Source organism: Dasypus novemcinctus, chromosome 9 (assembly GCF_030445035.2).
Source record: "Dasypus novemcinctus isolate mDasNov1 chromosome 9, mDasNov1.1.hap2, whole genome shotgun sequence".
Classification (NCBI taxonomy): Eukaryota; Metazoa; Chordata; class Mammalia; order Cingulata; family Dasypodidae; genus Dasypus; species Dasypus novemcinctus.
Window position 1 is genome coordinate 95,671,354 of NC_080681.1, and position 72,089 is coordinate 95,743,442.

The window sequence follows — 72,089 nt, forward strand, 5'->3', positions numbered from 1 at the left end:
GGCTGTACCATTCTACATTCCCACCAACAGTGAATAAGTGTTCCTATCGCTCCACATCCTCTCCAAAATTCACAGTTTTCTGACTTTTTAATGGAGGCCAGTGTAATAAGTATGAAATGATAGCTCATTGTAGTTTTGATTTACATTTCCCTAATTGCTAGTGATATTAAACATTTTTTTCATGTGTTTCTTAACTATTTGTGTTTCTTCTTTGGGCAATTGTCTTTTCAAGTCTTTTGCCCTTTTTTTATTCTGCCCCCTCTTGTGGCTTGCTTGCTGTCTGCTCTCTGTGTCCATTTGCTGTGAGCTCTTCCGTGTTTTTACTTGTCTCCCTTTGTGTTGTGTCACCTTGCTGAGTCTGTTCTCTGTGGCGCTTGTGGGCTGGGCGGCACCCCGTGGCACTGGCGGCTCTCTGCAGTGTGCAGGTGAGCCTGCCTTCACAAGGAGGCCTCGGCTTGTGAACTCAGGGCCTCCCGTATGATAGATGGGAGCCCAATTGATTGAGTCACAGCCGCTTCCCCTTTTGCCCATTTTTAAATTGAGTTGTCTTTTTATCGTTGAGTTGTATGATCTCTTTGTATATCATGGATATTAAACCCTTATCAGATATGTGATCGCCAAATATTTTCTCCCATTGAATTTTCTGCCTTTTCACCCTTTGGCAAAGTCCTTTGAGGTGCAAAAGTGTTTAATTTTGAGGCTGTACCATTTATTTATTTTTGCTCCCGCTTTGGGTATAAGGTTTAAGAAACTACCTCCTACCACAAGATATTGAAGATTTTTTCCTACATGTTATTATGGGAATTTTATGGTTGTCTCTTTTATATTTAGGTCCTTGATCCATTTTGAGTTAATTTTTGTATGATGTGTGAGATAGGGGTCCCCTTTCTTTCTTTTGGATAGGGATATCCAGTTCTTCCAGCACCATTTGTTCAATAGACTGTTCTGGCCCAGCGGGGAAAGCTTGATCGTTTTGTAAAAAATCACTTGACTTCAGATGTGAGGGTCTATTTCTGAGTTCTCAATTTGGTTTCATTGGTCTATGTGTCTGTCTTTATGCCAGTACCATGCTGGGTGTTTTTTTGTTTGTTTGTTTGTTATTTATTTATTTATTTTACCACTATAGCTAAGTAATATGGTTTTATTGTTTTTTTTTCTTTTGAGGTACTGGGGGCCAGGGAATGAACCCAGGACCTCGTATGTGGGAAGCTGGTGCTCAACCACCAAACCATATTCGCTTCCCTGAGTTGGTTTTTAAGTTTGTTTTGCTTGTTGTTTGTTTTCTGTTTTGCTGTTTTTTGTTCTTTTTTTACAGAAGGCCCTGGGAACCAAACCTGGGACCTCCCATGTGGGAGGCAGGAACTCAACCATTTGAGCCACATTTGCTCCCAGCAATATGTTTTAAAGTCTGGAAGTGAGAGTCCTTCAACTTCACTCTTCTTTTCAAAGATCTTTTTGGCTATTTTGGGCCCTTTACTCTTCCAAATAAATATGATAATAATTGGTTTTTCCATTTCTGTTGGGATTTTTACTGGGATCGCATTGACTCTGTAAATCAGTTTGGGTAGAGTTGACATCTTAATGATATTTAGTTTTCCAATCCATGAACACTGAATATCCTTCCATTTATTTAAGTCTTCTTCAGTTTCTTTTAGCAATGTTTTGTAGTTTCCTGAAAAGACATCCTTTATGTCCTCAGTTAAGTTTATTCCTAAATATTTGATTGTTTTAGTTGCTATTATAAATGGAATTTTTTTCTGATTGCACATCAGTTGTGTATAGAAATACTATTGATTTTTGTGTATTAATCTTGCATCCTGCCACTTTGCTGAACTCGTCTATTAGTTCTAGTAGCTTTGTTGTGGATTTATCAGGAGATTCTAGATATAGGAACATATTATCAGCAAATAGCTCATAATTGTGCAATCATACAGTATTTGTCCTTTTGTATATCATGTATATAAGTAAAGAAAGTTTTACTTCTTCTTTTCCTATGTGGGTGACTTTTCTTTCTTTATCTAGCCTAATTGCTCCAGCTAGAACTTCTAGCACAATACTGAATAACATTGATGACAGTGGGCATCCTTGTCTTGTTCCTGATCTCAGTAGGAAAGCTTTCACCATTGAGTACAATGCTAGCTGTAGGTTTTTCACATATGCATCTTACCATATTGAGAACACTTCCTTCTATTCCTATCTTTGGAGTGTTTTTATCAAGAAAGGGTGCTGTATTTTGTTGAATGCCTTTTCTGCATCAATTGAAAGGGTTGTATGATTTTTCTTCTTCAATTTATCAATGTGGTTTATTATGCTAATTGATATTCTTATGTTGAACCACCTTTACATACCTGGGGTAAGAACCAATTGATCGTGGTGTGTAATTCTTTTAATGTGCTTTTGGATTCTGTTTGTAAGCATTTTGTTGAGGATTTTTCCATCTGTATTCATTAGACATATTGGTCAGTAATTTTCTTTCTTTTTTTTTTTTTTGAAGTATCTTCATCTGATTTTGGTGTTAGGGTGATACTGGCTTCATTGAATGAGTTTGGTAGCATTCTTTCCTGTTCAATTTTTTGGAAAAACGTAAGCAAAATTGGTATTAGATTGTCTTTGAATGATTGGCAAAATTCACCTGAGAAACCTTCTAGTTTTGGGCTTGTCATCTTTGGCAAGTTTTTGATGACTGTTTCAATCTCTTCACTTGTGATTGGTTTGTTGAGGTCTTCTATTTCTTCTAGGGTCAGTATAGATGGTTCATGTGTTTCTAGAAATTTGTCCATCTCCTCTACATTGTCTAGTTTTTTGGTTCCTAGTATCCTGTTATGGTCACTCGTTTATCTACAGGGTCAGTGGTAATGTCTCCCCTCTCATTTCTGATTTTATTTGTGTTCTCTTTTTTTTCTTTGTCAGTCTAACAAAAGGTTTGTCAATTTTGTTGATCTTCTCAAAGAACCAACTTTTCATTTGTTCATTCTCTCTATTGTTTTTCTTTTTGTTGTTGTTGTTCTCAATTTCATTTATTCCTCCTCTGATCTTTACTATTTCTTCCTTTGGCTTGGTTTGAGATTAGTTTGCTGTTCTTTTTCTAGTTCCTCCAAGTGTGCAATTAGATCTTCATCTTTCATTCTTTCTTCTTTTTTAATGTAAGCATTGAGATTATCAATTTTCCTTTCAACACTTCCTTTGAGTGTCCAATAGGTTTTTTGTTTTTTCAAAGATTTATTTATTTTCCCTGCCTCTGCCCCTGCCCTGCTGCTTTTGCTGTCTGTGGTGTGATCTTCTGTATCTATTTGTCTTTTTTGTCTTCTCTTCTCATCTTTCTCCTCTAGGATACAGAGGGATTTGATCCTGGGGAACTCTGATGTGGAGAGAGGTTCCCTGTCAATTGCACCACCTCAGTTCCTGGTCTCTGACTTTGACTTCACTTTGACTCTCCCCTTCATCTCTCTTTTGTTGTGTCATTATCTTGCTACGTGACTCACTTGCACGGGCACTGGCTCACCACGCAGGCACTCACGTGGGCACTTGGCTCACCATGCGGGCACTTGTGCAGACACTCAGCTCACCATGAGGGCACTGGCTTATTGTCCAGGTATGCATTCTCTTCTCTTTCACCAGGAGGTCCCAGGGATTGAAGCTGGGTCCTCCCATATGGTAGGCAGAAGCCTTATCACTTGAGCCACATCTGCTTCCCTCCAATAGGTTTTGATATGTTGTGTTCTCATTTTCATTTGTCTCAAGATATTTGCTGAATTCTCTTGCAATTTCTTCTTTCACCCACTGATTATTTAAGACTATGTTATTTAATCTCCATATATTTATGAATGTTCCCTTTTTCTGTTATTGATTTCCAGTCTCATTCTGTTATGATCAGAAAAAGTGTTTTGTATAATTTCAATCTTTTAATTTATTGAGACTTGTCTTGTGACCCAACATAGGGTCTATCTTGGAGAATGATCCATGAGCACTTGAAAAGAATGTATATACTGCAGCTTTGGGGTGCAGTACTCTACAGATGTCTGCTAAGTCTAGTTCACTTACCATAGTATTCAAGTTCTCTATTTATTCTCTGAGTGGTGTATTTATACTGAGTGGTGTATTTAAGACTCCTACTATTATTGTAGAGACATCTATTTCTCCCTTCAGTTTTGCCAGTGAAACTTCATTTATCTTGGGGCATTCAGATTAGGTGCATAAATATTTAGTATAGTTATTTCTTCTTGGTGAATTGCCCTCTTTATTAATATATAATGGCCATCTTCAACCCTTATAGCAGTTTTGCATTTGAAATCTATTTTGTCTGATAATAGTATTGCTTCTCCAGCTCTTTTTTTTTGGTTACTATTTGCAAGGAATATCTTTTTTCCAACCTTCCACTTTTAAAATAAATTTCTCTCCCCTTCCGCCCCCCCCTCCCCCATTGTCTGCTCTCTGTGTCCATTTGCTGTGTATTCTTCTGTGTCCACTTATATTCTTGTCAGTGGCACCAGGAATCTGTGTCTCTTTTTGCTGTGTCATCTTGTTGCATCAGCTCTCCATGTGTGCAGTGCCACTCCTGGACAGGCAGTGCTTTTTTCATGCTGGGCAGCTCTTCTTATGGGTTGCAACTCTTGTGCGTGGGGCTCCCCTATGCGGGGACACTCCTGCGTGGCACAGCACTCCTTGCGCACATCAGCACTGTGTGTAGGCCAGCTCACCACACGGGTCAAGTGGCCCTGGGTTTGAATCCTGGACCTCCCATGTGGGAGGCAGACACTCTATGTGTTGAGCCAAATCCGCTTCCCTAACCTTTCACTTTTAACCTGGCTGTATCTTTACATCTGCGGTGGGTCTCTTGTGGACAACATATAGATGGCTCATATTTTTTTAATCCATTAATCAATCTATGTATTTTGATTAGGGAATTCAAGCCATTAAAATTCAACATTATTATTGTTAAGGCATTACTTACTTCATCCATTTTGTCCTTTGGCTTTTTGTTGTCATATAGTTCTACTGTCTGTCTTCTTACCCTTTAGTTTACCCTTCTTAATAATCTTCATTTCTATACTCTTCTCCAAATTTCTTATCTTGTTTTTTCATTTCAGACTGCAGCACTCTCTCTTGAGTATCTCTAGTAATTCTAGTCTTTTGTCAACATATTCTATCAGTTTTTGTTTGTCTGTGAAAATTTTGAACTCACCCTTATTTTTGAAGGATAGTTTTCCTGGATACAGAATTCTTGGCTGACAGTGTTTCTCTTTCAGTACCTTAAAAACATCATACCACTCTATTTTTGCCATCGTGGTTTCTGATGAGAGGTCAGCACTTAATCTTATTGAGGTTCCCTTGTATGTGATGCTTTGCTTTTCTCTTGCTGCTTTCAGAATCCTCTCTTTATCTCTGATATTTGTCATTCTGAACAAAAGTTATCTCGGGGTAGGTCTATTCGGATTTATTCTGTCTGGGATGGGTTGTCCTTCTTGGACATTGATATTTATGTCTTGCATAAGGGTTGGGAAGTTTTGGGTCATTATTCCTTCAAATATTCATCCAGCCCCTTTTCCATTCTCTTCTTTTGGGAACCTGAAAATGCAAATGTTTGTACCTTACCCACTATTATCATTCAATTCCCTGAGACTCTGTTCCATTTTTTCCATTCTCTTAACTTTCTGTTCTCCTGTCTTTTCCAGTTCAGATGTTTTGTCCTCAAAATCACTGATTTTGTGCAATTCAAATCTGCTCTTATTTGCCTCTAATACTTTTTAAAAAAGATTTTATTTATTTTTTTATCCCCCCTTATTGTTTTGTAGTTGCTGTCTGATCTCTGTGTCCATTTGCTGTGTGCTCTCTGTGTCTGCTTGTCTTCTTTTTAGGAGGCACTGGGAACTGAACCTTGGACCTCCCATGTGGAAGAGAGGTGCTCAATCACCTGAGTCACCTCAGCTCCATGGTTTGTTGTGTCTCTCCTTGTTTCCTCTTTGAGTCTTTTTTTAAAAAAGATTTATTTTTTATTTATTTCTCTCCCCTTCCCCACTCCCCTCCCCCAGTTGTTTGCTCTTTGTGTCCTTTCGCTGTGTGTTCTTCTGTGACCACTTTTATCCTTATCAGTGGCACCAGGAATCTGCATTTTTTGTTGAGTTATCTTGTGTCAGCTCTCCATGTGTGCGGCGCCATTCTTGGGCAGGCTGCACTTTCTTTTGCACTAGGCGGCTCTCCTTACAGGGCGTACTCCTTGCGCATTGGGCTCCCTTACGTGGGGGACACCCCTGCGTGGCAGGGTACTCCTTGTGCGCATCAGCACTGTGCATGGGCCAGTTCCACACAGGTCAAGGAGGCCCAGGGTTTGGACTGTAGACCTCCCGTGTGGTAGGCAGATGCCCTATCCATTGTGCCAAGTCTGCTTCCCTCTTTGAGTCTTTTTTGTTGCATCATCTTGTTGTGTCAGCTCACTGCACAAGCTCACATTCTCCAGCAGGCACTGGGAATCAAACCCTGGATTTCCCATGTGGTAGGTGGAAGCCCAATCACTTGAGCCACATTTGCTTCCCTTATTTACCTCTTTTCCCCTCCCCCTCCCCCACCCAGCTGTTTTTGCTGTCTGTGTCCATTTGTTGAGTGATCTTCTATATCTATTTCTTTTTGTGTCATTCTCCTCTAGGATTCAGTGGGATTCAATCCTGGGAACCTCTGATGTAGAAGAGGTTCCCTGTCAATTGCGCCACCTCCATTCCTGGTCCCTGCTGCACTTTACCTTGACTCTCCCCTTTGTCTCTCTTTTTTTGTTGTGTCATCATCTTGCTGCATGACTCACTTGTGCAGACACTCGTTCACTACGTTATCAGAACCAGGCCAAGGACTCACTAATGGGGTGCAAATTTTCTCCCAGGGGTTAGGATACAGGGAGAATCGAAAACAGTTTTTGTCCATGCAATTTGTAGACTGGTGAGCAGATGGCGCTAATCAAGGCACTATTCCATGGAGGTGTTTCAGTCTCTGCTTTCATTGTGTTGCTCTGTTGTATCTTCAGAGCCAAGACTCAACACAGGCTCTGCTGGCCTAATTCACTAAAGAAAGACCCCCCCAACTCCCCCTCCCACATCCATGAAACAGCCTACAGGAAGAAGATGTCTGTTCCCCTCTCAGTCAGATGCAGTGATCCAGGGGTTTTACCCTAGCTTACTATCTTGACGCTGGGGGAGGGGAACCCTTCCTGGCTGCTGCAGGGTCTTGGTAACTCATGTTTGTTGTTTCTAGTTCTTTATCTCTTTGTCCTTTACCCTCCTGGGAGTTGTGTAACACTGTTCTGGTCTGCTGACTCCCAAAGCAGGCCCTTTGGACAGTTTTTGGCTCTTTCTCTGTTGTTTTTGTGAGAGCATTGAGCCCTGCCTGTTAGTCTGATGCCATCTTCCTGCAATCCTCTCTCTCTTTTTTTAATTCACACAAAGGGATATATGTGGAGGGCACAAAGTGACACTGAATACATCATGAAGCACAAGAGACATTAGTTCTCTCCTTCCCCAGCATCTCCTTCACCTCCCTGGTTTTCTGACATACACGGAAGGCTTTGCTGGGATGCAGGGCTCAGAACAAAATTTATAGCATTGAACACATATATTAAAAAAGAAGGAAGATCTATATAATCAATATAATCTAAGCTTCCATCTTAGCAAACTAGAAAAAGAGGAACAAATTAAATACAAAGTAAGCAGAAGAAAAGAAATTAAAATTAGAGCAATCAATGAAATAGAAACTAAGAAAATGATAAAGAAATCAAGAGAACCAAGAACTGGTTCTTTGAAAAGATCAATAAAATTGATAAATCTCTAGCCAGGCTAATCAAGAGAAAAAGAGAGAAGACACGAGTAACTTATATCATAAACAAAGATGGATCCTCACTACTGACCCCATAGACATTAAAATGGATAATAGGGGAGCAGATGTGGTTCAAGCAGTTGAGTGCCTGCCTCCAACATAGGAGATCCAAGGTTAGGTTCCCAGTGCCTCCTAAAGAAAAAGCAAACAAACAATGAGAAAAAAGAAAGAGAATATTATTAACAACTCTATGCCTACAAATTTGATTAGATGATGTGGACAAATTCCTTGAAAGGTACAGTCCACCAAAATTTCATACAAGGAGAAATAAGTAATCTGAATAGGCTTATACATATTAAATAAGTTGCATCAACAATTAATGACTTTCCAAAACAGAATACACTAGGCTCAGGTGGTGTCACTGGTGAATTCTATCAAGCATTTAAAGAAGAAATAATAACAACTTTCTAAACTATTTTCCATAAAATAAACAATTAATGAACACTTCCTAATACATTTTATGGGGCCAGTATTACCCTATACCAAAAGCAGAAAAATTCGTAATAAGAAAGGAAGGATACAGACCAATATCGCTGTGAACATAGATGCAAAAAAAAAAAAACCTCTTATTTTGAAATTATTTTTAAAAAACTCAACAAAATATTATCAAGTCAAATCTAACAAATTATAAAAATAATTACATGCTATGATTAAATAAGATTTTGTCCAGGTATGCAAGACTGGTTTGAGATTCAAACATCAATTATTGTAATCCATCACATCAACAGACTAGAGAGAAAAATCATATGCTCCTATCAATAGATGTAGAAAATGCCTTTGAAAAAATCCAGCACACATTTATGATTTTTTAAAAATTCTCAGCACACTAGGAAGAGCAGAACTTCCTGTACTTGATAAAGAATATCTACAAAAACCTACAGCCACTATTCATACTTGATGTGAAACTAGATGGTTTCTAAAATTGGGAAAAAGACAAGGATGTCCCCCTCTTACCATACCTATTCAACATCATACTGGGAGTCCTAGTTAATGCAAAAGACAAGGAAAAGAAATGGAAAGTATACAGATTGAGAAGAAAGAAATAAAACTATGTTTGCCGAAGATATGTCTATGTAGAAAATCCCAAAGAGTCAACCAAAACTTTCCTAAAACTAAGAAGTGATTATAGCGTGTTTGCAGAATATAAGATGTTTAGTTTTCTAGCTGCTAAAACAAATACCATGTATTGGGTTGTATGACAGTTTGAGATTATTTTATGAATCCCAAAATGAGAAATACTGTTTGTGCATTGGTCTGTTCCTCTGGGTGTGATACCCTTTGATTGCACTGAATTTGGTTGAGGGGCCTTTGATTGGATTACTTGGTGGGATCGATTTGGGGTTTTTGGTTGGACAACGTCATTGAAGCATGACTCAGGTTGTGTCTCTGCCCCCTTGCTGGGTCTGATATAAATGGAAACACATGGAGAGAGTGACTCAGATAGGAAAAAGGGAGCCAGCATGTTTGATTCTGTGATGTGAGAGAAGGGACTGCTGGAAAACAGAAGCCCCTGAGTGGTTCGAAGAGCTGAAATCCAGAGAGAGACAGAGAAGATCTGGTAAGAGACAAGCCCTACATCAGGTTTGCTACAGCTGCAGAAAGGAAAGACCTGGGCAGACTGACGGCCATCTTGCTTCACCACTTGGTTAACAACACCATGATCAATAGTAGCCGACTTTGGTGAGAAAGCATCTCTGCTGATGCCTCCATTTGGACATTCCATGGCCTTGGAACTGTAAGCTTTTACCACAAATAAATCTCCATTATAAAAGCCAACAGATTCCTGGGACTTTGCATTGGCAACCCTTTGACAAACTAAAACAGGTTGGCTTAAACAATGAGAATTTATTTATTTTTTTAAAAATTTTTTGGGATATAAAATATTTAATAGAGTGTTCTCTTAAAAAACACTGCAATACACACAAAGATATTTATAGCCAAATTATCAGTAATTTGTTTTTTAAGGATTATTGACTACTTTTAATCCATCATATGCAATTAGTTAGACCTATTTTTTTGACCATTAGACATTTTTTATTAGTAAAACTAATATTTATTTAATACAATGCCATTTGAAACAGTAAAAACATCGATAATTAGAAACTTAATGAGTAGTTTGAATAGTTTGCCACCTTCTTTTATAACTTACAATGTGGAGCAAGAAACCTTACCTACTGTCATAAACCTTTTTAAGTTTAGATCAGCTTCCAACATCTTATCCTTTGCACTTTCTTTTTTTTTTTTAATGTTACATTAAAAAAATATGAGGTCCCTATATACCCCACACCCCCCTCACCCCCACTCCTCCCACATCAACAACCTCTTTCATCATCGTGGCACATTCATTGCATTTGGTGACTATATTTTGGAGCACTGCTGCACCACATGGATTGTGGTTTACATTGTAGTTTACACTCTCCCCCATCCCACCCAGTGAGCCGTGGCAGGACCTACAATGTCCAGCACCTGTCCCTGCAGTGTCACCTAAGACAACTCCAACTCCTGAAAATGCCCCCACATCATATATCTTTTTCCCTCTCCCTAACCTCAGCAGCTACCGTGGCCACTTTCTCCACATCAGTGCTACAATTTCTCCCATTACTAATCACAATAGTTCCATAGTAGAATATCAGTAAGTCCACTCTAATCCATACTCAATTCCTCCATCCTGTGGACTCTGGGATGGTGATGTCCACTCCATCTCTATATCAAGAGGGGGCTTAGATTCCACATGGACGATGGATGCAATTCTCCTGCTTGCAGTTGTAGGCACTCTTGGCTCCCTGGTGTGGTGGTTGCCCTTCTTCACCTCCCTGTTAGCTGGCCAGGATAAGTCCAATAAACCAGATGGTAGGAGTTGCAAGTCTGCCGAGGCTCAGGGCCTGGCTCTCACATGGACTGTCCAGAGAGTCAGGTCCCCTGAGTTTACACCAACCCCAGCACCAACCACAGGTCCGGTAAAAGTAACAGAAGAAGCATGTATAGAAAGGTTATATCTGAGTCCAACTCCATCACACTCAGGAACACAAACTCCAAAGTGGGCCACCTGACATGGCACTGAACTTCAGAGTCATCTGCCATAACTGTAGAACCTGTGGGTCTCTGTAACCCTCAGGAGAACCAGTACCTGGACTTCTTTCTCCTTTGGCTGTCTCTGGGACCCTGCCGAGGCATGCATAAGCATTACCCCTCTGATGACCTCCCAAATCTTTTTTGGAGACTCATAGCCATATAAACTCATTTGTCCTTTCCATTTCCCACTTTTATCCAAAGTCGTAAAGCAGTTTTTAACTCCTGATATTACATGTAGGCTGAGATATTCTGCTGGTCTGAATTGACCCTTTCATTCAAGGTCTTTTTCTAGTTACATCATCAGCTGGTGCTTGGTAGTAATCCCTTGGTGCCAGGGAGGCTCATTCCTGAGAGTCATGTCCCACACTGGTGAGGAGGTAATTCATTTACATGCTGAATTTGGCTTAGAGAGTGGCCACATTTGAGCAACATGGAGGCTCTGAGGAGGTAACTCTTAGGCACCCTGCAGCTCTAGGCCTAGTTCATATTTCAGGTGCACAGGCTCATAATCGTAGCCATCAGTATCAAGGGCTCATTGTTGGACCATCCGTCTTTACTGGTCTTTGCCATTGCACTTGGGGGATTATTGCTGTTCCATTGGGGAATGTGATAGAGCTCTCCTGGCTAGGAACTCAACACTCCCTCAGTTGTCATTTTTAACTGTAACTACTATGAAAATATCCAAACATTTTTATGTACCCTGTATACATGCTCTGGAGAATTCCCTCCCAATCATGTGCCCCCCATTAATAACACCCCACACCCATGGGGTGTTAATTTAGAAAAATTAAATAAAGTAAAAATAAATTGGGGTATCAAAAAATGAAAAAATGTAAAAGCTTTGTTTCTGACGTTTTGCCTTTCATCACTGCTATAGGTGTTGCCCTGTTTGTACAGTGGTGAGGAAATTTCTTCCATTTATTCCTCAGTGTCCACATCCTTTCTTTTCTTTTTTTTTTTTTAATACTTATTAAGTTTATCTTCACAAAAGTTTTAGATCACAGTGATTCACCTATACAATATACGGTACTCCCACATATCCAACATCAAACCCTTTGTCCTTTCCCCAGCAATGATCTTTTTAAATGTTCATATTATATTTGCTGCAGCTGATGTACAGATATTGAAACAATAGCTTTCAAACATGGTTCCATTTGGGTTTACATTATAGTTTATATTTTAGACTATACAATTTTCTAAATTTTTAGTTATCTTATGTTTTACATTATGATTTACATTTTAGCCTATAGACTTTTATACATTTTTGGTGTAATTTAACATGTCCTATATCCACCATTGCATGATCGTGTGGAACACTTCCTCACAGTTACACTGATTCCCTCTATTCAATACCTCTTTCCCCCTCCCCTCAGGGCCCACAGTGACAATCAATCTTCATTACTTGAAGGACCATATTCAGAGATACTTGCAACAATGTTGAGGGCTTGACATACTCGACTGCCCTAACCTATTCTCCTGAGAGTACAATTCCCTCTGTTTGAGAACATCAGTCCTCCCCAGGATGTGGATATACCTTCACTGTCATTGTATGGGTCTCCACCCAATGATATAACCCACTATGACAAAATGAGCACTCACACACTCATTAGAAGCTTGCCCTGTGTGAGATGCCCCCCACTTAAGCATCTTAATAGGTAACCTTCCTTATTATATTTTCTTAAGAGTTTTCTCTACATTATAATTTCAACCACATACCTTACAATCTCCTATGTTCAAATGTTCCCCCTACCCTCCCCCCAATTTTTTGGGCCATCTGACCCATCCTCCCATCCCTAGCCCCCCTCAAACCCACAAAGCCCCACCCAAATGGATCTCTATGCCCCCATTTTATCCCTTCCCTGTACAAATATGTACCTCCAGCTTATCATATATTTCACCCATGTAGGTGTCAGCTCACAACATTTCTCTACCCCCCAACTTCCTTTAAGCCTATCATCCAGTCTCTAGCTCTCTGAGAAAGCTTGGTTTACTTATTTCATATCAGAGAGGTCATGTAGTATTTGTCCTTCAATGCCTGGGGTGCTTCACTCAACATAAGATTCTCAAGATTCATCCATGTTATCACGTGTGTTTGTACTGTATTAGTTCTTATAGCTGAGTTGTATTCCAGTGTATGTATAGAACACATTTTATTTATCCATTCATCTATTGATGGGCATTTGGGATTGATTCCAACTTTTGGAAATGGTGAATAATGCTGCTATGAATATTTGTGTGCATGTATCAGTTTGTGTCCTTGTTTTCAGTTCTACTGAATATATACCCAGCAGTGGAATTGCTGGGTCATATGGCAAATCTATACCTAGTTTTTTGAGAAACTGCCAAACTGTCCTCCAGAATGGCTGGATCCTTCTGCATTCCCACCAGCAGTGAATGAGTGTTCCCATTCCTCCGCATCCTCTCCAACAAGTGTAGTCTTCTGATTTTTTGATAGCTGGCAGTCTTATGGGAGTACGATGGTATCTCATTGTTGTTTTGATTTGCATTTCCCTAATACCTAGTGATTTTGAGCATTTTTTCATGTGCTTTTTAGCCATTTGTATATCTTCTTTGGAGAACTGTCTGTTCAAATCTTTTCCCCATTTTTAAATGAGTTGTTTGTCTTTTTATTTTCGAGATATAGAAGTTCTTTATATATGCAGGATATAAGTCTCCTATCAGATATATGGTTACCAAATATTTTCTCCCATTGTGTAGGCTCTCTTTTCACTTTCTTGACAAACTCCTTTGAGGTGCAGAAGGCTTTAATTTTGAGGTTGTCACATTTATCTATTTGTTCTTTTGCTGCTCGTGCTTTTGGTGTGAAGTTCATGAAGCCATTTCCTATCACAATTTATAAGTTCTAGAAGCATTGTGGTACACTTTTCAGGGTTTTCTATGTATAGGATCATATCATCTGCAAATAGTGAAATTTTGACTTCTTCCTTTCCAATTTGGGTGCCTTTTATGTCTGGTTTTTGCCTCAGTGCTCAAGCAAGTACTTCTAAGTCTATGTTAAATAAAAGGGGTGATAGTGGGCATCCTTGTCTTGTTCCTGATCTTAGAGGGAAAGATTTTAGGATTTCACCATTGTAAATGATGTTAGCTGTGGTTTTTTCATATATACTTGTTATCAGGTTCAGAAAATTTCCTTCTATTCCAATCTTTTGCAGTGTTTTTATCAAGAAAGGGTGCTGTATTTTGTCAAATGCTTTTTCTGCATCTATAGGTAAGATCACGTGATTTTTTCCCTTCAATCTGTTTATATGATGTATTACATTAATTGATTTTCTTATGTTGAACCATCCTTGCATGCCAGGAATGAATCCCACTTGATCATGGTGTATAATTCATTTAATGTGTTGTTGAATATGATTAGCATGTATTTTGTTGAGGATTTTCATGTCTAAGTTCATTAGAGAGATTGGTCTGTAATTTTTCTTTCTTGTGGTGTCTTTGTTTGGCCTTGGTACTAGAGTAATGTTGGCATCATAGAATGAGTTAGACAATGTTCCTTCTGTTTCAATTTTTTTGAAGAGTTTAAGCAAAATTGGTGTTAGTTCTTTCCAGAATGTTTGGTAGAATTCACCTGTGAACCTGTCTGACCCAGGACTCTTCTTAGTTGGGAGGTTTTTAATGACTCATTCTATCTCTTTACTTGTGATTGGCTTTTTGAGATTGTCAATTTCTTCTTTCATCAATGTAGGCTGCTTATGTGTTTCTAGGAATTTGTCCATTTCCTCTAAATTGTCCTTCTTGTTGGCATATAGTTTTTCAAAGTATCTTCTTATTTCTCCTTTCTCATTTCTTATTTTGTGTATTTGTATCTTCTCTCTTTTTTTCTTTGTTAGTCTAGCTAAGGGTTTGTCAATTTTATTGATCTTTTCAAAGAACCAGCTCTTGGTTTTGTTTATCTTTTCAAGTGCTTTCTTATTTTCTATTTCATTTAGTTCTGCTCTGATTTTGGTTATTTCTTTCTTTCTTCTTCCTTTTAATTTAGTTTGCTGTTTTTTTACTAATTCCTCCAAATGTGCAGTTAGGTCTTCAATTTTAGCTCTTTCTTCTTTTTTGATGTATGAATTTATGGCTGTAAATTTCCCTCTCAGTACTGCTTTTGCTGCATCCCATAAGTTTTGATATGTTGTGTTATCATTTTCCTTAGTTTCAAGGTAGTTATTAATTTCTTTTGAGATTTCCTCCTTGACCCACTGTTCTTCTATGAGTGTGTTGTTCAACGTCCATATCTTGTTGCCAAATCTGGGTCTCTGGCCCTTGCAGATTTCCAGCTTCATTCCACTGTGGTCAGAGAAATTATTTTGTATTATTTCAAGCTTTCTGAATTCATTGAGACTTTTTCTGTGGCCTAGCATGTGGTCTATCTTGGAGAATGATCTATGGGTACTTGAGAAGAATGTATATCCTGCTGTATTTGGGTGTAATGTTCTGTATATGTCTATTAGGTCCAGCTTCTCTAACATATTGTTCAAAGTCTTTGTTTCTTTATTGACTCTCTTTTGAGATGTTCTGTCCAAAGTTGACAGTGGTGTATTAAATTCCCCCACTATAATTGTAGAGGCATTTATTCCTTCACTTAGTTTTTCCAGTGTTTGCCTCACATTTTGGAGGCATCCTTGTTAGGAGCAAAAATGTTTATGACTGTTTTCTTCTTGAATGATTATCCCTTTCACTAATATGTAGTGTCCATCTTTGTCTCTCACAATTGTTTTGCATTTAAAGTCTATTTTGTCTGATATTAATATAGCTACTCCTGCCCTTTTTGGTTATTGTTTGCTTGTAAAATTGTTTACCAGCCATTCACTTTTGATCTGCTTGAATCCCTGGGTCTAAGATGTGTTTCTTGTAGACACTATATAGATGGGTCATATTTCCTTATCCAATCTTCCAGTCGGAGTCTCTTGACAGGTGAGTTTAATCCATTGACATTTAGTGTTATTACTTTCAAGGAATTACTTATATTAGCCATATTTTCTTTGGACTTGTGTTTGTCATATTTTGTTTGATTTTTTTTTCTCTTTTTGTCTTTTTAGTTGCTCTTACACTCTCCTCCAACTCTGTCTCTCTAGTTTTTTTCTTTCTTCCTGCAGAACTCCTTCTAGTATTTCTTGAAGGGCAGGATTCTTGTTGACATACTCTCTTAGTTTCTGTTTATCTGTGAATATTTTGAACTCTCCATCATTTTTGAATGCTAGCTTTGCTGGATAGAGTATTCTTGGTTGGAAATTGTTTTCTTTTAGTACCTTGACTATGTCATACCACTGCCTTCTTGCATCCATGGTTTCAGATGAGAAACCAGTACTTACTCTCATGGAGCCTCCTTTGTATGTGGTGGTTCTCTTTTCTTTTGCTGCTTTTAGTATTTTTTCTTTGTCTTAAGCATTGGATAATTTGACAAGTATATGTCTTGGGGTAGGCCTCTTGGCATTTAAGCTGTTTGGGGTGTGTTGTGCTTCCTGGACATGTACATCTATCTCCCTCAATAGGTTTGGGATGTTTTCAGCCATTATTTCCTCCAACACCCTTCTGTCCCCTTTTTCTTCCCTTCTCCTTCTGGGATGCCTATAATGCATATGTTGTGCATTTTGCATTGTTATTCAGGTCCCTAAGTCCCTGCTGGATTTTTTCTGTCTTTTTATTGATCAGTTCTACTATCTGTTTGATTTCAGATATACTGTCTTCCATATCACTAATTCTTTCCTCTGCCTCTTTGAGTCTGCTGTTATTTTTTATTTCTTGAATTGTGCTGTTCATCACCATCATATCTGTTATCTTTTTGAATATGATTGCAATTTCTTCTGTAGTCTCTCCAAGTGTTTTCTTCATATTCTTTATCTCTTCCTTCATTTCATCAAATTGGTCCCTAATATATGTTTTGAGAGCTTTAATTACTTGTTCGATGTTCTGCTCCTCTTCTTGGTTTTTAGTTTGTTCATTGGATTGGGGCATGTTTTCCTGATTATTAGTTTGGTTTGTAGTTTTTTATTGCTGTCTGGTCATCATTTTATCTTGATGGGTTTAATCAGTTGCTTAGTTTCTTTGTCTAGTTTGGGGCTTAATTAGTTGCTGTTTTTGCATGCATGTTAACTCTTTGCTTTGCCACTTTGTTCTTCTTATTTTATTTCCTTGTTGTTGGCTAAGTTCACTTGAAGGAAAATATTAGGGCCAGAGAAAGCAAAAGGAGTAAGAAAAGAAAATGAATAATAGTAGTATTGATAGTAAATATTAACAGAGGAACCATGTGAGATCTAGGAGAATGGATATTAGACTAATGTAAGCTCTGTAGAGTTATGACAGTAAGAAAAGTAGAGTACTTATAATGAGACAGTAAACTGAATATGGGGAGGAATATAGTATGAATTAAAAGACCAGTGTGTTCAGGAGAGAGGGAAAAAGAAAAGAAAGGACAATAATATAAAGAGTGAATATAAGACAGAAAACAGAACAAAGGTATTAGAAATAAAATGTCAGAAAAATTGGGACCAAACAAAGAGAGGTGAAATGTAAGAGAAACAATAAATGATGGAGTTAGAAAGATGTAGAGGAAAGGGGATAGTGTTGGTGGCCAAAATCAGTACACACAGAAAAGAGGAAATGGAGGATGAGGAAATACAGCAAATGTGAAGTGCTCCCTGTAGCACCTAATATTAACAAAAATAAAAAAGAAGAGAAAGAAAGAAAGAAAGAAAGAAAGAAAGAAGGAAAGAAGGAAAGAAGGAAAGAAGGAAAGAAGGAAAGAAGGAAAGAAGGAAAGAAAGAAAGAACCTTGGGGATAAAGAGGAAGGAAAAACAAGAAGAGAAACCAACAAAATACCAGGCAAAATTTCAAGCAAGGAATCTTCTTTGCAGTTAAATAAAATGCTTAGGAATCTGACATTCCCCCTTTCTCCCTTTCTCACTTCCCTCTCTTCCAGGGCAGCAGGAAAGCTGCCTGAGAGGTCCGGTAGGTGATTTAAGTGGGTCCTTGTTGAACCAGCTCAGCACAGAAAACAATGACTCTTAATTTCCAGAGAGAGAGCATCCATACCTCACCAGGAACTCCAAGTATGCTACTGGAAACTTGGAAAGCATCTCCTACAGTCCCTCTCCCTTACGTGTGCTACAGGAGGGCTAGTTGATTTTCTGACTCCACCTTCTCCCAGACCAAGTTACCTATTAGGTAAATTGCGCTTTCTCACCAGATTTGCCACTCCTTCTTCCCAGGCTCTCCCCAGGCCAGTTGGTACATTCCTCCAAGAGAAAAAAAAAAAAAAAAGTGTGTGGGGGGGCACTAGAAAATTGAACCTGCACTCGTATGGCCCCTCTGCATCTCCCACCGAATCCCACTCACAGAATCAGTCCAAAATCGGAGGGCCAGGGTAATCCTGGACCTCTGGGAGCACTGGATTTGGGAAAGGGAAGCCCGGAATATTGCCAACTCAGCATATGTAGGTCTGTGGAATGTGGGCTACGGGGGCTTAGAGGACACGGACCTGGGGATCATGGGACTTGGGGACACTGCCACACAACCAACAGTATTCAGGGAACACTGTGGCTGCCAGTCCTAGGGGGGATGGTCCTACCTCCCACAACTTCCGACCTCTGTGCTAGTAACCCACAGCTCTACCTTTAGCAAGCACTACTTTTGTCACAGTCTCTCCAAATCAACGTCCATACACCTCCTGCCTTGCAAGCCCCCGGAAACAGTCTGCTCCAGCAAGATTCCAACCCTACTTGGCCACTTCTTTGCAGGAGAGATTGTGAGGTGCACTCACTCAGATGCCATCTTGCCCCACCTCCCAACAATGAGAATTTATTAGCTCACAGTTTTTAGTTTCCTAGGCTGCTCCAAGCAAATATCATGAAATGGGTTGGACTTCATTAGCTTATAGTTTGAGGCCATGAGAATGTCCAAATCAAAGCATGCATCAGGGTGATGCCTTCTTCCCAAAAACTGGCTGCCAGCAATCTTTTGCTTCTCTGCCATGTGGCAAGGCACATGGTGGTGTCTGCTAGTCACTTCTTTCTGTTCCGTGTTTCATTGCTTTCAGGTTCCTGCTTCCTTGGCCTGTCTCTGTCTCTGTCTCTGTCTCTCTCTTCATGCCACTTATAAAAGACTCCAGTAATATGATTAAGACCCATCCTGAATGAGGTGAGTCACACCTTAAGTGAAGTAATCTCATCAAAAGGTTCTATTTACAATGGGTTCACACCTGTAGGAATGGATTAAACTTAAGAACATTTTTTTCTGTAGTACATACAGTTCCACTCAGGATTTTGAGGCTAGGGGAATCCTCTAAAATGGAGGTATTGGAAAGGCGATGCTTTCTCCCAGAAGACTGTAGCATTCTGGAGCTGGATGCTGGTGATCGTTGGCTTTTCTGTCATAAAAAATTCACATGGTGCTTTTTTCGCTCCTTGCCATCGCTGACATTGCACGCATGAGGCCTCCTGACCACCGCCTAGAAGTGCTACGTTGCCTCCTGCCTGCTGGCCACCCTCGGGAGCAATACCTCCCCCAGCGCCAAGGACATCAAGAAGATCCTGGAACCAGCAGAATATTCCTGTCTACATATAATAACAGGAGTTAAAAATACTGTTTGACCTAAAATAAGGGGGAAATGGAAAGGACAAATGAGTTTATATGGCTATGAGTCTCTAAAAAAGAGTCTGGAGTTTGTCAGAAGGATTGCCCTTATGCACACCTGAGCAGAGTCTCAGAGACAGATAAAGTAGATACAACCCCAGCTATTGGTCCTTTTGAGGGCTAAAGAGACCCACAGGTTCTATGGTCATGGCAGATGGGGCCACTGCCATGCCAGTTGGCTCTTCTTTGGAGCTGGTGTTTCTGCGTGATGGAGCTGGACTCATGTGATCTCTTTTCACAAGCCTTTCATGCAACTTTACTGGAATTGTAGTTGGTCCTGGGGTTTAAGATATATCTAGGGGATTTCAATCTCTGGACTGACAATATGATAGCCAGGCCCTGAGCCTCAACAGACTTCAGCTCCTACACTCTGATTTATTGGACTTACCCCACTCAGCTAACATGGAGTTGAAGATTGTCAACCACCACACCATGGAGCCTAGAGTGCCTACAACTGAAAGCAGGAGGATTGCATCCAGTATCCATGTGGAATCTAAGCCCCCTCTTGACATAGATGTGGAATGGACATAACCAAGCCAAGGTCCACAGGAAGGAGGAATACAGTAAGGATTAGAGTGGACTTAATGATATTCTATTCATGAACTATTGTGGTTAATAATTGAGAAAATGTGACATTGGTGTGGAAAAAGTGGCCATGGTGGCTGCTGGGTATGGGAATGGGAGGAAGAGATGAGATGTGGAGGCATTTTCGGGACTTGGAGTTGTCCTGAGTGGTGCTTCAGGGACAATTGCCGGACATTGTATGTCCTCCCATGGCCCACTGGATGGAACATGGGAGAGTGTGGGCTATGGTGTGGACCACAGGCCATGGGGTGCAGCGATGCCCAGAGATGTACTCACCAGATGCAATGGATGTGTCATGATGATGGGGGTAGAGTGTTACTGTGGGGGGAGTGGTGGGGTGGGGGCGGTGGGGGTGAATGGGGACCTCATATTTTTTGAATGTAATATTTTTTTAAAAATGAAAAAAAAATCTCTGTAAAAAAAAAAAGAGAAGAAGATCCTGGACAGTGTGGGCATTGAGGCGGATGATGACCAGCTCAACAAGATCATCAGTGGAAAACGGACTTTGGCCCAGTGGTTAGGGCGTCTGTCTACCACATGGGAGGTCCCCGGTTCATGCCCCAGGCCTCCTTGACCCGTGTGGACCTGGCCCATGCGCAGTGCTGATGCGCGCAACGAGTGCCGTGCTACACAGGGGTGTCCCCCGCGTAGGGGAGCCCCACGCGCAAGGAGTGCACCCATAAGGAGAGCCGCCCAGCGCGAAGGAGGGAGCAGCCTGCCGAGGAATGGCGCCGCCCACACTTCCCGTGCCGCTGACGACAACAGAAGCGCACAAAGAAACAAGACGCAGCCAAAGACACAGAAAAAAAAAAAAACAGACCGGGGGAGGGGAGGGGAATTAAATAAATAAAAATAAATCTTTAAAACAACAACAACAAAAAACCAAGATCATCAGTGAGCTAAATGGAAAAAACATTGAAGATGTAATTGCTCGGGGCATTGACAAGCTGGCCAGCGTGGCTGCTGGTGGGGCTGTGACTGTGGCCACCGCCCCAGGCTCTGCTGCTCCTGCTGCCAGCTCAGCCCAGCTGTAGCAGAGGAGAAGAAGGATGAAAAGGAGGAATGGGAAGAGTCGGATGACAATATGGGATTTGCCTTGTTTGATTAAATGTCTACTCCCTTGTAAATAAAGCCTTTTTATGTAAAAAAAAAAAAAAACAAGAACAAAAACAACAAAATTTACACGGTGGAGTCTTCTCCTTTCTCCTGCAGGTTCCATTGACTTCCAGCTTCTGGCTGTTCCCTGGGACATCTCTCTCTGTCTGACTTTCACTCTGCTTACAAGGACCCCAGTAATCCAGATTAAAGCCCAACCTGATTCAGTTGGACCACACTTAACTGAAGTAACATCTTGAAGAAATCTTATTTACAATGAGTCCACACCTGCCAGAATATACACCAAGACATGAGCTATCAAATCACAAAAATTCATGGAGGAACTCTCAATGTATATTGCTAAGTGAAAAATGCCAGTCTAAAAAGGCTACATACTGTATGATTCCAACTAAATGGCATTCTGAAAAAAGATAAAACTATAGAGACAGTAAAAAAATCAGTGGTTGCCAAGGTTCACCGGGAGGGATAAAGGAATGAAGAGGTGGTACACAGAGCCTTTAAGGACAGTGAAACTATTCCATATGATACTGTAATGGTGAACACATAACATTATTCATTTGTCAAAACCCACAGAAAGGTGAACCCTAGTGTAAATATGGACCTTAGTTAATAACATATTAGTACTGATTCATCAAATTGTAACAAATGTACACACTAATGTAAGGTGTCAATAATAGTCAGTTAAACTCTGATGAGGAAGTATATGGAGATTCTTTGTGCTTTCTGCACAACTTTTCTGTAAACCTAAAACTGCTCTAAAAATAGTTTATTAAAAATTGTGGTAAGGATTCCACTACTGCGAGGCCAGGCTCTGGGAGGATGACGCACCCCTCTACAGGCAACCCAAAGTCGGGTCTTGCAGCCTCCAGCCCCCAGAGTTAATGCCTCTCTGGAGATGCTCCCACTCTGCGTCAAGTCATTCTACCCACCCCTGGTTCCTGACCCTGGTGGCTTCTCACACCTGGGTCATGCTCTGGAGCCAAGAAACCCAGGGTATCCGGACACCCAGGGCCCCATGGAGTTGCTGGCTAGCAACACCTGCTGTGAGAACGGTTCCCTGCTCAGCCTATATTGCTCCTCCCAAAAGTCCTGTGTCTGATCATCAGAGACCTCAGCCCCAAAGTGCCCAGCAATGCCACCTTAAACTGGTGGCAGGAGAGCATCAGGCAGAACTATGGCTTCTACGCAGGCCAGGGCTTGGCCTTCCTGTCCACCTTCCTCAGCAACAGCAGCATGCTCAGGAAGAAACACCTTCTGCAACTGGTGGCCACAGGCTCTGCGGATGGATGTTACAGCCACCTGAAGAAGCAATGTGGCTGCTGGGAAACTTGCCAACTTTGGGGCCTACACATTCATTCCTGCAACAGTTGCTGCACCTCTGGGGAGCGCTGAGCATCCTCATAAGTGCCATCCTCTCCTTGTAATTCCTGGAGAAAGTCTGAATTTGCTGGGAAAGCTGGGCTGTGTGATCTCTGTGACTGGCAGCACAGTAATGGTGAATACAGCCCGAGGAAGAGCAGGTGACCACAGCCTCTGAGATGGCACCCAAGATGAAGGACACAGCATTCATGGCTGTTGCTGTGCTTCTGCTGGTGTCCTGCCTCATCCTCATCTTTGTCATCACCCACATCATGGGCAAAGGACTATCTTGTTTACATCATCATCTGCCCTGTGATCAGGACCTTCTCCTCACCTGTCATTAAGGACTTAGGCATCACCATGAGGAACTTCCTCTTGTCCCTCATTCTGGCACTTTTGCTCAGGTCAACTTCAACTTCCTCAGCAAGGCAGCGGACATCTTCAGTGCCTCCCTGGCATTCCCCATCTACTATGTGTTCTTCACCACTGGTGGTTACCTCCCCCATCGTCCTCTTCAGGGAGTAGCATAGCAGTTTGCCTCACTGGCTTTGTCACCTTCATCCTGGGTGTGTTTCTGCTTCATGCTTTCAAAGACCTGGACATCAAAGGGGCCAGCTTGGCCCACGTGCACAAAACACAACCTCACCTCCCACCCCAGGGCCCACTATCTCTAGACTGGAAGACAAGAACATCCTTGTGGACAATATGGAACTTTCCAGCACCTCATCACCAGAAGAGAAGCCCAAAGAATTTATAATCCTTTTTTTCCCTTAAGATTTATTTTAATTATTTATCTCTCCCCATCCCCTTGTTGTTTGCACTTGCTGTCAGTTTGTAATTTTTGTTTCTTTAGAAGGCACCAGGAACCAAACCTGGGACCTCCATTCCCTGATTTGTAGTGTCTCTTATGTTTTTCCCCTTGTGGCATCATCTTGTCGCATCAGCTCCCTGCACCTGCCTGCCATGCCAGCTCACCGTCCTGCTCGTCCTCTTTAGGAGGCACCAGGAGCCTCTGTTTCCTGCTTTGTTGTGTCTCTCATTATGCCCTTCCTTTTGTGTCTCTTGTTGCATCAGTGTGCTGCACCCACCCGTCGCACCAGCTTGCCGTCTCCTTTAGGAGGCCCCGGGAACTGTACCACAGACCTGTAGGTGGGAACTCAATCACTTGTGCCATATCTGCTTTCCTATAATCCATTCTTTTTTAAAAAATTTATTTACCGCCCCCCCCCACTGTGTTTTTGCACTTGCTATCTGCTCTCTGTGTCCATTTGCCATGTGCTTTCTGTGTCTGCTTGTCTTCTTTTCTCGACTTCTTTCTTAGGAAGCACCAGGAACCAATCCCAGGACCTTCGATGTAGGAGAGGGGCACTCAATCACTTGAGCCACCTCAACTCCCTAGTTCGCTGCGTCTCCCATTGTCCCTCCTCTGTGTCTCCTTTGCATCATCTTGTTGCACCAGGTCTCTGCACGGGCCAGCTTGCCATGCAACCAGCTTTCACCAGGAGGTGCTGGGAATTGAAACTGGGACCTCCTATATGGTAGATGGGAGCCCAATCACTTGACTCACATTTGCTTCCTAATCCATTCTTAAAGATTGAAATATATGGGTGAGAGGATGAGCCTTATAGTACAACTGACTTCTCAATTTCAGAATCTGCTGGTTATTTTCTGCACAACTGCATTGCCTGTTATTAATGGGCTCTCTTCCCTTGAGACAGTCATTTATACCTCATTTCTGCTTCCAGAAGAAAAATTCCTACCCAGTGAGTGATGGTGGGAGAACTTCCTAGAAATGGAGTCTCAGTGACCAAATACCCTAGTTTATGTTGGTGCCAGCAGGTCCCCTGGACTTTCCTTCCCACTTGATGACATTTCTGGTGGCATATGCTGTTGGGAAGAAGACAGAATTTGACTTGTTGAATGTAACAGAGTCCAAGGACCTCCCTGAGATATTGGTACTCAGGAAATCCTTAGCACCAATTCTCTTCCTGAGACTGAATTGCTGTTTCTTAGCCTAAAGATGAGGTGCAGCTGTCTCCCAGAAGCTTAGAGAGAAATTTGGCATTCCCTATCTAGAGAGGGCACAACTAATGTAAAATTTCTTGTTGCTTTTGCCACATCCTCTTTAGAGACACAAGCAAGGTCTCAGCGGCCCTTCTTACTGTAAAAGCCAACTGATGTCTCAGGGAAAAATTTCAACCAGCTTATCCCCCAAGAACTCCAGCCTGGAGGTGAACATCTTTGTTTCCATTGCTCCATCCTACCTCACCCCTTCTCTCTCTCTCTCCTTCCTCCCTGCCCCCGCCGACCCCCATCCTAAGTCACTGAGACATTCGGGCAATGATCTTAGGACTCAAACAACAACAACAACAACAACAACAACAACAACAACAACAAAAGATGCTTCAGAGAGCTGACTGAACCCAATGTTTCATTTTGCCTTAATCTAGAAAGAGAACAGCAGCTGCTCTGCTCTTTAAAATGGCCTAGCTATAGAGCTATAATCCGGCAGAATTCATTTCCTTTTCCTTAAGGAGTAAAACAAAATATGATTTAGGGAGGCGGGGAGAAGTGTGAGGAGCAAAGCCAGGATTTGGCAGAAAGCAGTCAGAGGCTCTCTGGAAGCCAAGGGTTAAATTCTGTGTTTACTTTGGCACCCAACCAAGAACCTGGAGCAAAAATTTCTGTCCTGCAGCCTCAGAGGCTTGGCCAGTAAAAGTCAACTTTGAGACTCAGTGACCAAGTAGGGGCACAAGGTTGGCATGGGATGGATTCTGGCTGTTGAGCAGAATGCCACCAAGTCCCCACTCCACTGCCAAGCCACCCACACTGAGAGGCAGCATGTTGCCCATGGCTGGGGGACTGCCTTTGGTCCTCTCACATTTGGTCAGAGGCATCCCAAAGGCAAGAACAGCTATATAGAGATATAAATGATATCTCTTCCCTTCTCACCTTATTTCCAACTGCAAGAATGTGGGGCTGTGATACAGGGATCATTGGAAAGGGTGGTCAGGAAGCTGGTATATCTGCAAAGAGGGAAGATTTGGTCCTCAGCTCTCAAGTTGGTTAGAGTCACCCTGTGTATATCCATTCCTGTACCCTGTGTTTATGTCCCATGTCTTAAACATAGCCAACCCAGGCCAAACTCTTGGAGCTCCCAAGGCTCAGCTAACCAAAGACCTTTAGCCTCAAATCCCCAGCTTTCAGTGAATGTGGATTTCTGTCGGTAACTAAAATTGATGATCTTGAGCATGGATCTTGAGCATGGAAGGAACCCTAAGTCCTTGAGAGCATGTTCTGCAGGTCAAGAATAAAGGCTTTGGAGTGTGTTTACTTGGAAAAAAAATGATGGTGTATTGAATTATGTACCCCAATATTTACATGTTCTTGGTCTTCAGCCACAATCCTAGGGGTATGACGATTGTAAATGGGGTCTCTTAAGGGCGTTATTTGAGTTAAGATGTGGCCCAACTGAATGAGGTTAGACCTTAATGCAAATTACTTGAGTCCATTACAAGCAGAAGAAATTCAGGCATAGAAGAGAAAGCCAAGGGGAGGAGCCAGAAGCTGCAAGTTAAGGGAACCTGGAAGAGAAAGGAAAGGATGTGGCCATGTCAAGAGAAAGCCAAGGAATCTAAGGATTGCTGGCCAGCCAGAATGCTACCGACCCTTGGAGGAAGAAAGCTTTCTAGCTTCTGAAACAGTGAGCCAACCCTATATGCAGTATTCATCATAGCAGCCTGGAAAACTAAGACAAAAATAATAAATGATAATAAAAAGAGACTTTATATCTCTTTATTGAGACTTTCTAATTTTTTCCATTTGTTTCAAGTGTGTTCATAATTAAACACATCAAAGATTTTTATGATGGTTGCTTCAAAATTCTTTTCAGAAAATTCTAATATCAGTAACACCTCAGAAGAGGTATCTATTGATCAGGGGTTCTTAACCAGGGGTCTGCGAATTGAAATTCAAAAGAAATTTTGAATTTCAAAAGAAAATTTGAATTTTTGAGTTGAAATTCAAAAGAAACATTACTCTTGTGGGGATGTGTTGGTACAGGTGTGATATATCTATTAAATAATACACAGTATAGTGTGGATTAGTAAGGGGCCCATGGTTTTCACCTGACTGGCAGAGGCATCTGTGGAACAAAAAAGGTTAAGAACCCCTGCTTTAGATTGTCTTTTCGAAGGCCTCTCTGACTCTGCTCCTGCAGGAGGGGATGCCACCTCATTACTGCCAGGTGAAGGTGGAATTCCAGGTCATCCACCTGGCCTCCACGGACACCCAGGGCAGGAGGGTCTCCTTGTTCCTGCCAGGCAGGGGTGGAAATCCAGGCTCCCCACGTGGTCTCTGTGACAACGCGGGAGGAGATCGTTTGGTTATTGCTAAGTAGAAGTGAAAGTCCTGCATAACCACTAGACCTCCTCTGACGCCACCCCAGAGATAGCGGAGAGAGGTGAGGGTGGAGATCTAGGTGGGGTGGGAGTAGGGCTGGAGCAGAGCAGATACTGTGTGAAAGTTGTCCATCTCGCTAGGCTGTCCTTTCCTGGTCCTTTGACTAGAGAAATCAGTCTTTTCTGGGGGCTCATTTTATCTTCACTGCTGGCATTTTAGATTTGCTGGCTTCTCCAGGACCCAGTCTAACACATATGAGGCAATAAGGACTCACTTCTGTGTCATTCCTTGGGTCTCAAGGTCCCTAGCCAGTCTGCCTTCTTCTCTCTGCTTTTCAGTCCTCTTGTGTTTGTTTTATATATAATGTCCAGGGTTTTTACTGAGCAAGAGGAACAGGGATGAAGTAGTCTGACGCATCTTACCAAAAGCAGAAGTTGCTCCACATACTTTTAAAACTTCAACATTTAAAACTGAGATGTTTCACATAAATATAGAACACTAGCTTCTCGTGAAGCACTGGAAGATAAGGCACCTTGGGCTACACCTCTGCTTGGTAACAATTGACTGGATCTGCCTATCTACTGCTCACTGTGGCTGGATGCTACCCTTCCTAGTTCATGGTAGGTCCCACCCCTCTCACAATGAATGTATTTGTACTAACTTACAAAAGGCCAGCTTCTCTCATTCTTACATTACTGTAAGGAGTCTGAACTTGCTACCCTGTATCAGAACTTGTGTTTGATTTCCAGGAAGTGTTGGCTATGGCAAAGGTCGGATGTGACAACAGAAAAGGAGCTACTGGCAGGATCAGGAAAGGATTCTGCTACATCATTGCAGAAATGTTCTCTCTCTTCCAGCACAAAACTCAGCCTCAGCACAGATTGTTCCAAAAAGTTACAGAAAAAAAGTTTTTAAAATCCCCCGTTTTATCTCAGGGAACAGCCAGTTCATTCCTCCTCTTGAAAAGCCCTTAATTATGTCGTGGAGTTAAATTCCCAGCCCATTCTAGTGGCAGCACTACAGAGTGAGCGTGTAAGTGAGCAGAAGCCACCACTGCGAAGTGAAGTCCGACGAGAGGTAGCTTAAGTGTTCTACCGCAGCAAAGAATGCTGTGTTGGTAGTTTCAGCCAGATTGGTGATCCCAGTCATGTGAAAGGTTCAGTCGGCCAAGGAAAAGCCAAAAAATGTGGTTCATTTCTCATCGTGGATTCCAACAAATACTTCTGTTAGTCTGGTCAGCTCAGCCATGACAGCGCCCGAGCCTGTCAGCACCACGGGGAGTCAGAATCACTTTCAAGACAGGTATTTTAAAACTTTTGGGTTCGTAGACCCCTGAGACATGAAGCCTCATGGGTTACCTAGCCCCTTTGATCCAGTACATTCTGCCTTCTTCCTAAGAGGGAAATATCAAGAGGAAGCCACTGATCTTCTGTTGCCTGAGCCCTCACCACTCTCCATCCCTAGCTCTTCACCTCTGACCTTCTGTGCCCAGGAACAGTAACCATTGCTTCTGACCAGGGCTGGGAAATGAGAGCAATCTCTCTAGTCTGTTTTTGACAAAACAAAGCCCAAAAGTTGACACCAGTGACAAGCTTTTTGCAGGAGCACTGGCTTCTCTGCGGTGCTGAGTCTCCATGTGACCAAATTCAGAACAATTCAGTTTGTCAACAAGGACCCCCAACTCAACACATCTTGCAGGTATGTTTGGGCTGGGACATCATTTTTCATGACCATAGTGCCATGTGCTTGGCCCTCCACACTATGAAGAAACAGGAGCACTGGTAGCAGACTGGGAGGAAACCCTTCTCCAAGAGACCCTTCTAGAAGGTTGGCCATATATAATTAAACAACAATAATAAGAAGCTATCATTTATCTAGAAACTATTGTTGCGAAGTGGTTCTAGGTTAAAGGCCTTGTGTGAAATCCTGTGAACTAAATTGGAGAAACTACAACTCAGAGAGGTTGTTTGACTTGCTGAAGGTCACAGCTACAAAGTGGCAAAGAAGGATTTTGAATCCAGTCCTCTCTGCTTTTGCACTGGGTATGCTCTATTGGCCCCTTCAGTCTGCTCTCCACAGTTCTTCACTCTGCTCTGTGCCTCAGAAGACTGATGGACCACATCAATGGGCTCCTTTGCCTCTGGCTTCTGGTTGGGTTTGGTCATGTGGGCGCTAAATAAATATTTGTCAGTTGAATTATTAAAAAATATCTTGACCCATCTTTAGAACTTAAACCTCCTAGCATTAAATCCAGAGAAAATCTTTCTTCCAGGATTCCAAGCAAACTGTGTTCGTTGGCTCCAATTGGGTCAAGTGCCTGATTTGGAATACTTGTGAAAATATAGTAAGGAAAGAAAGCAAAATGCTAGAATTATATATAATTTGCTACCTTTTGTGTAAAAAAGGGCAAAGAAAAATATAAAGTTATATCTATGTATAGGCATAGAAGATCTTTAGGAGACATGTGATACTGCTTGCCTCTGGGTAAAGGAACTGGATAGCTGATGGAGGTTTTCCAGTACATATCCTTTGTTGCTTTTGAATTTTGGACCATACAAATTACCCATTAAAAAGTTAAATTGGGGAGCAGATGTGGCTCAAGTGGTTGAGCGTCTGCTTCCCACATAGAAGGTCCCGGGTTTGGTTCCTGGTGCCTCCTAAAAACAAAGAAACCAAACAAATAAATGAAAAAAACAACTTAGGGGAGCTGACATGGCTCAGCAGTTGAGTGCTGGATCCCCACTTATAAGGTCCCAGGCTCAATCCCCAGCCCAAGTACCTAAAAAAAAATTAAATGAAAATGTAATCAGAATTTTCAAAACACTCAAAGGGTTAAAAAGTACAGGCCAGAGTGGTTGGGTTCCCATTTGCCAGAGTCCAGGGAAAGAAAGAGCAAGGGCAGCAGGCAATGCTATTTCGAGAGACTAAGTAACCTGCCCTGTTTTTTTTAGGAGGTATCGGGTATTGAACCCAGATCTTGTACATAGGAAGCAGGCACTCTACCACTGAGCCACACTTGCTCACCACAGTTTTTAATAATGTTATAAAGAACCTCACAGCTTTCCTACCCCTCTGCCCACCACTGACTTCATTCTGTTCTGCACCTGGTCAAAAGGATACAGTCCTAACTCTTATTCGAACTGCTTAAAGAACAGGAGCCTTGGAGCCTTCAGGATCCTGAGGAGTCATGGTGAGCCAGTGGGTTTAGTCTTCTCTCTTGCTTTTACCAGCTCACAACATTGCTGTTCAACTTTCTCAAAACAATTAAGGGAAGCGGACTTGGCCCAGTGGTTAGGGCATCTGCCTACCACATGGGAGGTCCGCGGTTCAAACCCTGGGCCTCCTTGACCCGTGTGGAGCTGGCCTTGCACAGTGCTGATGCGCATGAAAGAAGTGCCCTGCCTTGCAGAGGTGTCCCTCGCGTGGGGGAGCCCCAAGCGCACTCTTCCAAGAACGGCGTCACATATACGGAGAGCTGACACAACAAGATTAACCAACAAAAAGAAACACAACAAGATTATGCAACAAAAAGAAACACAGGTTCCCAGTGCTACTGGGGAGAGCAATTTTTTTTTTTTAATCTTAAAAAAAAAAAGCAATTAAGGCACAGTTAGCCAAGGGTCAGGGTTTCCTGTTCCAGAGCAGTTTATGAGTATCTGCTATAAATGAAGGTTTTTGATATCTTCTAAAGGTATCAAGGTAATGCTTTCCAAAAATTCACAATTGTGGGTTTTTTTTCATTTTTTTTACCTTCAAGGAAATACAATCTAATGAAATTTGTTTTCCCTTCATTCTACAACCCAGAGCTCAGGAATAAAATATATATCTTTGAATGAAAGGCTGTGTACCTACTTTGTCTTGGTTTATATTCTGCTTACCTCTCAGCTACACCTGTCTGGTTTAGGATTTTCCAAAACTATGAGTGCACTGAGTGCCACTTTGCTCTGAAACTCACAAAATATAGGAAAAAATACAACTAATACAAACTATGGACTATAGTTAACAGTAATGCTGTATTTTTTCTATTAATTGTAACAAAGATACTCTACCAATTCTAAGGGCCAATAATAGGGAAGTATAGGGGGTATGGAATTTTTCTTTTTGGAGGGATGAAAATGTTCAAAAATCGATTGTGGTAATGAATGCCTGTGAGCATATGAGCCACTGATTTGTACACTTCAGATGGATTGTATGGTATATGGATAAAACTGTTTTTGCTTTTTTTTTTTAAACTCAGAAAAGCTAGTATGTACAGAGCACAGTAAAACAAACTAACACAGGGCCACCAGCATGGAAGTACTCCAGATTGCTTCTTCATTGTGACTGATTATAGAGATTAGCAAGTGGGTTTAAGAAAATGTTACTTGGCTACAAGATTTGCCCTGTAACACAAGGAATAAGCAAGACTCTGATCAAATGCCAAATGCCATCTTCCAATTTTGAGACTAGGATACAATGTACTTTCCTTTTTGAGGAGAACCTTATATTCAAGCCCTACAGCTGACACAATTCAAAGTGCTACAAGAGAGCTGAGGTATAAATTATAGTCTCTATATTTCGTAAGGTTCATCCCTTCCCTTTTACATCTGGGGTTTTCTTTCAAAAACATATTTCTAATGTATCATTTATATATTATATAAGATAGGGGACTAAAACAATGGCATTGTTTCTTCAAAATTAGGTATCAAAAGAAAAAAAAATACTTGAACCTGACATTTTCTTCTTAAAAGTTAGATTTCACAGACCTTTTAGTAAGCATACCAACCAGCCCAAGGGTGTGCTTTACAAAAAAATAAAAAGCACAAAAGAACACTGCAACTTCTTAACAGACTGTGGAGTTAACATACTTAAAGTGCCTTAAACATAATAAGCATTCATTCAATGTTAGTTATTCCCCGGATGCTAATTTTTTAGGGACAGGTAGAGGTATTTTTCCAAACTTAAAATAGGCTGCACATTATGTTCCCCCCAGCGTGGGACAGGACTCCTGGGGATGAGCCTCCCTGGCACCGAAGGATTACTACTAAGTACCAGATGATGATGAAACTAGAAAAAGACCTTGAATAAAAGGGTCAACTCAGACCAGCAGAATATCTCAGCTGACATGTAATATCAGGTGTCATCAATGCTTTTTGACCTTGATAAAAGGGGGAAATGGAAAGGACAAATGAGTTTATATGGCTATGAGTCTCCAAAAGAGTCGAGAGGTCATCAGAGGGGTCACTCTTATGCACACCTCAGCAGGGTTCCAGAGACAGCCAAAGTAGATACAAGCCCAGGTATTGGTTCTTCTGAGGGCTAGAGACCCACAGGTTCTATGGTCACGGCAGATGGAATTCAATGCCATCAGTTGGCCCTACTTTGGAGTTTTGTGTTCCTGAGTGTGATGGAGTTGAACTCAGGTGTGATCTTTGTTCAGATGCCTCTCCTGTTACTTTTACCGGACGTATGGTTGGTGCTGGGATTTGGTGTATGCTCAGGGGACCTGAATCTCTGGACTGTCCATGTGATAGCCAAGCCCTGAGCCTCAGAAGATCTGCGACTCCTACCCTCTGGTTTAATGAACTTACTCCAGCCAGCTAAGAGAGGTGAAGGTCGACCACCACACCAGGATGTGGGGGCATTTTCAGGACTTGGAGTTGTCCTAGGTGGTACTGCAGGGACAGGTGCTGGACATTGTAGATCCTGCCATGGCTCACTGGGTGGGCGGGGGGAGAGTGTAAACTACAATGTAAACACAATCCATGTGGTGCAGCAGTGCTCCAAAATGTATTCACCAAATGCAATGAATGTGCCACGATGATGTGGGAGAAGTGAGGTGAGGGGGGTGTGGGGTATATGAGGACCTCATATTTTTTTAATGTAACATTTAAAAAAATAAATAAAAGAAAAAAGAAAAAAAAAAGAGTTACCTCCTGAGAGCCTCCATGTTAAAAAAAAAAAAAAAAAGAAAAAAGGCTGCAATATCATTATAGCAAAGTATGATGCAAGAGAAAACAGAACAAACAGGAAGGAGTAATCCTTTATTTTTAGAGAACAAAGAGGTTTTTAGTAAATAGTATTTCCAGTGGTGAATAGACAACATAAAAATCAGCCTTCAGCCATCAGCAACTGCTCTGCTCAGGGCCTGGGTTCTTCCTTGCCCAAGTGGTAAGGTGGAGGCGTGTACTTCCCTTCCTTTATTAACTTGTCGCGTTGCTTTTTGATGGCGCTCATGCGGCTCATCTGTCAAAGGAAAAAAAACCACTTAAACCAAGAGAGCTATGTACCAGAACGCGAGGAACGGAGAAACAGCTAGAATTTGATGTCATTTCTAAACTATGGAAGGCTTTCCATCCTAGAGGGCCTATCTTAAAGAACTAACTTGAAATAATTTCCCAAGCATTTAACAGTATTTTAAGGATCCTTACTTTAACAAATAAAAGTTCTGGTATATAAAATAATACCTACTAGAAATCTGTTAACTAAAATGTTATTAAATAGGAATACAGATGTTTACATAAATAAAACATCTGTATCAAAGATGCAGAAAGATCAAAAACACTTAAAACTTGTACTTGTACCACACTAAAATATTTTAACATATTAAAAGCTAAGATCACCTCACAGTTTATATATTCCTGACATCTCTATGTGAAGATGCTACTGGTGACTGTGTGCTGAGTATGAGAGAAGGTGAACTAGCCAAATGAGGTCTCTTTAGTCTGCCGCTCTCCCAACTGAGCTATCCTGGCCCTACTAAATGAGGTCTCTTTATATCACACTGAAGTAAAGGGCTGATAATTTGCTCAGCCTCTAGTTACTGTTGAGTCCTGCCTTCTCTCCTCAGACAGGTCACTGGTTGCTTCCAGACAAGTCAAAGCCATACTGTACCAGCAAGTGTGTGTAAAAGTCAGGGCAGTGAACTGGTCAATGAATTCTGTGACATAAAAAATATAATCACTAACCCTGAACACATTATTTCTCTACTCACAACTCTCCAATAGTGTCCCATCTTACTGAAAAAAACATTTCATCTTGTTAATGACTTGCAAAGCCTAACTCTCTGATACTGTAACCTAATACTGTCTGCTATCTCGCTCTGCTCCAGCGCAGGGACCTCTGCACTTGGGTTTCCTCTGCCTGGAACATCTGTCCCCCATGACCACACGGCTCACATTCTTTAAGTCTCTGTTCAAATGTCCCCTATCACTGAGCTTTTCTCTGACCATCCTATTTAAAATAGCATCCACTTAGCTCCCACCTCAGCACTTTCTATCTTCCTCCTGTTTATTTTCTCCGCTACACTTTTCACTGCCTGATACACTACATTTTATGTGCTTGTTAATTTTCTATTCTTCCCCACCCCCACTAGAATACAAGCCCCATGAGGGCTTTCTGCCATTTTAGTTTACTAAACTATATTCTCAGTGCCTCCAATAGTTCCTAACATAATAAGTGTTTCAATGACTATTTTTTGAATGAGTAACTAATTTCTCACAAAGGCATGAGGAGTAAGCATATTCAGTTAAACACCTGATTATCCTTAAAGAATTAGCCAGTACCTTACTTCAGCAGGAAAAAACCTAAGTGTACTAAATATTGACATACACATTAACCATTTTTAAAAGATGGCATTCTTAACATTTCTCTATTAAAGGATCTCCCACCAAAAGGCCAAATCATGTCACTGAGCTATGACAACACCAGATATCAAATCTTTCTCTAAGTTAGCACCAATAGGCTCTGGAGCCAGTCTTGCCAGGCTCAAATCTCAACTGCGCCATTTACTAGCTATATGAGCTTAGGCAAAGTGGTTAATTTTTCTTTGCTTCAGGTTTCTAATTGTATAACAGCAATTCATCTCACAGGATTGATGAGAAATAAATGCATTATTACATGTCAAGCACTTAGACCCGTGATTGATAGATATTACCTATATTACTACTATATTACTAATATCTGCAAAGGACCACACCTAAGAGCTTAAGCTATGGCAAAAGCTTTAGGCAATGCATTGCATCCCCTAGGAATATTCAATGTGAAGCATTTAAAAAAGTAAACTTAAGTAAAACACAGATTAATTCCTATTTCCCTGGTCTAGTAGCTTCAATCCCTAGGGGGAAATACCCAGTCATTTAAGGCAACTGATAAAAAGGTAATTTTATCTATTCATAAATTCACTGAATTAGGAAGTGACCCTAGAGCAACTCCTTAATTTTTCCACATAAGGAAACCAAGGTGAAGAAAGGAAAGTGATTTGTCCAAAGTCATAGAACTAGCATCAAAACCTGGTTCTCCTAATTCCTATTAAATGTTCTTTCCACTTCCCCATACTGCCTTCTCTTGGTATAAATTTTCCAAAACAAGGGAAATTCAATCTGAGCAATAAATAACTAGGGACCACAAGAAGTTTAGATACCTTGTGAATTAAAATAGTTGGAAGGTGACCAAACTATGACCTATCCATTTGTCCCTCATATTAAAATATTATTGATCAATATTCCTGCAGAGATCAATTTAAAAGTATTGTCTGACATGCCCTCATTCCTTCCACATTTGGCCTCACTTTTATCCAAAAGCCAGCTGCAGATGTTAAGATAGAAGAAATGTGTAAAGTTTGCATAAATTTAGCTGAAAATCTAAATCTTTTTTCAGAACTCCAAGTTGTTGGGAGTAATAATAAAAATACTTCTATTTGTTATATCTGGAGCACAGAAATAGGCAAAATGACAGCCCACACCCAAAGATTTCTTCTCTAAATCTTTCTGCTTTGATCCTCATTGTTAATGTTTACTTGTTATGTTCCTCCAATCTTTATATGTCATGCTTTTTTTTTTTGGTGGTACCAGGGCCAGGGATTGAGCAGGGGACCTTGTATGTGGGAAGCCAGTGCTCAACCACTGAGACACATGGGCTCCCTGTAAGGCTCTTATATCTATGATCCTCCTTCAACTCTAAAGGTGGACATCATGCTAGCATCCATTTCCTTCCTGCATTTTGGTCTGGCTCACCTAAAACAATCTTATATTGCCAAAAATAGAATTCTGGGGTTGCTCTATCAGATTTCTTGTAATTGATTTGCAGAATTTTTACTTCTTCCCTAATGAAGGTTCAATGATTTTGAAATATTATCACCCAAAGATTTTCAAGGACAAATTGTCAAAGTTTCTTAATTTAATGTGCTTTATAGCCTAGAGCAAAAAATGGAAATACGCATGTATGCAATTTCTAACCTGGTGGCTACTGCAGGGTATATGCTAAGGAAAACATGGGAGGAGAGGATGAAGAACACTGAGGAACAAAGGGTCTTCCTTCTACCTGCAGGTATTTAACCTCCTTGTCATGGTACCTAAGTAAAGAAGGTGTGTCACTGAAAAAGTTTTGCCAATTCACATTGGGCAAGCCACTGCCCAGTGACCAATTAAAAATACCTAAGGGGGAAGGAGATGTGGCTCAACCCCTTGAATGCCCACCTACCATATGGGAAGTCCCAGGTTTGGGTCCCGGTGCCTCTTAAAAGACCAGCAGACACCACCTCCCACCTCAACGAGCCTAGATGCCATCTCCCACCAACAAGAGATGCCTCAGGTCAGGAGATGCAGCAGCCGCTGGAGAGCAGATATAGTTCAGGCTATTGGGTTCTTGCCTCTCATGTGGGAGGTCCCAGGTTTGGTTCCTGGAGCCTCCTGGAGAAGGCAAGCAAACAATAAGCAAGTGAGAGAACCACCCAGGGGAGTGGAGGGATAAAGAAAAATAAAGTAAATAAAACAAATCTTAAAAAAAAAGAAAAAGAAACCCCAAAAAAGAAAAAAACCCAAAAACACCTAAGAGTAGCCCCAAAGAAACAAGGCAGTAATTCAGTTCCCAAGCCCATCATTTCCTTACCGTTTTCTGCCGAAGCATACATTCTACGAAATCATCAAACTCTATCTTGCACTCTTTCTCTGCCCGGATACCACCGATTCCATGGGCACATTCTATCCATTCTTTTTCAAAAGCATGGCAACGACTTGGAAGCTTGTAAGGCTGCTCAGCACTTTGGATTGTCATCCAACGATCTAAGTTAAGGCCTAGCCTTTTCTGCACATCAAAGAAAGGCATGGCTGCAATGGGAGATAAAGAAACTAATGCCACAAAAGTGCAATCAAATAAGAAATTTCTATGGAAAATGACATTGCTAATTATGGTAAATAGCCATCTGGAAAGATGTTTCAGTTACCATTCTCCCAACTCTTTCTCACCAAACTTTTTCATTAGATCTTGCAGTTTATGGTAGCTGAGAAATTTCTGTGCTTTCACAAAACCCTAAGAGAACTAAGAACAATGTATAAAAAGTCATCTCTATACTGATGTTATTTTTGCCAAAAGTAAATAAAAAGTTATGTTTTGACTCAATAGTTCCAATTCTCTGGAACAGATATGAAAAAATATGTGAAAAGAATAAAAAGCACAAATACAAAATATTTCTCTACAGTTTTCTATCTACTCTTCCCATATCAGCTTAGATGACACTTCTCCTGAGAAGTCATGTAATCTGGTGTTCCTCCTCTGTGTTCTCAGAGCACCTTCAACTTCCCACAGGAATACTTTGCACAAAACTCTAGTGGACTATTTACTTGTTTATCTCCCCTTTTGGACAGTGAGTGCATTGAGAGCAGGGACCAAGTAGGGGACTCAGTCAGTAATCGTTTACTGAAAAAATTAATTTCAAACACTTTAAATGTGCCATGATAGAGAAATGGCTAATTATAAATTCTGGTACTCACTTGTAAAATATGATACAGACACTGCAAAAAGAGGATACTATACATGGTAAATACACAAACTGTTAAATGAAAAAAAGAGACTACATTAATACCGCAGAGAGAGAGAGAGAAAAAGTAGCCAGAGTATTTCAGGCTATGGCAACAGCACGAGTTATGAGTTACAGCCCGAAGTACTGGGTAAGTTTGGGGAACATTAAAGACCCAGATGTGGCTAGATCGCTGAGGGGCGTGACGGAAAGAAGGGAATGCGCTAAAGGAGTTGGCGGGGCCAAGATCACAAAAGGTATTGAAAACCCGAATAAGGAGCGTGTTTAAGTTAAGAAACCAAAGGTCAAAATGGTCCGGCAGAGCTAACAGGGAAAGAGGGCGTAGAGAGATGCTGTGTACAGCCTTCGGTGACACTGGCTGGGGGCGACAGGGCCTGAGAAAGCGGAGAACAAGCCCAGAGTTCCGGCCTAGGAGAACGGGACATTCATCAAGCCAAAAGGAAACGTGTTAAATAATCTTGGAAAGAAGCTCTTTAGCCTACACCGCTACGCAGACATAACTGAGCCCTACCATACCTCTGCGTTGTCCTTGTCTCTTCGCTGACCGCCGCTCTTGCCTTGCGACGCGGACGCCTGCCGCAAAGGACGACTGCAGCGCGACGTTTTGAGCGCGACTCCTAGGGCCGACCTTCCTTCCACTGTCGCGCCCCGGAAACCCAAGCCCATCGATCTCCGCCTGCGCGGCCGTTTGGCTTGCTCGCGGAAAATCTGGGCGTCCCACACTGGCAGCTTTAGAGCAGGCCTAGGTTTTTCTGTCTCCTCGCACTGTGCCAAGCACACTCATGGCAGCTCTGATGGGTGAGGAACCTGACCAAAGCTACACAAGAGAAAAAACACTGACTACACACGCCCCTTCATCGTGGTTAAAGGATTGCGAAGTTAGACAGGGTGGGTTCATATTCTCTGTGTGATCCTAGGAAAGGAGTCAAAGGCAGAGACTGGACGGCAGGACACTTTCTGAAATACATATCGGCGATCCATTTCTCTAACCGGAAAGACTGAAAAACTACAACTCCCCCAAACCCCACGCCTGAACTGAGCTTGCGCTGTTGTTATGGCGACCACGGGCGCCTCCGGGAACTTTGGCATTGCTACGTCACAAATTCCGTTCCTCCTATAGCATACAGGGGTGCGTTGCTGTGCGTATTCCTTGCCAGCTGCCTGTCTTTGCGTTTTTGTTTTTTTTTTAACCTGGTTAAAACTTTGCTTTGTAGAAGTGTTTTTACAATGAAGTTAAAGGACTCCATGCTCAGCGAGGCAAGCCTGAACGGTCGCCTTCTTCTGTTTCATTTCCGAGAAACCGCGGCTCGGAAACCTGGTGGGACGCGACTGTTCTCCCCACACGTCTTCCTTCCATCTTCAAAGCGAAAAGGAAGACGGCTCAAATCCCAGTCTGCTCCCTTTCGCGCCCTTCTGAAAACTCGCTTTAGTTGCTACATGAACACGGGCTAAATCTGGACGGTCATAGGAGAAACTAAGGTCGCCCAAAGCCCCCCTAGTTGTCTATTTAAGGGACTTAAGCCCTCGATCTGTAGGACTCACACACCTTTCATTCAGTCATCACCCAAGAAAAAGCTTTAACACTACCCTTCTACAGATAGATGGTCTATAATTTAGCACGTTGGTAACTTTAGGCCTATACGTGATACCTTTGTCACACAATTGAATAAATTCCTTGGGTAACATGTGGCTCCTAGCACATTTGGGTAGGACATCGAGTTTGGACCCTTCACTTCCTCCCCAAACCGGGTAATGGAGTTAAAAGATAGACACAACAAAGCAGATAAGCAAAGTAATCTTAAAGAGAAAGCAGTGGATCTCAGGCTTGGAATATAATGGAAACCAGAGTGACCATAAACTTAAAAAAAAAGTCATTTGGGAGACGAAGAAACAGCAAGTTGAACAGCTGATATAAAATCAGAAATCACTGAAGCAAACTTAAGTCAACAGGATGGCTGTGCCAGGTTCACGCCTGTATCTGGTTTCCCTAGAAGGGTAACTTGATGGTCAACGTTCTATCCCTAAAACTAAGAACCACGTGTCTCACCCAGCACACCTGCAGTCCATGCCTCAGACTGTGTATTTTTCTTGAGTTCTTGTTTCTTAATAAACTCTTCACTCCCCTGCCTACCCTAAACAAACAAAAACCCACTAAGTACCCTCATGTGACATGTGAAGCTGCTTCTGGACTTCTTTCTTAGGCTTCCCCAGTGGTATGATTACAGGAAGAAAACATAATGGTAAGGCCAAAGAGGAAGTCACTGCACCTGGCATATATTTTTCATCATAAAGTAACACACAGGAGTCTGGTTTTATAGATCAATATAATTTTATTAGTGAGTCAGCATTCCTGAACACAGATCGGGTAAGTAATCTAGCTGGAGGCAACCTGCAAAGGCAGCTGAGTAGCCTTCCCCAGGAAACACCCTGCTTTACCCCCAGACACACAATTTATCAAACCAGTTTTACCACAAGGAGTCCATCCACTGGACTGTTGAGTTTCTTTATGGTAAGAACTGCATCTCTCTCAATTTGGCTGCAAAGAGGAACCTGCAGAAGGTTAAAAATGGTTTGATCTGGGAGTTCATGGGAAATAATTTCAGGAAGTACAATGAAGACTGGGGAAGGGGAGGAGTAGCCACATAATTTATTAACTCATCATTTAAGAGCCAAGAATACAGAAATAGGTTAAGGTGCTACCATTCAAGAGCTCAGTATAGCAGAAGAGTGATGAAGATATCAAATGCAACATACTTTTATAAGGGCATATTTTCCTCTCTACAGTTCATTTTAAGTATTATTAATAAAATGAAGCATTTTTAATACACCTCAGAAAAGTCTCCCTTTACAATTTAGGCACCGAGTTACTTTCCATTGCCACCATTTTTCTTCCTTCACTTTTAAATCTCTGGTTAAGATATTTAACTAGTTTGCCTATCTTGTCTAACAAGAATGTAAGCACCATATAATCAGGAACCTTAACCAGTTCAGTGATATATTCCTAATGTCTGGAACAGTTCTTAACATATTTGTCTTTTTTTTTTCGGGACTGGGGATTGGACCATGTGTGTGGGAGGCTGGCACCCAACCACTGAGCCACATTGGCTCCCTTGAGTTGGCTTTTTTGATTGCTTGTTTTTATTTTTAGGAGGCACCAGGAACCAAACCCAGGACCTCCCATGTGGGAGGTGGGCACTCAACTGCTGGAGTCACGTCCACTCCCCATGTTGGTCTTCTGTAAACATTTATGTAATGAATAAGTAACTCTACCTTGAGGAGGGGAGCAGAAAGACAATAGTCATTTGAGTAGACATTTGCAAAGTGTCAAGGGAATTAACTCCAAGCAGAGGAACAATAGGAGCATCATGAAAAATGATGGACTAAGTCTGTGCTAGGAACAGAGCCTGAGGAAAATTTTTTCAATAGTCCATGCGAGAGCTAACCAGTATCATTAATAGGTGGATTTAAAGGAATCTGTGCCAAACAAACAAAACCCACTATGGAATTGGGCTAGATTAGCTAAGTGAAGGGCAAAGTCAAGTCAGCCAAGCAAAAAAGGATCTTTAATGGTGTGTCTATGGGGACAGGAAAGATGAAACCATATTCTTCAATGGCTATATGCCTCTTTACCCAGGCCAACCCAAAGCCATGCCCACTCATACTTCCAAAAGTACAGGCCTTCATTACCTGAGTGGGCAATGATGAGGCTTTTAAGAGCCAATCTGTCTCTAGTTTGTTCTTTTGCCCTCCTGTCCTGTACCCACCCGAATTAGCTTTCCCCAGACTCTTCATGCCAAATAGGGGCCAAACTCCTGGTAACGATAGCCCTTTATTATACGGCCTCTACCTAGCTCCAAGCTCTCTTCCCCAGATCTACTTGAGCACTCTACTCTGGTTAAAAAAGAATGTCCTTCCTCCATACCACCATGATTTCCCAGCACTAGGCCTCTGATCACTCTAAGCCCCAACTCCTATTTTTGTCTAAGCCTTATTGAACTCTATTTCCTCCAATGAAGCCTTGCCCACTGCAGCTATTCAGAACCATTTTCCCTTTTTTCCTCATTCTATGATCTGTACTACTCACAACTACCCCGCCCTGCCCCAAGATGGTTCCCTCGTCTGTTTGCTAGTTGATTTTGCTTGTTGTCTGCTTGTTTTTTGCTAGATGACCGCTTGTTTGTCTTCTTTAGGAGGCACGTGGAACTGAACCCGGGACCTCCCATTTGGGAGGTGGGCACCCAACTCCCTGAGCCACATCCATTCCCCATAACAACTTTTACCTTGCTGGCTTATATCACTTGCTAGACTGAGCCTCTCAGAATCAAAATCAATTGGCTATGTATTTAAGTCTGTTGGACATTGAGGATGTTTAAGACAGACAAGGGATTATTATAGAACTTGCCAGGCTTTAAAAACCCAAGTATCTGTTCTCCATAAGAATAGAACACAGAAGACAACAGCAATGCTTGCTGAATGAATTAGAAACACTCAAGGCCAATATAAACATGTCTTTCTATACCTATCTCCCATTAACATAAAGCAGGTTGGGTACCAAGCTACGTTAACAGCCTTCACCAACTAACATATTTCCAGAAATGGGAGAATTAGGCAATTTGGATCAACCAACTGCTAAGGTCATTTAATTGAAGCAGATGAAATATAAAAATCATTTTCTTAAAAAAGCATCAAAATGTTTGCTAGATAATGAGGAATTACTGAGTCAAAATCTAGAAAAGGAGAACCCAGAGAGCTAAGCCTAGCGTTCAAACCTGTATTTGCCCTTTATGCATCTGCCAAACCAGAAAAGCCCCTGTACACCCAAGCTGTACTTCAAGGTCAGCTCTGGAACTCGATAATCCACATCACAGGCACCTTTGCATTGTCTCCCAAAAGCTATCTTCCATATAAGGGTGAAACAAAAGTAAACCAAGCCCAAAACACACACACACACAAAGTAAACCAGCCCTCACATGGCCTTGTCACCTGGATCATCCAGGGAACCCCCAGCCTTCAACCTGAATTAAGATGGTTTTGGATTGGTGGCATCCTCAAGCACAGGGTAATAGAAATTCTTTCTAGAGATAGATACTATCATCCTTATCCTCAGTTTATTCCTATAAATAAATTTCAAATATATTGTCCAGCAGACAGATAACTAGGTACATAAGGAAAACACTACATGCAACAATTAGGAAGAACAGAATGAGACCAATGAAGACTTCAAATACTGAAATCATTAAATGATCAGGTCTTCCCTACAACGCAGTGCTAATTATTTATTTGAAAGAGATTCCCCCCCCCTGCCCCCCCAGCTAAACGTGTTTCTTTCTTTCTGGGAGTGTTCAACCTTATTCTAGGTCCAGTTTCACTGTAGCTCTAGAAGATGACAGCACTCTGATGTAGTTTTCAAAGACTCTCCAGAGCAGCATGCAAGTGTCTGTTCCTTAACAGTATTTTACAACTATCTTTAAACCCATGTTATCTTTTTTTTTTTTTTTTTTAAAGATTTATTTATTTATTTAAATTCCCCCCTCCCCTGGTTGTCTGTTCTTGGTGTCTATTTGCTGTGTCTTGTTTCTTTGTCCGCTTCTGTTGTTGTCAGCGGCACGGGAAGTGTGGGCGGCGCCATTCCTGGGCAGGCTGCTCTTTCTTTTCACGCTGGGTGGCTCTCCTCACGGGCGCACTCCTTGCCCGTGGGGCTCCCCCACGCGGGGGACACCCTTGCGTGGCACGGCACTCCTTGCGCGCATCAGCGCTGCGCATGGCCAGCTCCACACGGGTCAAGGAGGCCCGGGGCTTGAACCGCGGACCTCCCATATGGTAGACGGACGCCCTAACCACTGGGCCAAAGTCCGTTTCCCCCATGTTATCTTTGATGAACTTGATTGTCCTGTCCATTCTTATACTTAAAATATAAAAATTAAATATGCTGGAAATAAATGTTCGGTCTGAATCCTTTCCCCCCCAAATGGTATGTTCCCTGTCCTAATCCTTGAGAACCATTGCTCTAAAAAAATTGTTCATTAGCTTTTTCTATAAGATATTCATTTTAGCAATGTCAGTTTTCATTTGTAAGAAGAGGATATTTTCATGCAGTCTACTGGTCTACCTAAACCTGCAGTTCAAACTCTCTTGGGAATGACAAATTAGGGTAATTGCCTTGTTAAGTATCCCTTTTTCAAATGTCTATCAATGCTTTGGTACAGGACCGGCAAACTTTCCGTAGAAACCCAGGCTGAAAACATTTTCAGCTCTGTGCTCCATATACCTAGTAACGAGAATGCAGCCATAGACAAACTGTAAAGGAAAAGGCACAATAGTATTCCAATGACACTATTTAGAAAACAGGTTCCACTTTGCTTCCTGACCCCTGCTACAGTAAATTAAAAAATACAGATTCATTGATAGGCATTATTGCATTCATTTGTCATGCATCTTTTATTGTTTTCTTAGTCAAATATTTAAAAGTACAAATTCTAATAAGAATGTGAGATTTGATGTTAACAAGGGGCTACTCATACTAGAAAAGGTTGAGAATCACTGCTGCAGACAGGAAGGTTTTGGTCTTAAGATCTGATGAAGACCATTATTGGGAAACCTGCCATATTACAACCCCACCCCTCACCCCTGCTGTTAACATTTTTAAGTGCCTATTCTAGGCCCCAAGCCCTGTTAAACTGATTCATTACGTGGATTACATCACATTTGAAAACAAAATCTAGTATATACATACTATTAACCCCCATTTTACAGATAAGAAAACTATGGCTCAGTAAGTTCAATAAATGGGGCAGAATTAGTAGTAGGGCAGACTGGAGCCCACTCTTTCTACTTCTACACTAGACAACCCATCTGCAAAGAAGATATACCACATATGGAAGTTTGGCCTAATTCTTGTATTCCCTGATGCTCTTTCTCTTGGCAGGGGTGGGGAAGCACTCTCTAGAGCTTTGGTGTCCCCTTTGCTCCACTGACCCAGGAATGGACACCTCTTCATCTCAAGCTTAAAATTTTACTAAAAGAAGGTAAAGGGTATTAAAATGGAGAAAAAATTTTTTTAACTATCTCACTGGATATGATCATTCTGCGCACAGGTTCTGGCCTATTCTTACAAGGTATCTGTAAGGGTGACTTCTTCCTTAGGCCCTGACCTATATTTATGAGACAAAGACACTTTCTTACCTGGGAGTCCCTAAGTTCAAGCCATAGACATCAAGGTCTAAGGAAAAATTCCTTCTTTCTCTAGTCTAAGGCCTACCTTCCAGGTCCCCATTTTCTGTCCTAGGAGCTGTCTTTTTTTCTGATTTAAGACTAGACAAGCATATGCAGTCCTTTTAGAGGGATCCCAACAGCCAGCAGTGGTGGTGTGGTCTTACCCTGTGGCCACAGAGAGCAACCATATCATAGCACAACAGCCCAAACACCCTGGGTGCAATGAGAGGATGTCAGTTTTTCTTTAAGAAGGAATGGGGATGATACTTGCAATAGTGAGCAAGCATATCACACTGATAACTGTAACAAAAACCTCAGTGAGGTGGTGTTCCCTGCTCCCCACAGAGCCTTTAGGACTTTTGCCAGTCCTCACAGCTGCCCTTTCCTTGTTTTAGTATGATTATCCCACTGCAGGGTCATTCCTATTAGAGCCATTGCTATGCTCCTGGTTCCAGAAACAAGTGACCACCCTGAAAAGAGATGAAACAAATATCCCTTTAAATATGAAACAAAATCACTCTTTAATTATTAAAGGATCACTGCTGAGCTTTAAAAAGTCTATAAATCTTCAATGCAACTTTGAACTGGAGAAAGTTAGCAGCCTCAACATAAATTAACTGAATGAAAAACATTATCAAAGTAGTAAGAAGGCAAGGTAAACAAATAGCTTAAGTATTTTATTTGTTTGCAACTAAGCTTGTTAACACTATATAATGAAAATGTACAAAGAATAATGTTGCAGTTTTTGGTTAGATTTAAGTCAAAGACATTCATTAATAAGGAAATCTTCAAATGTAAATATTCCAGAAATTTCTCTAAGCCATCTGATCAGAACTGTGAATATTACCTTACTTTGGAAGGTATTGGCATACATTTGAATTAAATTCAGAATTCTTCAAAATAAGCCCTAAATAACAAAACTATTCTATATTAAACTAAAACAATTTTAATAGAACTTTCCTTTCCAGAAACAATAATAAATGAAACAAGGCATTTTGTAAAATGTGGTCCTGAACAAGTCACAGTAAAAAATAAATGTATACTTCCACCTCCTCAAAATAGAGGCTACTTTCTGTTCCTCAGCCTTGGAAACAAAGTGAAGAACAGCCTGTAAGCAACCTCAGGCAGGGGGTTGCCAAAACAAAGCTCAAGCAGTTGAATATGGACACTTCTTAAAAGAATTTGGGGAAACTTGACCAAAGGATCCAAATTCTGCCCAAGTAGCAGTGCCGGTGGGGCCTGGCACAGCCCCGTGCTCACCTATGCTATGCTATGGAACAAACCCTGATGTTCCTTTTCTAGGGGAGATCTTTTCCCTGGAGAGGTTCAGCATTCAGGGAACTCTTTGATTGTATAAATGAGGTGAGCGCAGACTCCATGTGGGTATTTAAGGCTTGGAGTCAAAGTATTTTTCTCACACGGCTAGGCAGAGTCCATGTATCAAATGGCCCATCTCCAGTTTGTTCTAATTCCTCACCACACATTTGTAGACCTACACCCCAGACCTTTGCTATGTCATCATAATCACATCTAATGTCCATCCTAACTTATGATTCATATTCTGTGCCTGGAAACAGTCCCTGTATTTAACAATAATACCTACACATAAAACAATCCACTGTTACAACTTATATGGTCATAAAACATTAATGATCTTCTGTTGACCAAGCAAATGTTTTTAACCATAATTGTCGTGCATCAAATTCACAGCCAGAATCCCCAAGATCAAAAAATTTGCACAATACAAATAATAACTTAAAATACACATACACACACACACATTCTCTCTCTCACACACACACTTCTTACAGAACTGTGCTTGGGGAAACTCCATTTGTTGAGTGCCACTGAAGGCATATTTTGCTAAACTGCTGCTCCAGGTTTCTTGTTTGGAAAATATATCACAGTAGGGCACAGCTGTTTATTGGATGAGCAGGAAAGAAAGATATGCTTGTGGCAACCAGAAAGTTTCAAGGTCTTTCAAGTTGTATAAAATGGACCTGCAGAAACGGTTATGTGTTCTCAGGATGCAAAGTTGGAGCTGAAATGTGATAATCAAACCAGTTGCAAAAAGTGTACAGCAGCCATCTCTTGAGGTCAAACCTGGTACTCAGATATTCAAGAAACCTTCAGGACACATCTATAAAGAATTAGGAATAAAAAAAGAAATGATAAGAATACTAAAATATGTAATGTCATGCTTTTAAAAAAATATATTAACTAATAGTAAATGGGATAAAAGCATGGAGGATATGAGTTAACATTTAAAGGTACTAAATCTCAAGAACTTTGACTCAGGTTCACAGTTTAGATGTATGGCTATTTATAATTTATGCTCTGAGTAACTGGTAGTTACAAGATATTTAGAATCAAGAAAATCCTGACCATGTGTTTGATAAATTAGCTTAAGGAATCAACTTTCTTAAATATAACAACTGCAACTACCTTTCTGGGTAAAAAGCAGGTAATAAATGGGCTCTGGAATAAGACTACCTAAGTTTTAATCCTGGCTGAACCACTAACTATATAAACTTGGACAAATTATTTAACTTAAGTGCTATCCTTTCCTGTAAAAACAGGGCTAATAAATTTCCTCCCTCATCGGGTTACTGTGATGATTAAATAAGGTTTGGTGAGGACTTACAGGGTTTTGCACAGTGCTGAGCAGATAAATATTCTTTAAATGTTGTTATTTTAGTTCAAGAGGGGCCTTTTGCTCTTAGGAGACAGGATATTCTGGGTCAAAATCTTGCTTTTGGAACTTGGAAAATTTAAAGAAAAACTTGACAATACTTACAGCTTGTTGGCCTTGTCCCATATCGTCGCATAATCTGATCATGCGTGAATTTCACAAAAGATTCATATTGTTCTGTGAGGCGAAAGACAGTACATACTATCCTCAGAAACTCTCCCCAATTTTTCAAGAACTTAGCATCAGGGTCACAGCCAACTTTCCAGTTTGAATTTTCTGACCCCTCAGTCCCTCCTTAGAAAGGTTAGTCTAAGATCTCTTTGTTACTCTTAGATCTCAGAGGCAATTCCCTGGCTCCTAGATTTGTTCACTGATCGTCTATACCACTACATTCTCTTAATTCCATTCTTTAGTAATGACCTCCTGAGACAGACAGGTATGCTCACTAGCACAGGTCAGCAAATATCCTATGGGACAGGAAGTTTTCAAGATGTTTTACACTTTTTTTGCTAGAAATTTCAACCCATGCAATGAGTGACATGAGTGAAAGAGGTGAGATGGCCAGAAACCTAAGAGAAAATTCTATACCACATAATTGTAGAAAGTTTCACAGAAGAAATACTTTCTAAGGGAAAACTCAGTAGAAAGGCAGAAGGGTAGCCTGATATACAAGATCAAAGCCAGATGGTCTGAACAATTTTGGGTAGAGAAAGGGAAGAGGATGACACACTGTAACTTCTTATACTACCCATTATTCATGTATGTATGCATGTGTATTTTAAAATTTATTTATTTGTTCCCCATCCCTCTCCCCACAATTTTTGCTGTGTCTGTTCGTTGTGCACCCGTCTCTTTTAGGAGGCACTGGGAACTGAACCCAGGACCTCCCATGTGGGAGGGAGGCGCCCAATCACTTGTACCACATCCACTCCCTGCTTGTTTTGTCTCCTCAGTGCATCATCTCATTGCATCAGCTTGCCACACCAGCCCATTGCATCACCTCGCAGTCTTGCTCATCTTCTTTAGGAGGCACTAGGAACTGAACCTGTGATCTCTCATGTGGCAGTGGGCACCCAACTGCTTGAGCCATTATCTACTCCCCCATTATTTGTTTATTAAAGGATCAAAAAAATTATATTGTTAAAGAAACCTGTTAACTTTGCTTAATCCATTAACATTCTGAGGATCCATGCTACGTGGGTCACCAGATTAGGAAACAATACTGTGACAGGAAGTGGTTGCCTAAAACTATCTCATAGCAACAAGGTCCTATGTCACTAAACAGGTACTACTTTCTAGTCCCAATTTGCATAATTTTCTCTTATAAGCCTTTACTTTTGCCATCTCCAATCACTTCCTTTGTTACAGAGTGAGTTGGGCTTCCTTTGCTTTATTTTAGCAAATCATATGATGCTTGACCTCCACATTTACAAAGTGACTCCCAGAGGGAAGTGTGAATATGTTGACTATACACTACTTCTAACTACCTGATGGGAGGTTAGCACGATCCCAACCACCTGTTTACCCAACAGCTGGACCAAATGACCCCTGAATGCCTTTATTCATATGGAAAATTCTTGCAAGAAAAGCTTAATTCATCTTGTTTCTAAAATACAAATGAAAATTCCTTCCATATAACTATAAATGAAATATTTAGAATCACCAAACAGAGCACCTTCAATGCCTAGAACTTATTAAACCATCTTGCATGAAGCCCTACTGACCTTATTAACAATGGCATAGCCACTGTTTCAGCCTACCTGCTAGTTTGGTATTGAGGATTTGCTCATACTCCTCCCGAATTTTATCTTCATAGTCTTTTAAGAGACGCTCACATATTATTCCAACTTGACGAAGAGTAAAGGTGGGCTGGTCCTTCTTCATCCAGGAGGAACCTGGATAAAAGATAAACATTAGTTTACACAATACATTCTAGTTTTAAATTTTAGAATTAACTTCGTGCAAACACTCCTCAAGATATAAAATTATTTAGAAAAATGGTATTTCTCATGAGGAGTATTTTCACAAAATTTTCTCAACTTCTGCCTTTTGTTTTATAAAGTCAGGTCAAAGGTAAATTGAGAGGTGGGAGGAAGACAGTGTATCCAGGAGTGCTAGCTGATCTCCATACAGAAAAATCAGTTCTGATTCTCTAACAATCTGAGTGCATACCTAAAGTTCACTTGGTAAATGGCAAGAACAAACCATTTAAAGCAGATATAAGGGAAGCGACTTGGCCCAGTGGTTAGGGCGTCCCTCTACCACATGGGAGGTCCACAGTTCAAACCCTGGGCCTCCTTGACCTGTGTGGAGCTGGCCCACACGCAGTGCTGATGCGCCCAAGGAGTGCCGTGCCATGCAGGGGTGTCCCTGCATAGGGGAGCCCCACACGCAAGGTGTGCGCCCTGTAAGGAGAGCCGCCCAGCGTGAAAGAAAGTGCAGCCTGCCCAGGAATGGCGCCGCCCACACTTCCCGTGCCACTGACGACAACAGAAGCTGACAAAGAAACAAGACGCAGCAAATAGACAGAGAACAGACAACTGGGGGAGGGGGGATTAAATAAATAAATAATCTTAAAAAAAAAAATCCAGAATGCTGGGAGATACCAATATTTATTTTAAAAAAAACCAAACATCTAGTCAGTCCTTGTTTGTAACTGCTTTTCTACCCATAACATACTCTTACTTCCAAAATTGTATTACTAAAATTTCAAGAGACTTACTGATGAGTAAGTACTGAAAAATCTATCAATTGTGTATGTGCAAGAGCAAATTACAAAGGGTCTTTTTCCAGAGATAGGACCTTTATGTTATCAGACCATTTCTAATCAAAGAAGCCCTTAGAGCTGTTGCAAAGTAACAGGGACTTGACAGTTATTTGACAGGGATATGGCAGGTAAGATAGGTGAGTGAACGACATGGCCATCAAGATTCCCTCCAACCCTGAGACTCTACTTTTGAGAACATCCTCTCTGACCACCTGTCAGTCATATTATAGAGCAGCACTGTCCAAAATAACTTTCTGCAATGATGGAAATGCTCAATGTGCTATCCAATATCATAGTCACATATAGCTACTGAGGACCTGAAAATGGCTACTGCAACTGATACAAACCAAATTTTTTTGTATTTTTTAAGTTGTGTTAAAAAAAAAAAAAAGATCACACAAAACATTACATTAAAACCAAATTTTTTATTTTATTTAATTTTTAAAGACACTTTAGGGAGAGCGGGTGTGGCTCAACTGATGGAGGGTTCACCCACCATATGGGTGGTCCAGAGTTCGGTACCCAGGGCCTCCTGGCCTATGTGGTGAGCTGGCCCACACACAGTGCTGCCACATGCAAGAAGTGCCATGCCACGCAAGGGTGCCCCCCGCAAGGACAGCCTCCCTGCTTGAAAAAAGTGCAGCCCACCCAGGAGTGGCACCGCATACACGGAGAGCTGGTGTAGCAAGATGATGCAACAAAAAAAGACACAGATTCCTGGTGCTGCCTGGCAAGAATGTAAGTGGACACAGAAGAACGTGAGGCGATTGGACACAAAAAGCAGACAACGGAGGGCAGGGCAGGGGGGAGAAATGAATTAAAAAAAAAAAAAATCTTTAAATAAAAAAAAATCTGAATTGCTGTTTATCTTTTAAAAAAAAAGCTTCAGATTACATAAACGATACATCAAAAAATAGGGTGATTCTCATATAGCCCCCCTTTTTCCCATTAAAACCAGCTTTGATTAGTATGGTACATTTGTTACAATTGATGAACATATATTGAATTATTGCCACTAACCATGTAGTTTACGTTATAGTTTGCATTTTGCAGTGCACATTTTTATAGGTTTTGACAAAATGTACTATGGCCAGTATCCGTCACTGCAATGTCATTCAGAATAATTCCAATGTCACAAAAATGCCCCATGTTACACCTATCCTTCCCCCTCAGAGCCTCTGGTGGCTACTGCCTTAACATCAATGTTACAAGTTCTTCCATGGAAAATTAGGCTAGTCCATTGCTGCATTCCTACCTTATGTTTGTTCATCCTCAATCTTGAGGATTTTAGGATGGTGATGCCCCCTCTGTTTCAAAATCACCCCCATCCACTGCTCAACCACCTCCTTCAATTTTATCATAGGTTTTGCCCATTTATTTAATTTTAATTAAGTTTAAATAGCCATATGAGGCCAGTGGCTACAATATTAGTGCAGTTATAGAGGGTACTCTTTCATCGGTGGATGAATATCCAGTCAAATCAATCTAAGGTCTCTTCCAATTTCCTGACTCTATGGTTTTAAACATATCTGTAAGTGGTAATATAATGCATACACTTTACTGATTTTATTACTTTAGACAAAATAAATTCTGGATTAGGAAGCCTTTGTTGTAAATACCATGTAGAAACTCTTAAACAAATTTTGTACACCAAAGCATGCTCACCTGGAGAACTAGGTGCTGTGAGTGCTGAGGAGTGAGGATGACTTTCCGAAGTACAAGATTCACTCTGATTGAGAACAACCTCTAAATGTCTCCACCTCTGGTAACGACTATATTCTTGTTTTATGTTCTGAAAAATTTGCTCTAATAAAAAAGAAACAAACATGAGCATTCACATGTTCACTTTGTCATGTCATTTCTTCAGAAGTGAGACAAAAGTGGTCTTTTGACTAGTTTTTTGATACTTTGTCTAGCATGCAGGTCTTCCCCCATGTTATTAACATTAACAAAAAAAGTGTTGATATATAAAAGCACTCCTCCTAAAGCCCCAGAGATAGTGTGTCTCATTTCATCTATCTCAACAATGCATAGAATAGCAGCTATTTTGGCATAAGCCACACAAACAGTTCCTTCACTTGGTATTCCTGTTCAATGAAGACCTGTTCTGCCATTTGCTAGATTATTAATTAATATAACTTACAGCAAAAGAAACCACCCTTCCTAATAGGGGAGCTAAATTTCGATCTCCTTTAAGTTTTATTATTTTACAAACTGGGATATTAAGGGGTGAATCCCATATTACCCACAGGTCTACTGACAATGAAGCTCTTGTCCCCTTTGGGACTCTTATAATCTTTGGGGGAAAGGACAGCAGAAACCATTACATTCGGTCTGGACACTGACAAGGGGAAGAGCAGAGATTTACTGCTTAGAATTCACAATCAAGGATTAGAAAAGAATTTTCTGATCCTACAAAAGGCAATATTTGGTAGGACTCAAATTATTTCATGTTAAAGTAATTACAAAGTAAATATGCTAATGTTATTAAAAGGAACACCCAAATCACCTTAAAGGACACTCTTAGAGACAACAGACTCCAGAAAGGGTGTGGTTTTCAAATTTTTCATTTTTGCATATTTACTTTCTAGATAATAAAGCCTCCTTTTAAAACAAAAATCTAGAAAATTGATCACATTATACTAGTGTATATTCCACCAGTCATATATTTTTTTTAATTGGGGGAAGGAGTTAATAATGCCACTTTGCCACTTACACTGTACATTATGTGTAACCTTGGGAAGTCATTCAGGCTCTTTAGTCTAGTTCCTCAATAGAAATGTTAAATGCCTACTTGATAAAGTTGTGATGATCAAAATCAAAGATAATAAAATTATAAGAAATGACAGTAAAGCTCAGAACTGACATGAACTAAAAGTAATTCTACACATATCAAAATATCTGTCTGCTTAAATACTGAAACAACGCAGGATTAGCAAGCCTTCCTTTAAGAGTGCTATCAAGACAATATTTTAGATCCCTGAATTTATGAAGTCTTCACTTTATTTTTAAAATGTATTATTCTCCAAGTAAATACTTGCCAGATTCAGTACAAAGATGTAAGGAACTGCAAAGACTTCAAACAAGAAAGGACAAGTATGAGGACAATGCTCATGAGAACAGAAGGTCTTTGATAAACCTCTAACTGCCTCTATATGGTAAAGTGAACAAATGGAAAGCTACAATGTGGATGCTGGTAGAAGAATCAGCAAGTAAAATCATCTAAACATGGCATCCACAGAAAAAAAGAAGGAACAAGTAATGATTTTCCTTCCAAGAAGGCCACATAAAAATAGGAAACAGCATTTTTTAAAAAGAAAAATGCAAAGTTATTTTTAATTTGCAATGGATAATATAATCCTTGCCTCCCATTATTATGTGAGGTTGTGCTCCCGGTTCCTTCAGGCTAACTTGAACACCAACACTATACAATGAGTCCTAGCTGCTATAAGAGAAAAATCTTGAACATGATATTCAATGTTTTCCAAGTCCTGACCCCAAATTATTTTTCCAATTCCATCTCCCATTACAACCCACTTGTATTAAACTATTCTTTCCTTCATTTGGGGGTTTTCTAGCCTTTGCTCAGTTTCCCTTTGCCTGAAATGGGGCTGTAACACCCTCACCCCCCCTTATTCAAGTAGAATGCTAGCTATTTCAGTCCAGAAGTTATTCCTCAACCCTCAAGTCATGATCAATTGCTTGGCATTTAGACTCACTCCTGTTTAACAAATGACTAGCCTGAGGTCCAGCAACCTCGTTCCATGCATGGCATTCACCTAGCACTCTATAAAAATTTAAGCATTAAAAGATTTAATTTTATAGGCCCTATGCACAAAAAGTGCTATATAATACACAGCTTTTTCTTTTTTTTTTAAAGTGTAGTAAAAACACAGTTTATCAAACATTTCTGAGAGAACTTTACAACCACCCTTGGGATAACTGGGATGTTATAAAATCAAGTCACTGATTTTTAAATTCACTTTTCCTTTAGTTGGCTTTATCTTAGTTATATAGCAACTAACATTAACATTCCCTTCCCCCATCATTCTTTTTAATCCAGAGGACACCCTTCACTATAGCCAAAGTATAAAATTATCAATCACTAATACTTTAAATTTCTTTCAAAATAGAACCACATTCCAGTAAGCATTAAGGAATATAAACAACCAAAGAAAAATACGAATGAGGATAATTTTATTTTAAATAAAATATTTTAACACAAAATGACCAAGAAGCCAGCTTGCATGGATGTATGCAAAAATATCACTCTACCACATTCAGGCTTTCAAATCCATTCAACAACCATTTCTTAAGCATTTGTTGCAGTATAAACTATAACAATTGATCTAGAAGACAGTACTGTAAGAAATAAGGCATTTGGATGAAACCCATCACTTCACACTTTTTAAAATACTTCTTGCAGATATCTCAATTAGTCTTCAATAACAAATTGGTTGAGGAAGTACTAATCCCATTTTGCAGAAGAGAAATCCAGAAGGATTATGTGACTATCCTCGGGTATTTGTAGGAGCACTGGCAGGAAAAAAACATCATTGTAGGAGAACACCCATGCCCCTGACTTTTGAAGGGCTCTTTACGAAGAACTTTTGCAAACATTATCTAATTCTGTACACACTGTACTTAAGGCTAAACAACATTAAGCTCACAGGGAATTTAGAGTAGAAGAGAGATCCTTATGGGGCAGGGTTAGTCAGGTAATTGGATGGAAGACTTGAAGTAAAAACATCATGATTGAAGGTAAGGATACAGACATGGCAAGGTGTGTCTGGGGGAAAGAGCAGAAGTACAAATTGGAAAAAATAATTAAGACTATGTAAGAAAGAGTTTAGATTTTAACAAATCCTCTGAATGCTAGGATAAAGAAAATGTGAACATAAACAAGAATATAAAAATCTGGGAGACGAGCTTAGCGGGTAACTCAGGAATCCTGATATGAGAGGAGGAGGACCTGAAATCAGCATTTCGATATAAAAAGGAAGGCGGAAATAAAGCTTAAAGGAACTGGTAACTGAAAAGGGGTGAGAAAAGAATGACTTTAAGGTAATCCCAAGGTTTTGCTTGTATTTGAGGAACAGATAAAAAAAGCACACAAAGAAATGACTTGCCAAGGTCCAGTTTTGAGACCCCCATTGCTGGGAGCCCTTTAAAAATTACTAAATGCTAAAGCACTTTCCCCTCTATTCCTACACTATGGTTAGGTGTTTTTTGGTTTGTTTTTTTGCTTCATTATCATATCAGCTTTCGCCCTCCTTGGCCACTGTGGAATCCCCTTACCGCGGAAGCGTTGCTCTCATCAATAAATTCCTTCTTTCAAAACCTCTGCATAAGTGAAGGATTCTCAAGTTCTAGCTAACGACCTACCGATTTCAAGCCATATATGGTACGACACAATAGCCATACAATAAAAAGAACATGGCCAGTCCCTGAGAAATGGTCGGGTTGAGATCGGATTCCTTGACTCCTGCAGTGGCCTGTAGTCCCTTAAGACTTCTGGAAATCAAGTCTCCCTACAAGCTACAGTACTCACTATGCCCCTTCCCAGTAACACCTCCCTCCCCTAAGGCCTGGTTCGTGAGTAGAATCCAATTTTCCATGGCCCAGTGGATCTGCAGGGCAGCTCAGTGCAGGCCCCGGGGGCGGGGGCGGGGGGAGGAGTGGGGAGGAGGGGAAGGAGGGGGAGGCTTACGAGATGGGGAGGGCCCTGGGCGGCCAGGGATATTCCCATCTTCCTCTTGGGGCCCACCCTTCTAGACTCTCCAGCTCCAGGAAAACCGAAAACCGACACTATGGCCCCAATACCCTTCCCGGATGTCTGCCACCCCCGGAAGCGACCAGGCCCAGCGGCACCCCAGTTCCCTTTTCTCGGGGCAAAGAAGGGGTCCGTGGGTGGGATGGCCTAACATTCATAAACGCCCCCCACCCCACCCCCAAAAAAAAGCCTGGGCCTGGCTTTCTGCCAACCCTCAGCGTAGGTTACCCGGAGTCGGAAGGCGTCTCTCGCTACCGGGCGGGGCGGTCTGCTGCAGAGTCGGCGGTGGAATCTGTGTCTGAAGCGGCGGCGGCTCGGCGTCCGGGGGCCTAAGGCCCGGAGTGGGGCCGGACAAGGGGGCGCAGCGCCGCCGCTTCGGGGAGCCGGGGCTCAGCAGCGCCGCCTCGAACTCCATGGGCCGCTTCAACGTCGCCCCGCACGCCATGCCGCTGAGGGGCTAGGGACCAGGAGCGGACGCGGCGGTTACTGCGGCCTGACCTCCGGCTCCTCAGCAGGGCTCGCAAGCCGAGCCGGCTCCAATGGCGCCTCCAGCACCCGGCAGCGGCGCTGGCCCCGCCTCCTATGACGTCACGGGCCCTTGCCACCTCCTAATGGAGGGGGGGAAGCCGGAAGACTGCCATCCTAGAAGATCCGTCGGCTGCGGTTCGGCCCTCGGTGCCCCCTGCTGAGGAAATGGCACGGTCTGGGCGGAGAGCGTGGTCACCCAGCAACGTCGGGAAGGGCCCCCATCCCCGCCTCCGCCTCTCGCAGGGTCCCATCCTCCTCCTCCCGGCGGTCGTACCCGGGTGGCCCTTTTAGGTTTTCGCACCTGCGCGGCACGGGCTTGGGGGAGGGGAAGGCCTGAAGGACTTGGTGAGATAGCGCGGGGGTGGGGTATCCCATGGTCCTAAAACACACTTCAAGGCCGTTTCTTGTTACCACGATGAAAAAGAGGCTGATTCTAGAAGGTCATCAGGTACAATCCGCTGCGTCCCCGGCAGTCTTCAGTGAAACAAATCCGAGACCAGAGGATGGTTTTAAGGAGTCCATAAACCCCGGGAAATTGTGTGCAAAATTGTGCTTGTGTTTGTAGTTGTCTTTTTGTCAAGGTCGCCCATATCTCCATCCGCTCCTCAAAGGGGTCTGTTACCCAAAAAACTTTAAAACAACGCTGGCTCAAACCTTCCCTGAACGATGTCTCTGTGTTAGAAACTTCAGCTTATGATATGCCTGCCTCCCTGTCTGACGTGGCGGCTCAGGTTCTTCATCAGGTTTATAGGAAGCAGTGCCGGCTGTATATTCTGGAAAGATGGATAAATAACAGAAATGTTTTGCTTTCCGAAACTGCATGTGCTTGTAGTTTACTAGGGAACAGGTCCAACACTTTAAAGGAATCATCAAAAGGGGTCTGTGATCCAAAAAGGGTTAGAGCCCTTCCAGGACGATTTACATATATTAAGTAATGACCTTGCCTCCTGGAATCTACAACATATCTCTGGTATTTTCCAAAACAGTACCAGTTTCAGCAACTTCTGATCTGGCCACATGCCAGGTCAGCGTGTCCCTGGATATTTGAGTCAGGCAATGGGCATAATCCCTCAATTCCATTCTTTGTCTCTTTTCTGTTGCTTTTCTCTGGGTCCTTTCCAGTTTCTCCAGATTCTTGAAAGAGCCAAACAGATCATGTATTTTTGAAAAATAACAGAAATCATTCTAAAATGACTGAAAATTGGTATAAATTTTGAGCATACTCAAAGTTAGTTATTTTACTCCATCGCTTTTCCATAAGGTTATGAAGAAGTTTTATAATAGCCTGGAAAACTAGAAATAGAACTTTAGGGCCATAAAAAAAGGAGAGCACAATTATCCTGGGGTTAAATATGACTGTGACTGAATTTGAAATTTAGTTCTGAGCCCTCGGGCCACTAGAGCAAAAATGAAAACATTATGCTAAGTAGATCTTGTCACCAGAAAGAAATCAGTTCATCAGTTCATAAGAAACATACCATAGATATTTTCCCCCATAGCGTTAAATTCTTAAAATAGTTTCTCACGTGACTTTATTCAGAAAGTGAATGATATAATAAGGCAATCAAGAATTTTTGAACTAATGCAAAAAGTCATGTAACTATTTCTGAGTTCAATAAAAGTCAAGGACATAAAAAGCAACCTAGTGATAGTTATTCTTTGAGAAGCCTGTCTAATGTGGTACAAGTAAATTGCTCTTGTGTTCTAAATAGGTCCAAAGTTAGAGCTTAGAGGTTTTGGAAAGTGTTTCCCTTGGGCAGTCATCTCTAAATAGCACTTCTAGGTAGAGTTTTTCTGGGTGCTTTGATAGTTACTCTCTTCTCTGAAATCCTTTCAAACCTTGAGTGTGCTTGTAATAATAGTGTTTAAAAGAATAGTTATAATTTGTTTACATATTTGACTCTGCTTAAAAACTATAAATTCCTTGAAAATAATAACAAAGCCTCGTTCATCTATGATTCCCTATCCCCAGCATAGTGCCTGGAATACAGTAGGGGTAGGTACAGAATAAATATTGGTAGAATGAATAAATGGTGATTATTTCAAAATTGTTCTCTCCCTCAAAACTGATATTCCACATTGCAAAATGAAGGAAGATTCAGATATCCAGAAAACAAAAAGTAGGTGGTATATGTGATTACATGTTGCAATTGACAGTGGCACACCCATAGTGATATCTTTGAGAGTGGTAGATGGGCTGCCCTGGCAAAGCCACTCAGTGTGATGTCTTCTTATGAGGTCACTATAGTCCAGGTCTGGTCTCTAGCTTTGCTTTGCAGTTCCAGATCCTTAATCATTCATGCACACACACACACACACACACACACACACACACATTTTTGAGTACCTTCCATATGTGCAGGTACTATGCTATCATGGCTGAGAATACTATGGTATGAAAAGAGGCATGTTTCCTGCCCTCCTCTGACTTCTAGTCTATCAGAGGAGACAGACGTTACATAATCCTAACAAGTATATAATTACAAATTTTGACAAATGCTGTGAAAGAAAAGGACAGGGTATTATGAAAAAGTACAACCAGAGGTCTTAACCTATCTGGGAGAGCAAAGTGATATTTGACCCGAGAACTGTTGAATAAGTAGGTGTTAACTCAACAAAAAGAAGGTGGGAACATCCCAAGCAATAGGAATAACATATACAGAAGCCTGTGACAAAAGAGACCATAGTGTGCCTGAGAAATGAAAAGTAGTCTCAAGTGGCTTGGGACTACACATGAAGGGACAGAGAAAGGGAAATACTGCTGATGAGGAAGGCAGGGGCCCAATCACTTAGTGCCCTGTTGGCAAGCATCAGAGTTTTCTCTTTTATCCTAAAAGCAATGAGAAGGCATTTCAGGATCTGGGGTAGGAGCAAAAGAGTTTAAATATGACCAGATTTAAATTTGGAAAGATTCATAACTGCAATAAAGAGGACAAGTTAGAGGAGGACAGTGGTGGATGGAGATCAGTAAAGAGGTTACTGCATCTGTCCGGATGCATACCTTATAGTATAAGTGTTACACTATTACAAGGATCCTTCCACCTCCTGGCATATACAAATCCTTTCATATCCCCAACTGGGGTGTTTTTATGATAATTCACCCTGTAAGAGCCCAGCAACAGGTATGAGGCTCTGCCTAAGTACTGGTGCTAGCAAGTGTCTGGTTGGACTACAGTTGGGGCTGGGAATGAAAGCAAAGAAGAATACCACCTTCTGAAATCTTCCAGGATTCCTTGTCCAAAGTTTGCAAAGGCATTGTCTATATTTGCTGTCTCCTTGAACATAACTCTTACCCTATGTATCAACATATACTAATCTAGTTTCTGTCCTTTCCACTCCACTGAAATAGCTAAGGTCACCAATCACTTCCATCCTGTGGAGGGAAATGGATTGACATGAGTGAAAGTTAGAAGATGAAATCAACAGGTCCTGGTGAGGATTAGGTATGGGAGTGAGAGAGACGAAGGACTCGAGTTTGTCTCTTAAGCTTCTGGCTTTCTCAGCACCATTTTCTAAGAAAGATTTCATTGGAAAAGGACCCGACTGGGGAGGTAGATATGAGATTGGTTTTGAACAGGTTGAGTTTGGGGTACCTTTAAGTCATCACTTAGGATTCTCAAGTGTGGGGGTAGATAAGTGGGTCAGGAAATAATCTGAGTTGGAGAAAAAAAATTGGGACAGTCTTTGGTGTAGAAATATTAATTGAAGCAATAGGGGTGAGCAGGATTTTCTTGGAGTTCCTAGCTTTTATTGTGTGCATGCTATAAATCCCTACTCAGAATAATGTTTTTAAATGCATAAAGTAAAATACATATGATTACAAAGGAAATAAATTATAATGAAATTCAGTTATCAAAATATTACAAAACATATTTGTGATATAATAAAATGCTCCTTCAGTACTGTGACAAATACAAGACCTAATAACTCCTATCTTTTTAACATAATGATGTGAATGTGAAAGATAATTTGAGGAATCTGCAACATTTTTTTTTTCATTTTTTTTTTATTGACTTTGTAATAATATTACATCAAAAATATATATGTGAGGTCCCATTCAACCCCACTCCCCCACCCCCCCTCTCCCCCCCAAAACACTCGTTCCCATCATCATGACACATCCATTGGATTTGGTAAGTACATCTTTGGGCACCTCTGCACCTCATAGTCAGTGGTCCACATCATGGCCCATACTCTCCTCCATTCCATCCAGTGGGCCCTGTGAGGATTTACAATGTCCAGTGATTGCCTCTGATGCACCATCCAGGGCAGCTCCATGTCCCAAAGACACCTCCACCTCTCATCTCTTCCTGCCTTTCCCCATACCCATCGTCCACCATGTCCACTTTTCTCAATCCAATACCACCTCTTCTATGTGGACATTGGATTGTTTGTGTCCATTGCACCTCTATGTCAAGAGGAGGCTCAAATTCCACATGGATGCTGGATGCAATCCTCCCATTTTCAGTTGTAATCACTCTAGGCTCCATGGTGTGGTGATTGTCCTTCTTCAACTCCATCTTAGCTGAGTGTGGTAAGTCCAATAAATCAGATTGTAGGTGCTGGAGTCTGTTGAGGCTCAGGACCTGGCTATCACATTGTCAGTCCAGAGATTCAAATCCCCTAAATATATCTTAAATCCCAACGTTAACTGCACCTCCAGCACATTAGCATGAAAGTCTTATGAAGGGAGATCCCATCTGAGTCCAGATTCATCACACATAAACACCATTTCCAATGAGGGGCCATCTGCCCTGGTAGTTAACCCCATCGGCCATGGCCATAACTCTCATGGGTCTCTTTAGCCTTCAAAGGAACCAATATCTGGGGGTTGTATCTGCTTTATCTGTCTCTCTGACTCTGCTCAGTTGTGCATGAGGGCAATCCTTCTGCCAGCCTCCAGACTCTTTTTTAGAAACTCGTAGCCATATAAACTCATTTCTCCTTTCCATTTCCCCCTTACTTTAGGTCAAACAGCATTTTAAGGTCATGTTATTTTATGTAGACATGGATATTCTGCTGATCCGCATTGAACCTTCCATATAAGGTCCTTTTCCAGTTGCATCATCAGTTAGTATTTGATAGTGGTCCCTCGTTGCCAGGGAGGCTCGTCCCCGGGTGTCATGTCCCACGCTGGAGGGAAGGCATTGCATTTACATGCTGAGTTTGGCTTCGAGACTGGCCACATTTGAGTAACATGAAGGCTGACAGGAGGATATTCCCAGGCACAATGTTGCTCTAGGCCTTGTTCTTATTTTAGGTTTATCAGCTCACAAGCATAGTCATTAGCATCAGGGGCTCACTGTTGAACCCTCACTCCCTCCAGGTCCCCGCCGCTGTACCTGGGAGACTGTCGCTGCTCCCCTAGGGACCGCGACAGAGCACCACTGGCCAGGAACCCAGTACCCCCCCTGCTGTGGTTTTTAATTGTTGCCACTATGAGTATATCCAATCATTACGATGCCCCCTGGATATATGTTCTGTACAGCTCCCTGTCAGCCATATATCACCTGTCATTGGTATCCCATACCAGTATCCCTCCATTGCCATTGTTGAGACACTCTGTGGTCCAGAGCTCCCTGAAATTTGAAGCCCAATATAATGTCATGGTCCCTTACTAGGGAATGGCATATAGCGATGGGTTTAAAGGATAGATAAAGAACTTGGATAAAGTTAGATAAAGAACTTAGATAAAGAATGTTGACTTGAAAAAATTCCACATCCTATCCTTTTTTTTTTTTTTTTTCCCCCCCTAATTATTCAGCATTTCTTCACAGGAGTCCTAGACCACAGCAATGCATATATATAATATACAGCACTCCCATACATGCACCACAAAACCTTTTTCCTTCCACAGCGATACTCTTACACCCTATTCACATCATATTTACTTAAGGTGATGTACAGAGTCTGAGATATTAGCTTTCTAACAAGGTAATATCTGTGCTTACATTATGGTGCATACTTTAGGATACACAGTTCTTTACATTTTTAGTTATCCTATGTTTTACATTATGGTTTACATTATCAGTCTGTCATCTCCTATATGTTATGGTGTAATATTACATGTTTTATATCCATCCTTGTGTACTCTCAAAAAACTCCTCTCTTGCCCCCCTTTTACTTTGGTTCCACACATTTAACGTCCATTTTCCCTTCCACCTTGGTGCCCACAGTGACAGCCAACCTCCGTTTCCTGAGGAGCCACTTCCAGAAATAGATGGAATAGTGTTCAGGGCCTAACTTGCTCAACTGCCCCAATGCCCTGGGAGCCACCCTTTCTCTCGAGGGATACAGTTCCCTCTATTTGGTGGCATTAGTCCTCCCCAGGATGTGGATCCACCCCCACTCTCACTACTTGGGATTCTACCCCATGGTGTCACCCACTCTGGCAGAATGAGCATTTAGGCATTCCCAGGAGCCCGTCCTGCATCAGACCCTCCCCTCCGAGCATTCTAAACAGGTAACCCTCTTTATTATATTTTGATATGATTTTCTCGGCATTTTACTCTCCACCACCTCCTGACCCTCTCCTGTGTTCGTATCTGCAACATTTTTAATGTGGTATAAACATATATCTATGATTTCTATTGGTGAGAAATTCTTGGGTACTGCTAACAGTAATATGTTTTTTGCTACACTCATAATGCAAGGAAGTGCTATGTTTCAGTGAAAATAAAGAAGTAATTTCCCCCCCTTCAAGTTTATGGACCTTTGGTCTATGGAGAGGGAGTAGAATATAAAATGAGAAAAGGGATGGGACTGAGTGTTCAGGAACTACAGTATTGACACTCAGACAGGGGAGGTTGTGCCAGCAAAGGAAACTGAGAAGGAACAGTCAGACAGATAGGAGGGAAAAACAAGGAGTGTGGTGTTACAGAAGCTGAGGGAAGATGATCTTCAGGAAGAAGGCAGTAGTCAAGACTCTCCAGTATAGCTGAGAGGTGAAGTCAGATAAGGATTGGGGAAAAATTCTATTGAATTTGATAATGTGGAGGTTATTATTGACCTTACCTGTTTTAATGGAATAGAAGGGGCAGAAACCAGTTTGGAATGAGTTGATGGTATTGTGCCTAAGTAGTCTCAGGAATAGCTGAATAAGTAGTCCAAAGATGCAAGGACATAGGGAGACCAGAGAAGAAAGTCTTCTTCCTAGTGCTAGCATCCTGCCAGGTACTGCACCAATGGCCCATAGGATAAAAAATCATGGTGATTTCCACTACTTCCAGGACCATGACAACTTAGGTACCCTAAAAAGCAGAAAAGAAAAGTAATATTTTATTTTATAATATTATACTTTATACTTTTTATAACAACCAGGAAGAGGAACATCCAACAGGAAAATAAAAATTGATCCCTTAGAACTACTAGAGAAGACAGACATCTTGAACAAAAACAGTAATAAGAACATTTATGAATATCTAAAGAAATACCCCAAAAGTCTTCCTGAAATGAGAAAAAAATATCATTTTTGAACCAACAAGCTCAGTACCTATATATGTGGAGCTGATGGCCACTGATGAAACTTAAATATGTGACCTAGAATATCAAGGAGAAGAAGAGAAAGAAAACATTAGGTAAAAGATTAAAGATATAGAAGACAGATCCAGATCTAACATTCAAATAATAGAAGTCCCAGAAGACCAAAGTGAAAGAGGTAAAACAGTAATTAAATGATAGAAGAAAATATCCATGGGTTGACAAAGACCTGAGTTTGAAGACTAAAGAGTTTTCCAGTTTCAGGTATTATTGATGAGAAAAAATATTCACCTGGACATACCCTGGTAAAAATTTTTGAACTTTTAGAAGAAAGCATATATCTTACAAGTTGTCATTCCTAGGTAATGTTATACAAAGGGAAAATAATCAGAATGGCATTGAACTTCTTGTCTGCAACCGTGGGTATTAGAAGACAGTGAAGTAACATCTACAGATGACTAAGAGAAAAGCACTACAGTCAAAGACTTTCACCAGCCAAGATACCACTCATTAGTCAGGATGAAAAAAGAAAGCAAGATGTTAGAGAATATATCAATCATGTATCCTTTCTAAAGAATATACTTGAGAAAGGACCTTAAGAAAGAGAAAAGTGGAAGCGGACTTGGCCCAATGAATAGGGCGTCCACCCACCACATGGGAGGTCCACGGTTCAAACCCTGGGCTTCCTTGACCCATGTGGAGCTGGCCCATGTGCAGTGCTGATGCTCGCAAGGAGTGCCGTGCCACGCAGGGATGTCCCCCGCGTAGGGGAGCCCCACGCGCAAGGAGTGTGCCCCGTAAGGAGAGCCACTCAGTGGGAAAGAAAGTGTAGCCTGCCCAAGAATGGCACCACACACATGGAGAGCTGACACAGCGCAAAGAGTGCACCCCATAAGGAGAGCCACCCAGTGGGAAAGAAAGTGTAGCCTGCCCAAGAATGGCACCACACACACGAAGAGCTGACACAACAGGACAACGCAACAAAAAGAAACAGATTTCCGGTGTGGCTGATAAGGATAGAAGCGGTCACAGAAGAACACACAGTGAATGGACATAGAAGGCCGGGGGGGGGAGGAGAGAAATAAATTTTTAAAAATTAAAAAAAAAAAAAGAGGAATTGGCAAGGTAAAATAAATAATAAATATAAACCAGCAGAACTAGGGTGTTATCAATTGTTCTTAAATGTAGATAAACTGAGTTATCCTATTGAAAGACACAAACTCTTAGATTGAGTTAAAAAACAAACCTAGCTATATACTGTACATAAGCAGATTTAAAATAAAGTGATAATAAAAGGGTCAACTTGGACCAGCAGAATATCTCAGTCTACATATAATACCAAGAGCTATAAATGCTTTTTGACCTGAAGGAAAGGGGGAACTGGAAAGGACAAATGAGTTTATATGGCTATGAGTCTCCAAAAAGAGCTGGGAGGTTATCAGAGGGGTTGCCCTTATGCACACCTGAGTAGAGTCCCAGAGACAGATAAAGTAGATACAACCCCAGGTATTGGTTCTCCTGAGAGCTACAGAGACCCACAGGTTCTATGGTCATGGCAGATGGAGTTCAGTGCCATATCATTTGGCCTTACTTTGGAATTTGTGTTTCTGTGTGATGGAGCTGGACTTAGATGTGAACTTTGTCCACGAGTCTCTCCTTTTACTTTTACTGAAACTGTAGTTGGTGCTGGGGTTTAATGTATACCCAGGGGACCTGAATCTCTGGACTGACCATGTGATAGCCAGGCCCTGAGCCTCAACAGACTTGCAACTCCTACATTCTGGTTTATTGGACTTACCCCACTCATCTAACATGGAGGTGAAGAAGGTCAACCACCACACCAAGGAGCCAAGACTGCCTGCAACTGAAAGCAGGAGAATTGCATCCAGCATCCATGTGGAATCTAAACCCCCTCTTGATATAGATGTGGAGTGGACATGGCCATTCTAAGGCCCACAGGATGGAAGAATAGAGTATGTATTAGAGTGGACTTACTGATATTCTGTTCATGAACTACTGCGATTAGTAATCGAAGAAAATATGGCATTGGTGTGGAGAAAGTGGCCATGGTGGATGCTGGAGATAGGGAGTGGGAGGAAGAGATGTGATGTGGGGGTGTTTTTGGGACTTGGAGTTGTCCTGGGTGGTGCTGCAGGGACAGTTACCGGACATTGTATGTCCTCCCATGGTCACTGGGTGGAATGTGGGAGAGTGTGGGCTATGATGTGGACCATTGACCATGAGGTGCAGCAGTGCTCAGAGATGTATTCACCAAATGCAATGAATGTCTCATGATGATAGAAGAGATTGTTGTTATGGGGGGAGGAGTGGGGTGAGGGGGGTGAGGGATATATGGGGACCTCATATTTTTTTAATGTAATATTAAAAAAATAAAGAAAAAAACATTTAAAAAATCAGAAAACTAAAAAATAAAAAATAAAAAAATAAAATAAAGTGATAAAGAAAAGTTAAAAACACAAAGGTGGGCAAGGGATATCAGGAAAATGCAAATAAAGCAAATTAGAAGAGGTAATATTAATATCAGAGGAATTTAAAGTAGAAGCACTTAATGGGATGATATGATGTAATAATAAAATGTATACTTTAAGAATAATTTTTAATAATCATAAACCAAACAACATGACAACTAAAATGTAAAGCAACAACCATTAGAAAGACAAAGAGAACTTGATTAAAATGCAACTAAATTTGGAAATTTTGAAATCAAACAGTTTTTTTTTAAGATTTATTTTTAAAGTTTCTTTCTCTCACTGCCCCCCCCCTTGTCTGCTCTCTGTGTCCATTTGTGTGTGTTCTTTGTCCACTTGCATTCTTGTCAGTGGCACTGGGAATCTGCGTCTCTTTTTATTGTGTCATCCTGCTGCGTCAGTTCTCCGTGTGTATGGCGCCACTCCTGGGCAGGTTGTGCTTTTTTCGCATGGGGCGGCTCTCCTTGAGGGCCGCACTCCTTGTGTGGGGCTCCCCTATGTGGGGGACATCCCTGTGCACTCCTTGTGTGCATCAGCACTACTCGTGGGCCAGGTCACCACATGGGTCAGGAGACCCTGGGTTTGAACTCTGGACCTCCTATGTGGTAGGTGGATGCTCTATCCATTGAGCCAAATCCACTTCCCTTGAACAGATTTAGTACTCACTAATAGGCAAAAACATTGTGGTGGTTTGAGACTATATGTATCCCAGAAAAACATGTTCTTACATTTAATCCATTCCTATGGGTGTAAAACCATTGTAAGTAGAACTTTTTGATGAGACTACGTCAGTTAAAGTGTGACTCACCTTAATCAGGACGGGTCTTTAATCCTATTACTACAGTCATTTATAAGCAGAGTGAAATTTAGAGATGAGAGAGAGGGAGCTAAAACCAAGGAAACTAGAAGAGAAGGGAGAGACCAGGAGATAACACCAAGTACCTTGCCATGTGACAGAAGAACCAAGGATCACTAGCAGCCAGCCCAAGAATGTCACAGTCTTTGGGGAGAAAGCATCACCTTAATGATGACTTGATTTGGACTTTCTTTTAGTATCAAAACTGTAAGATAACAAATTCCCATTGTTTAAGCCACCCCACTTCATGATATTTGCTTAAGCAACCTAGGAAACTAAAGCAAACAGAGGAATTGAATAATTTAAAAAGCAAGTGGTTTTAATAATCATTTATGGAACCTGATATTCACTGAAGAGAGAATATCCTTTTATCATATGCATCTGAATCATTTACAAAATTAGAACTAAAAAATTAGAACTGTTTGAAGCTTGTAAATTAATAAACAACTCCTAGATAACATTGGGATCAAAGAGGCTTACAATTTCAGTTTTTATTTCCTCTTTGATCCCAAGGTTGATTATCATGAAGAGAAAGATGTAAATCTCAGAGACACTGTTTAAGGTAGTCTTAGGAGGATTCGATGACAATGAAAATAAGTTGTGAAGAGGCAGAAGAATAAATATACAATTTGTGATAACAACAGAAAGAATGGTAACCAGAGAAAAAAAAAGTTGGGTTAGATAGCTGGCTTGCGAAAAAATGTTCAGGCCTTTTTAGTATATCACTTGAGTGTTGACATCACCTTACAAATGACATGTAGGCAAAGAAATGAAGAAGAAAATATTAATAAAGATAAAGCTGAAATTAATAAAAGATAACACAAAAAAAATGGAAAAAAGGAATAAAACCTAAAACTGTTTGTTAAAGGATAATAAAATAGATAAACTCCTTCAAAGTCTCAGTAAGTAAAATAGAGAGGAAGAAAAATTTAAGATTAGGAATAAGAAAGGAGACATTGCACACAGAAGATATATGAATTATAAGAGAATACACTTGCAACTTGATGGCAACACATTTGAAAAGTTAGTAGAAATGTATAATTTCCAAGTAGAGTGTAAATTATCCAAATTAACAAAAAAGAAGACAAACTATAATATAGGAATTATCATAAAAAGATTTGAAATGTGATTAAAGATATACCATTGAAAAACAAACAGGACCAGATGGTTTTCCAAATAAATTCCACTTAACTTTAAAAAAAATTAATTTATTGAAGTATATCACTCATACATAAACATACATAAAAATAAGTGTATAGTAATAGTTGTGAACTTACAAAACAAACATATATAACATTATACAGGACTCTCATAACTCACTCTACCACCAACACCTTGCATTATTGTTAAACCTTTTTAACTAATGATTAAAGAGTATTGTCAAAATATTACTACTATTTTCCCCCAATCCACCCTATTATTGTCTTTATATCATTTACATATGAACATATAAAAACAAGTAAGTGTACGATAAAAGTTATGAACTTACAAAGTAAACATGCATGACATCATACAGGGGTCCCATACATCAACCCTCCACCAACACCTTGCATTGTCTTGAGACGTTTCTTACAAATTATGAAAGAATATTGTCAGGAAGCCATGTGGCTCAACTGATAGAGCTTCCTGCTACCATAGGGGAGGACCTGGGTTCCATCCCTGGGGCTCCTAGTGTAAAAGATAAAAGAGAAAGTGTGCCTGCACGGCAAGCCAGTGCCTGTGCGAGTGCCCCCATAGTGAGCCAATGCCTGTGTGAGTGCCCGTGTACTGAGCCAGTGCCCTGCGCAAGTGAGTCACGCAGCAAGATGATGACACATCAAAAGAGAGACAAGGGGAGAGTCGAGTGGTGCAGCTGACAGGGAACATTTTTCCCCATCAGAGGCCTCCAGGACTGAATCCTGGTTAATCCTAGAGAAGAGAAAATGAGAAGAGAAGACAACAGAGCAAAAACAGCAGGGTGGGAGGAGGGGAAGGAGGAAAATAAATAAATAAATCTATAAAAAATATAAGAGAAAGAATGTTGTCAACATCTTACTACTAATTATAGCCCTTACCTTGGTGTGTTTTCCCCCAACCCATCCAATTATTATTTTTTAAATGTATTTTTTGTGACAGAATTTGTAAACTTATAAAACAATCATGCACATGTGCAGAATTCCCAAACAACACCCCTCCATCAACACACCACACTGCAGTGGAACATATGCTACAAATAAGATAATATAATCTGATTGTTACCATGTCCACAGTGTACATTTGGCTCACATTTTTCATAGCGCTTCATTATTAACATCTATCTTTCTCATAGATGCAAGAATATATTATTACTGCTAACCACAGTCCATAGTTCACTCCAGCTGTATTTTTCCCATGCTTCTCCACATTCCCAACACCCTGCAGTAGTGATGTACATTTGCTTTAGCTCACAAAGGACACTCTTGCATCTGTACCATCAACCACAATTCTCATCCACCTCTGGGTTTACTGTGCTATTCACTTCCTAGATTATTCTCTAGCATTCTGTCGATTGGTATTTACATACCAAGACTACCATTTTCAGCCACATCTCCATTTATAAACTAGCTGTTACTCACTATTTGATACCATCCACTCTATACATTTCCATACTTTTACAGTAAAGCTAATTAAAACGTCTACATACTTTAAACATCATTAGTTCATCTCCTGATGAATTCCTCTTATCTCCTTTAAGAATCCATCATCTACCACCACGTCTTGAAGATATTTTCCTAAAATTTCTTCTAGAAGTTTTATGGTTCTTGCTTTTAGTTTTAGGTTTTTGATCGATTTTGAGTTAATTTTTGGATAAGGTGTGAGAAAGGGGTTCTCTTTCCTTCTTTCAGCTATGGATATCCAGTTCTTTCAGCACCATTTGTTGAATGGACTGTTCTGCCTGAGCTGTGTGGATTTGACAGGCTAGTCAAAAATCACTTGACCATAGATGTGAGGGTCTGTTTCTGAACCATCAGTTTGGTTCCATTGATCTATATGTCTGTCTTTATGCCAGTACCATGCTGTTTTTACCACTGTAGCTAGGTAATATGGACTCCAAGACTGGAGATGAGGGCTCGCTTTTCCTTTTTATGACATTTCTGGCTATTCAGAACCCCTTACCCTTTCAAATAAATTTGATAATCGTGTTTTCAATTAAAAAAATGCTGGTGGAATTTTTATCGAGATTACATTGAATCTGTATATCAATTTGAGTAGATTGACATCTTAATGATATTTAGTCTTCCAATCCATGAGCATGGAATGTTTTTCCAGTTATTTAGGACTTTTTTTATTTCTTTTAACATTGAGTTGCAGTTTTCTGAATACAAGAGCTTTACATCATTGGTTAAGTTTATTCGTATTTGACTTCTATCTGTCATATTTTATTTTCACCACTCTTTTGACACTTTAATTACTTTTATTTTATAATCTTCATTTCTAGACTCTCTTCCAGGTCTCTCTCTTCTGTCTTTTCTTTTCAGGCTCTGGCACACCCTTTAGTATTTCCTGAAAATCTGGTCTCTTGTTTAGACATTCTCTCAGTTTCTGTTATCTGTGAATATTCTAATCTCACCCTCCTTTTTGAAAGACAGTCTTGCTAGATATAAGATTCTTGGCTGGAAGTTTTACTCTTGTAGTATCTTAAATATATCATACCACTGTCTTCTTGCCTCCATGGTTTCTCGTGGGAAATCAGCACTTAATCTTATTGGGTATCCTTATATATTATGCATTGCTTTTCTCTTGTTGCTCTCAGAATTCTCTCTTTGTCTTCGGCATTTGACATTCTGATGAGTATGTGTCTTGGAGTCGGTCTATTTGGATTTTTTTGGATGGGAGTACATTGTGCTTCTTGGACATGGATATCTATGTCCTTCAATAGGGTTGGGAAATGTTCTACCATTATTTTTTCAAATATTCCTTCTGTCCCTTTTCCCTTCTCTTCTCCTGGGACACCCATGACATGTATGTTTGCATGTGTTTTTGCTGTCATTTAGTTCTGTGAGAACTTGTTAAATTTTTTCCATTCTTTTCTTTCTTTTTTTTTTTTTAAAGATTTATTTATTTATTTTAATTTCCCCCCCTCCCCTGGTTGTCTGTTCTTGGTGTCTATTTGCTGCGTCTTGTTTCTTTGTCCGCTTCTGTTGTCGTCAGCGGCACGGGAAGTGTGGGCGGCGCCATTCCTGGGCAGGCTGCACTTTCTTTTCACGCTGGGCGGCTCTCCTCACGGGCGCACTCCTTGCGCGTGGGGCTCCCCCCACGCGGGGGACACCCTTGCGTGGCACGGCACTCCTTGCGCGCATCAGCACTGCGCATGGCCAGCTCCACACGGGTCAAGGAGGCCCGGGGTTTGAACCGCAGACCTCCCATATGGTAGACGGACGCCCTAACCACTGGGCCAAAGTCATTTCCCTCCATTCTTTTCTTCATCTGTTCTTTTGTATGTTCACTTTC

At 41.0% G+C, this 72,089-nt stretch overlaps 2 protein-coding genes and 1 pseudogene across 2 annotated transcripts; 1 reads left to right on the top strand and 2 right to left on the bottom strand.

The window, feature by feature from the left end:
- The first annotated feature begins 22,283 nt into the window (after window positions 1-22,283).
- LOC101436943 (magnesium transporter NIPA4-like) lies at window positions 22,284-23,401 on the top strand (annotated as a pseudogene).
- A 9,637-nt stretch (window positions 23,402-33,038) lies between these two features.
- Window positions 33,039-38,820, bottom strand: NDUFS5 (NADH:ubiquinone oxidoreductase subunit S5). The gene is made up of 3 exons (XM_004453717.5): window positions 38,340-38,820; window positions 36,896-37,113; window positions 33,039-33,253 (listed from the first exon to the last, which is right to left on the bottom strand). The coding sequence occupies exons 2-3, from the start codon at window positions 37,109-37,111 to the stop codon at window positions 33,149-33,151; spliced, it is 321 nt and encodes a 106-aa protein (XP_004453774.1). The 5' UTR covers window positions 37,112-37,113; window positions 38,340-38,820; the 3' UTR covers window positions 33,039-33,148.
- A 6,873-nt stretch (window positions 38,821-45,693) lies between these two features.
- AKIRIN1 (akirin 1) lies at window positions 45,694-56,851 on the bottom strand. Its single transcript, XM_058303849.2, has 5 exons — window positions 56,496-56,851; window positions 52,160-52,300; window positions 49,488-49,622; window positions 47,833-47,904; window positions 45,694-47,175 (listed from the first exon to the last, which is right to left on the bottom strand). The coding sequence occupies exons 1-5, from the start codon at window positions 56,710-56,712 to the stop codon at window positions 47,165-47,167; spliced, it is 576 nt and encodes a 191-aa protein (XP_058159832.1). The 5' UTR covers window positions 56,713-56,851; the 3' UTR covers window positions 45,694-47,164.
- Between the last annotated feature and the right edge of the window lie 15,238 nt (window positions 56,852-72,089).

Coding starts and splice junctions, on each gene's coding strand:
- NDUFS5 (XM_004453717.5), bottom strand. CDS start 37,111: ATGCCTTTCTTTGATGTGCAGAAAAGGCTAGGCCTTAACTTAGATCGT. Junction 33,254..36,895: donor GTATGCTTCGGCAGAAAACG/GTAAGGAAATGA, acceptor TTCCTTTGACAG/ATGAGCCGCATGAGCGCCAT.
- AKIRIN1 (XM_058303849.2), bottom strand. CDS start 56,712: ATGGCGTGCGGGGCGACGTTGAAGCGGCCCATGGAGTTCGAGGCGGCG. Junction 49,623..52,159: donor CACAGCACCTAGTTCTCCAG/GTGAGCATGCTT, acceptor TCTTTTATCCAG/GTTCCTCCTGGATGAAGAAG. Junction 47,905..49,487: donor CCTCAATACCAAACTAGCAG/GTAGGCTGAAAC, acceptor TTCGCCTCACAG/AACAATATGAATCTTTTGTG.